This window comes from Macaca thibetana, chromosome 17 (assembly GCF_024542745.1).
Source record: "Macaca thibetana thibetana isolate TM-01 chromosome 17, ASM2454274v1, whole genome shotgun sequence".
NCBI lineage: Eukaryota > Metazoa > Chordata > Mammalia > Primates > Cercopithecidae > Macaca > Macaca thibetana.
This window is the reverse complement of record NC_065594.1, coordinates 39,278,253-39,350,341: the sequence shown is the minus strand read 5'-3', so window position 1 is coordinate 39,350,341 and position 72,089 is coordinate 39,278,253. Positions and strand designations below refer to the sequence as shown.

The following is a 72,089-nucleotide window of genomic DNA, read 5'->3' as shown; positions in this document are numbered from 1 at the left end:
CATCCTGATTCCAAAGCCTGGCAGAGACACAACAAAAAAAGAGAATTTTAGACCAACATCCCTGATAAACATGGATGCAAAAATCCTCAATAAAATACTGGCAAACCAAATACAGCAGCACATCAAAAAGCTTATCCACCATGATCAAGTGGGCTTCATCCCTGGGATGCAAGGCTGGTTCAACATACACAAATCAATAAACATAATCCAGCATATAAACAGAATCAAAGACAAAAACCACATGATTGTCTCAATAGATGCAGAAAAGGCCTTTGACAAAATTCAACAGCCCTTCATGCTAAAAACTCTCAATAAATTCAGTATAGATGGAATGTATCTCAAAATAATAAGAGCTATTTATGACAAACCCACAGCCAATATCATACTGAATAGGCAAAAACTGGAAGCATTCCCTTTGAAAACTGGCACAAGACAGGGATGCCCTCTCTCACTACTCTTATTCAACACAGTGTTGGAAGTTCTGGCCAGGGCAATCAGGCAGGAGAAAGAAATAAAGTGTATTCAATTAGCAAAAGAGGAAGTGAAATTGTATCTGTTTGCAGATGACAGGTTGTATATTTAGAAAACCCCATCATCTCAGCCCAAAATCTCCTTAAGCTGATAAGCAACTTCAGCAAAGTCTCAGGATACAAAATCAATGAGCAAAAATCACAAGCATTCTTATACACCAATAACAGACAGAGAGTCAAATCATGAGTGCATTCCCATTCACAATTGCTTCAAAGAGATAAAATACCTAGGAATCCAACTTACAAGGGATGTGAAGGACCTCTTCAAGGAGAACTACAAAATGCTACTCAATGAAATAAAAGAGGACACAAGTAAATGGAAGAACATTCCATGCTCATGGATAGGCAAAATCAATATCATGAAAATGTCCATACTGTCCAAGGTAATTTATAGATTCAATGCCATTCTCATTAAGCTATCAATGACTTTCTTCACGGAATTGGAAAAAACTGCTTTAAAGTTCATATGGAACCAAAAAAGGCCCCGCATTGCCAAGACAATCCTAAGCCAAAAGAACAAAGCTGGAGGCATCACGTTACCTGACTTCAAACTATACTACAAGGCTACAGTAACCAAAACAGCATGGTACTGGTACCAAAACAGAGATATAGACCAATGGAAAAGAACAGAGCCCTCAGAAATAATACCACACATCTACAGCCATCTGATCTTTGATAAACCTGAGAAAAACAAGAAATGGGGAAAGCATTCCCTATTTAATAAATGGTGCTGGGAAAACTGGCTAGCCATATGTAGAAAACAAACTGGATCCCTTCCTTACACCTTATACAAAAATTAATTCAAGATGGATTAAAGACTTAAGTGTTAGACCTAAATCCATAAAAACCCTAGAAGAAAACCTAGGCAATACCATTCAGGACATAGGCATGGGCAAGGACTTCATGTCTAAAACACCAAAAGCAACGGCAACAAAAGCCAAAATTGACAAATGGGGTCTAATTAAACTAAGGAGTTTCTGTACAGGAAAAGAAACTACCATCAGAGTGAACAGGCAACCCACAGAATGGGAGAAAATCTTTGCAATCTACTCATCTGACAAAGGGCTAATATCCAGAACTTACAAAGAACTCAAACAAATTTACAAAAAAAAACAAACAACCCCATCAAAAAGTGGGCAAAGGATATGAACAGACAGTTCTCAAAAGAAGACATTTATGCAGCCAACAGACACATGAAAAAATGATCATCATCACTGGCCATCAGAGAAATGCAAATCAAAACCACAATGAGATACCATCTCACACCAGTTAGAATGGCAATCATTAAAAAGTCAAGAAACAACAGGTGCTGGAGAGGATGTGGAGAAATAGGAACACTTTTACACTATTGGTGGGACTGTAAACTAGTTCAACCATTGTGGAAGACAGTGTGGCAATTCCTCAAGGATCTAGAACTAGAAATACCATTTGACCCAGCCATCTCATTACTGGGTATATACCCAAAGAATTACAAATCATGCTGCTATAAAAACACATGCACACATTTTATTGTGGCACTATTCACAATAGCAAAGATTTGGAACCAACCCAAATGTCCATCAATGACAGACTGGATTAAGAAAATGTGGCACATATACACCATGGAATACTATGCAGCCGTAAAAAAGGATGAGTTCATGTCTTTTGAAGGGACATGGATGTAGCTGGAAACCATCATTCTCAGCAAGCTATCGCAAGAACAGGAAACCAAACACCACATGTTCTCCCTCATAGGTGGGAACTGAACAATGAGCACCCAGGCCTGTCCTGGGGTGGGGGGAGGGAGAGGGATAGCATTAGGAGATATACCTAATGTAAATGACAAGTTAATGGGTGCAGCACACCAGCATGGCACATGTATACATATGTAACAAACCTGCATGTTGTGCACATGTACCCTAGAACTTAAATTATAATAAAAAATAAATAAAAGAAACCTTGTTTCCTTTTTTTCTTCCCTCCTTCCTTTTCTTTCAGTCTTCCTTTCCAAAAAGCATTACACTCAAAAGGAAGAAAACCAACGCAAAAGTCATCCTCTAAATTGATAACATCTTCTTGAAGCTCTTTTATGTAGTGACTATCCATCTCCCACCTGTCCCACCTTCTAAATTTAGGGTTTACAAAAGGCTGTATTGAAATGAATAAACACCAATTTGTTAACAAATGCCTTAAAGAAAATTAGTTTTTTCAGGGCACAATGGATCTAGGCCCTCTCCAAATTCTCAAAGGCACTAGAAACATAACAACATCAGAATTCCTCTAGATTTATGCTTATAGTAACTGTTTTTGTGCAAGCAGGTATATGTTAAGTTGAAAATAAGTATTCTCTAAACCATAAAATAATTTTTTCACTGCAAATTATCAAATAGAAGAAAATAGAAGGAAAAACTACTCTTCCTGGGCTGTAAACCTGGCCCAGAAAGTCACCGTAATTCATTTTATGCAATGCAACATGTATCCTTCCATTGCTAGATATAGATAAATCACAACAGACACACTGACATGCTTGAAATTGTACAGAGTCACTATGTCACATTATAGCATCCTTTTTATCATAAATATGTAATACTATTATGTATCCATAAAAATTAAAAGCAATAAACTTTTTAAGAATTCAAGCTGATAACAAATTATCATTCACAAAAAGAATAATTTCCATGGATCATGGTTGAAAGAAGGTAAACAGAAATTTCCAAGAAATATGTTTTAGGAAATTCTAAATATCATGCTTAGGAAGATAGCATTCTTCCCTGCTTAAGAATCCCAAATTTCTTCCTACAAACTTAGTAACAAAAAGATATTTTCTTTCATTATATTTTCACTCTTGTACTTAGAAATCACAGTGATCTACCTTGTTATATACAGGTCATATCAAAAACATTTGACAACATGGAAACAAAACTTAGTCTCAAGGAGGATATTAAAATATACCATGAATAAGACAGAACAACAACTTAAAAGGAAATCTTAATCGGATGCAATGGGTTCAATTGTAAAGTGTTCTTAATATTGAAAAGAGAGTAATTCTTATGAGTACATTGTACAATTTCACAGAAAGATTTAATCATTGAAGTAAGAGACAGATCAAACATGTAATTTCCTTCTTTCTGTGAGTAGAGGTTTTAAAGTACTTTAATAATTAACCCTACATTTCTGCTATATTTTTCATGTTCAACCTATTGCTAAAATGTAATAATGAGGGAAAAGAGAGGAAAAGAATAAGAATAGGAACTCAGTATTCTGGCAAGCAAAGCCTTTTGCACAGAAAACATTACTGTCAAAGTCTGTTCCACTCTGAATGCAAAGAGTTGGAAATACTTAGAGGAGCCCTGCAACGCTCTTAGGAGATGACTGAGAAAGGAGAAAAGTGACAGATGAATGGCATGGGATACAATTCCCAACGATGTGTTCTTTTGGCCCACAGTCTAGTGGCTGTGATAGAGACAGGAAGTAGAGAAACTCTCAGCAGACAGGGACAGGTTCCTGGCAAAGCCCCACCTTCAAGCTGAAAAGCCTGAAACCCATGGCCCAAAGTGAGAACTTCCATCCCTGTTTGCCCACTCTATCCCAATTGGTTCTTTCTGAATACTGTATTTTTACCAATTGAATGTTGCCTTTTCCGCAACTACCTAATGCCTGGCCCACCCCCCATCCTGTGCCTATAAAGACCCTAGACTCAGCCAGTAGAGAGAAGTGGCTGGACATCAAAAAGAGGTGGCTTGACTTAAGAAAAGTGACTGGACATTAGAGAGAGGCAACTTGACTTCGAAGGAGAGAAGGAGAGAGGCAGAGAGGCAACTTGACTGCAGAGGACAGCAACCTGCCCTTCTCATACTCTTTCCAGCTCCCCTGTCTTCTGAGAGCCACTTTCAGGGCTCAGCACAATTGTCTGCATTTACCATCCTTCAGTTTGTCTGTGTGACTTCATTCTTCTTGGGCCCTGGACAAGAATTCAGGATGCACCAAATGTGGGCACCCAAAAAGGCTGTCACACTGGCCCTTTGCCCTTATTAGTGGAGGAAAGCCACCCCACACAACAAGGCAAAGGGCCCACTGAGCTGGCAACACACTGCTATCTGCATGCAGTGGAACTGAGAGAGCACAGTAACACATCCTCTGGGGTCTTGGGGTCACAGGCACATGCACCTGTATGCTGCCACAGGGCCTGCATGGAGTTTGCTCCTGCCAACACCAAAGCAGCTGGTTCCTGCATTTGCTCACCTGCATGCTCCCTCCCACAAGGGGTGGGATGCAGCAGGCCTGAGTAAATGGAGTTTGCTTCTGCCAGTGCTGAAGCAGCTGGCTAGCTCCTGTACTCACTCACCCTATGCGTTCCCTCCCACAAGGGGTTGAGCACAGTGGGATGAGTAAATGGGGCATCCCTGTCATGGGTTCCTCAAAGAGGTCAAACAAAATATCCTGCATCAGCTGCAAGGTACAAGGGACCTTGAGCTAGCCGATAGGGCATTTCTATGTAATTACCTTCAACTCACTGACAATCATCTGCTGATTATTCTAAGCATGAGCAGGAAAGCATAGGAACGTGGATGAGAATGTCAGGTACCTATGAACTGGGTAGTTCTCAGAGTGCCAGTGGATTAAGGTGAATCCTTGTCTCCTAACTACCTTTTGAGAAACAACCCATTGGAAGTCTCAAGTGGAAAAAAAAGAAAAGAAAAAAAAGGGGAGAAGGAAGAAGAAGCTGTATGGTTTGAACACTTGATCATGGTCTCTGGAACCACTTGAGCAGCTGAAATGTTGAGAAATCACATGCAAAGCCTTCTTCAGGATAGAGCAGCTGCTTTATCCTGAGGCACTGGGGATGCCCTGAGACACTGCAGACTTTGGCTTAGTCCATTTTACAAGGACAAAAAAAAATCTTGATGAGGATTTTTGCATTACTGAAGTAAGGGAGGGTCCTAAGACCAATTGTGAGAGTTCCTGGGTCTTCTCAAACATGTGTCCTTATAAGCCCTTTGCCTATGTCTGTAAGAGTTTGCAGAAATGCCATATATTCAGGATGGTATATAATTATTCAGTAAATCTCCATATGTTAAGATGAATACAATTACTAAAAGGAAAAAAAAAAATCTAGAAGCAGACATTTGTCAATGTGCAGCATTTATTTTTAACCATTTCTCCTTAAAATTCTTCCAGAATTCTCCTTGTAAGAACTTCATCCTATTATAAGCAAAATTTAAATTTTTTAACTCTGATAAAATCAGAGCAAAGACAGCAAGAAACTTTTCCCAGGATGCTCTGAGGACCCCATTTAGTGCAGCACATGGAAATTGAGTCCACAGTGTTTCAGTCCTTTTGAAAGTTGTTTCTCTTTTGCTTTACTTTACTTGGCTGGGAAGGAGGAGAGAAGTGATATAAGCCCTTTAGAAAACAGAGAAACATGGCACCGTTGTGTCAAAACTATTTAGCAGAAAAGGATGCGTTATTTTTAATATATATTCATCACACACTGTATGATGGCTCAAATATCATGACTGGGGAATGCAAAGTATTGTTAATATGCTTTGGAGCTCCGCCTTGTCAGCTGAATTAATTGTAATTAACCGACAGATTGACAGCTACATATTGATGGATTGTATGGGGAATGATCCTTTAATGTTGCCGTGTATAGTGTGGATGCCTAGTCACAGAATAAGTAATTAGCATATTTGACTGATCACATCTAGTCTTGTGTTTTTTCTTGTATCCATAAATACAACCAGTATAGCAAACAAACAAAATCCTTGCACAAATTGAGAATAACTACATGAACAGCAACCATTTGTCCTGTCATTTGTATCCCTGGCTGTTTTAAAGTAGTATAACAAGTGAGTTATCTATTCTAAGAACTAAGAATACTTGACATTGAATTTTTTCTTTTTGTTTTTTTTTTTTTTGTTTTTTTTTTTTTTTTTTTTTTTTTTTTTTGAGACAGAGTCTCGCCTGCCACCCAGGCTGGAGTGCAATGGTACAATCTCGGCTCACTGCAACCTCCGCCTCCTGGGGTCAAAAGACTTTCCTCCCTCAGCCTCCCAAGTCGCTGGGATTACAGGTGTCTTCCACCAAATCTGGCTAATTTTTGGATTTTTTGTGGAGATGAGGTTTCACTAGGTTGGCCAGGCTGGCTTGGAACTCCTGACCTCAGCTGATCCACCTGCCTCGACCTCCCAAAGTGCTGGCATTACAGGTGTGAGCCACCACACTCCGCCAACATTGAATTTTAATAAGGAAGGCATTTTTATCACATACAAAAAAATATTAAATTTTTATGTACCACGATGGACTCAGAAAGAACACATGTAATCATGTTTAGTTTCTAAACATGGCCAGGTTGGTGAATAGGAAGGAATGACATGGCAGTTGAATTGCAGGAACTCCAGAGTCAGGTTGACACGAGTTTTAAAATACTCCATTACTCATTAGCAATTATCTTGCACAAACTATTCACTCACCTATTCAATTTTCTACTTCCTAAAATCAGAATTATATAGCTGAAAGTTTGGATTTAAGATCATAGAATAATGTGTATGATTTAGCATAGTGTCTGGCATACAGTAAATATCATATAAATTATAGTTACTATTAGTAAGGAAACAGAATTAATAGAAATAAGGCCTTCTATAATTCTACAGAAATTAAGGATTGACACTATCACCTTTTACCAAAATTAAAATGGTAGCAGTGAGCAGTCAGTGCAGAATACAGCTTTAAGTCCTTTCTTTCCACAGCTATTTTCAGTTTTATCTAGTTCTCATTCCCATTTTGCCAATTCCTAATTTTGCCTTTCTTCACCAAAGTGGTCAAGAGAAAGGATAAACACCCCATCTACAATTATCATATTCAATCTTCCTATGAAATAGGAATTGACAACTAATCACTGATTTCACCCTATTCCAGAATAAGGCTTGTGGTTTTTTCCTCATATGCCAAACCTCAACGTGGAATTAAGAAAGTGGATCTCTGACTGCTGGACAGTGACATGGCTGGAATTAGTGCTAAAATGTCTTTGCCCTATAGTATATTGATGCATCTTCCTGTTACTCTAGAAATTTTATTAACAAGGAGTTAAGCAAATCAAGGCATATTATAGATTTCTTGCTATGTTTAATTAGAAAACATTCAAAAATCCATAGTTTGCATAATCTACCTACCCTCCTGAGGCTGTTTCTTCCAGATACCACCATAGGTGGGAATTGAAACATCTAACAATGCATACTAATGAACTATCAGATTTAGTGTCCAGGCCAACACGCAAGCAATCAAAGAATATGTCATTTGCTTAATTGTACAGGTCTTTGGGAAATGGTGAGGAGGTAGTTTTTTAGTACTCTTTTCAAGTTCCATTGCACACACTATAGACTGCCAATGCACTAATCTCCTGAGATTAGCACTTATGTAAATTAATCAGTTTTCATTGATAGACTGCAAACCTCATGTATGTTGCTTGTATTGTTGGATGATTGATTTGTTTTACTTTTCCACAGCTCTGCTCTTATCTTCATGAAGCCTAGATTTTCTAATCCAAAAACTTGCCATAGAGTTAGTTTTTCCTTTGAAGACATGCCCTGATTCTGAGAGAGAAAAAAAAAAGGGCAAGAGAGATCCAAGCCTATTGTATTTGTTATAAAATAGTCTACAGATGAATTAGCTGCTGCTAAATAGATGATTTATCTTATACACAGGCATTCCCCACTACCACTTCTATCTTAATTTTTGTGGAATCTCAAATCCTGACAGGTACCATAAAGTGATGGCTTTGTTCATTTCAAAGTACAAGGAGGAAACAATCTATCAACAAATACTTCACTTGACTTTTTCTGTTGGTGTTTTGAATTCTAGCTGTGTTGTATTCTCTCACATAAAAGCAAACAGAGATGCGTGTTATCTCAGATAGATTTGACAAACAAGTCAGAAGGGCATGTAGTGCCTTCCCCATAGCTTTTAGGAAGCAATATCAGCCAGGCTCTTATTTAAAGTGGAGTTGACCTTCCCGATAACTAAAACATAAGTTAGTGCCCTTACCGTTAGTCCTTGTGCAGGTTCCATTTTTTCAAACCTGGAAGAACTCAAACAGATGATTCAGAGCAGGTGTGATTACTACTCATAAAATTTGTGTTGTATTTTTCATGCCCTGTAGCAGCATCTCCAAGAGAGGAAAGCATGACAATTGTTGCAAATGAAATCTCAGGACAGGCAACATGTTCATCTCACACCAGAGATTAATACATTTTGAAGTGTTCTGGAATACCTGAATGTACTCGTTGAGAGTTCTTAACAAAGCTTAAGGCCTGGAAATACACTGGTTGTTTGTAAAGTGATGAGGATAAAACTATTCAAGAGGTCAGCTGTCAAGATCCTAGGCACTCCATCAACCAGTAGCAAATAGCCTTCTGTAGGAGAGGATGTTCTCAGAGGACAAGTTCTAAGCTTCTTTGGCTTCACTCTCTGAAACTGTACATCAGGCAATGGATAAATAATCTATCAAAATGAACATAAATCTAAAAGGAAAGAGTCTTGAGTTCTAAAACTTGTTGCAACCCATGCTAGAGCCAAACTCTTTACTATTGTATCTCTACTTTCAGAGAAGCTTGTATGAGAATTGTATTAGTAATCTTCTCATCAATACAGCGTGCCCATAAGGTATAGCTGTGAGGTCAAGATATGGAGGTGCTGGCTTTGCTACCCAGAAAAAGAGAAGCTGAATTTGATTATCAAAAATCTAGATTGCCTTGGAGTAATAACCTTTCCTCAGCTGATTCATATATAAAGTGAAAATAATAAGGAAATATGATCTTAATAATAAGAATTCAGGGAAAGATTTGTTGATGGTGAAAAAACACAAGTAAATATAAATATGATAATCATTTCTAAACTATAGGATGAATCTGGAACCCTACTGATTATTTTGAAAACCAGGAAAGCATCTTTTTGAGCAGGCTGACATTTTTCACCTCATTGATTCTTACTGCTCATTAAGACATGATCAACTGTTCATAGGCGTTTCATTTCTTTTCATTCTCTTTTCTCGTCTTGCTCAGCATTTCTCTGAATTAGTGCTTCATTTTGAACTAATAGCCACTGTAAGCCATTAGCAGCAGTTGATACCCATTCCTCTCTTCTCATTTCCTGACTAAATTGCTAAACGTTGCAGTCAGCCTCTAATGCAGTAACAAGAGGTGGCCACCTGGTAGGATTACAAGAAGCCTTCAGACTCCCCACTCCCTATCTATGTGTGTGTACCCACACACACACACACACACACACACACACACACACACGCATGCACCCCTCCCAGACCCAGGTTGCCACTCCTCAAGCCCCACTGTGGTCTTAGTCTACTAAAATGAAAGATTTCCATAAAAAGGAACACAATAGGATTATTAATATACCTCAGTGTGAACAAGTAGATCATTTCTCAACAGCAGGATTTACAGAGACAGGTCAGAGGAACCTGTTTATCTGTAGGAGTGGAAAGAGGTCAAGACACCCAGTGTGGTGGCTCATGCCTTTAATCCTAGCACTTTGGGAGGCTGGGGTGGGTGGATTGCTTGAGCCCAGGAGTTTGAGACCAGTCTGGGCAACATGGTACATAGTACATCTACAAATCATACAAAAATTAGCTGAGCATGGTGGTATGCACCTGTAATCCCAGCTACTCATGAGGCTGAGGTGGGAGGATAGTTTGAGCCTGGAGGTGGAGGCTGCAGTGAGCTGAGATCACACCACTGCACTCCAGCCTGGGCAACAGAGTAAGATCCTGTTTTTTAATAAAATAAAATAAAAAAATAAGGAAAAAGGAAAGGAAAGGGAAGGGAAGTGGGGAAGGGGGGAAGGGGAGGGGTCAAGAGCTCAACAAGTCAGTCAGAACAGGGCACTGAAGAGGGGAGCTAACACAGATCTCACAAAGGTCCCAAGTTTGCTTAGAGCTGCACATACACACAAACACACAAAGACATGACCAAGTAAGAGTTTGGCTCCATTCTCTGCCACAATCATTCTAGAGCTCTTTGTAGTTGCCTCTATCACAGTCCTAAATTATTATTGTATTATGTGTCATTTATATGTACAGCTCTCTCATAGGATTGCAGATGCTTGCAGGAGTAGACAGTGTCTTATTTTTTTAAATATCTGCCTGAGCACTAAACACTAAAGACAGAGTTGACAACACATCAGAATTACCTAGAGATAAATAGAAATACAAATTCCTGGATCCTTCCCCAGACCTACAGAATCAATATTTATAAAAATGTGGCCTGAGCAGATTTCTTGCAGTCTTAGGGATGATTTTGATATGCATATGGGTTGAGGCTAATTAGAATATCTGTTGAATAAAGGAAATCGCTCTTCTTATATCCTTTTTGCTTGCAGTCTACACTGAGGATATGTAATCAGAGTTGCAGCATTGCACAACTCCAGGGGGTCCAACTCACATAAAATGGAATGGGGAGGGGACCCCTTCAGACTTATGTGGCACTGGTACCCCTGGAAGACACACAAAAGCTCTGAGCCAACAAAGTTAATAGAGGAAAATCTGCTGATGCCTCCAAGTCTTCAGTTTTTATAACTTCAAAAACTTATCGCTGCATGACTTACGAATCAAAAGAAAAAAAAAACTTTCCATGATAAAAAAGAAACTGGCCTCTCATTTCCAATTCTCCACTCAATAATCTCAGCCTACAGCAGGGTTGACACTGCCTTATTATCTACCAGCATAATTCTAAAGCATTGCATCTTTTGCTGCTAAGAGTGTTGAAGGTCCTAATTATCTACCTAAGGACTGCCACTTCCTTCTTAGAGGTTTACTGGGCCCTCCTCTGAGATAACTGCAACCCAATCCCCTTCCAAACTGCTCCTTTATGACATGTCTCTTCCAAACATTACAAAACATGCACTTTGCCCAAAGTGTTGAAGACTTGGGAAATGGACTGCAGCTGTCATTTTGCTGGAGTAGACCAAGAGTCAACTTCCAACTGTGGTGATGTGTTTGCAACAGTAAAAGTGGCACCAACATTCATAGAGCATGGGACATAGATGCGTGGAGGAATTCTGTTCTATAGCAGGATGTGTGTTCCACTGCAAATACAGGTCTTGGATGGACATTCCAAGGAGGATGGGCCCTCTGATTGCACGACAGATTGCTAGGACCGACATGACTGGAGCCACCCCTCCATTTTTCCTCCAAATTCTTTACAGCACCACTTTTCAAACTTTCATGTGCTTACTAATTACCTAGAGATCATGTTAACACCCAAATTCTGATTTAATAGGTCTGAGGTTAGGCCTGGGGTTAAAATTCTAACAAGTTCCCAGGGGATGCTGGTGCTGTCTCACAGCAGACCACACTTCAAGTAGTAAATACTAAAGTACTGCATAGTTGGTGCACAAGGAACTTTGGTAAATCCTCTGTGGAGTTTATAACCACATTGTGCCAGAAAGCCTTTGACCCACATAGTCTTTTGAAGGTAATTTCAAACGCTGGTGAATTTAGAAAACAACAAACCAAAAACAGTTTTTCAGAGGGAAAAAGTGACTTTGTCATTAGCTTACCATGATTAAATTCTTTTATTTTTTTCCCATGATTAAATAAATTCTAAAGGCAGAAATTAGATAACAGTTGCAAATGGTAATTGTGATATGCCCATATTTCAATTATTTTCTCAATTGCTACTGATAACTTCAAATCTTTACTGAAACAGTAGTTTAGAATTTGCATGAAAGAATTTTAAGCTGCAATCTGAGGTAACCAAAAAATGCTTCAGCACTCTATCCCACAAGAAAATATCCAGTACTTCTAGAAAGCACTCTGCACACAAAAGGTTCTTCTTCAAGGGCATTAGAGTCTCTCATGGAGGAAGTGAAATAAAATGCAGTGGGAACCATGGCTCACCAACAGCAGTGCAGAACAGAATCCATGGGCAATTTTTGGATTATTCTGACTGCCACTTTCAGTCTTCACTCACCTTTGTTCCTGACTCGGTGGCCTTGTTCCCAAATCCGAATTCAACCCTGTTTTCATGACAACCTTAGAGGATATTTCTTAAAGTTCTATTTATGATTCTCTAAATTTGCACTTGAGATAGGAAATGTGAAGCGGATATGTGAGAATTTTCCTCTACAGGTGTATTTTCTCCCTTTGTTGACAGACTATAGCACTGATCAAAGTTTAGTTCGTAGGTATAGTTTCAGATCAAAATGTACCATGAATCAAAATGTAATTTTGTACCAGCAAATGAAACCCAGCCAGATATGTGTTCTAATATATTATTGTTACTTCCCTTCATAAGATGAAGTGGTTAAGCCAACAGCATACATCCTACTTCCTCTACCATGGTCTTAGGATGATCTGACAGAACCATCTCAGGGGAGAGGGGTGAGAGAGAGGCTAACCCACTTTGATGAACACAAGGGAAGTGGTGGTGGGTGGGCAGGTGGTTCTTACATAATGTCAATACAGTATTACACACACACATATAGTCTGGTCAGTCAACCTCCAAACCTATCAGTCCCAGACAAATCAGGACAATTTTCCCAGCACTATCCCAATTTTAAAATAAAACTCCACATTCTATTCCCTGCCCCAGTCCTGGGGAAACTGGGGTGACTGGTCACCCTGGCCCTGAAATCTAATTCTACTCATCTGGCCCCACTTATGCTATGAAACAGCTGAGCAGTCAAGCTATGGTTCAGAAGGTGCAATCAAAGCCACATTTCCCTGTAAGCCTCGTCTATCCCAAGTGTAAATATATATAAATACTCATGCAAATATTCCACTCTAGTGAAAGAACTGGAAGAAGAAGGGCAGCTGATGATATCAGCTATTCCTTTTTTCCTTTTTTATACTTGCATCACGTAAGTCGAGCTTTTTAACGTCCTGAGTAAGAATGCCCAATAGAGTCAAATCAGGAGGTGAGATACAGAGATTGGAATACTTGCTTATTATTGGAGCTGTTTCGTGAAAAGCACTCTGAGGCACAACCCATTCTTGACATGACTTGCTTTGACTTGACTTTGACTTGCTCCCCCATTTCTACTTCACCTTAAACCTTTTGATAAGCAGTTTTAATATGTCCGAAAGCCCGAGGCTTGATTTCTACACATGGCCACAGTCTATGTCACCTGCACCAAGATACCAGCTCATCTCTGGCTCTGCTAGGTGTTCAGCCTCAACTCTAGTGGTCATTAAAGATGGAGTCCATCAACACCTATAAAGGACTATTGAACACTGACAAGAGTGATTTGTCCTCTGAAAAAAAGAGGCTGTACTTGAGAAAATAACAATGAGAAATAGAGGAGTAATTGAAGATAGAAGGGGAAGAAGCATTGTGTAAGATTTCTGGGTTTTATTTATGTGTCTGTTCTCTTGATACATACACACAGTTATGTTCTCCTCTCACACATTCAACTCACGTTTATTGAATCTCACACTAGACAAAAAGTGGTACCTTTCTGTTTATGTGGTGATGGTGCAGTAGAGGGTACTGCAGAAAAATGTACCAGGGAAAAATGTACCAGGGAAACCTTCTTACTATAAAAACAATGAGTTGGCTGAGACAAAAGAAAAGACTATAGCACTTTCATACTTATAAAGCTCCTAAAAAATAATCAAGATTAGTCCATTCTCACACTGCTAATAAAGATGCATCCGAGACTGGGTAATTTGTAAAGGAAAGAGGTTTAATTGCTCACAGTTCCACATCGCTGGGGAAGTCTTCACAATCATGGTGAAAGAGCAAGGGACATCTTACATGGCCACAGGCAAGAGAGAGAACGAGAGCCAAGTGAAAGGGGAAACGCCTTATAAAATCATCAGATCTCATGAAACTTGTTCACTACCACGAGAATAGTATGAGAGAAACTGGCCCCATGATTCAGTTATCTCCCACCAGGTCCCTCCCACAAGACGTGGGAATTATGGGACCTACAATTCAAGATGAGATTTGGGTGGGGACAAAGCCAAACCATATCACCTCCTTTACCAAGAGTCCAAAAAAACAAACAAAAAGGCTTACAGCATATCTTCTGTGTCACCTCTCTCTCCATATTCAGACCCTCTGCCTAGGATACAAAGGGCCTGGGGTCTCCCCGACCCAACCAGTACAGAAAATGTCTGGTCTTAACATATATCTGAACATTCAACCTGATCTGAGACACTTTGATTTTTAATTCCATAAATATCCACATCATAAGATAGAAAATGATAGAAGATATAATTCTTACCAAGTAATTTTCCTCTTTAAAAACATGTCTAGTTGTTAAAAACAAATTTCTGACCTGCCTCTTTGTAAATGATTGTGTGTTGACATTAACTTGTTAAATTCCAGCAGTTAGCTCATTTTAATTTTTCTTTGAAATTGAGTATTTTTCTTGAACTGCCTTCATGCACCTATAACTTTGCACCCTTACTCTGTCTTTTCCTACAGGAGATAATGGTCATACTAAGTTGAGCCCTAACAGATGGCTCTGTGGTGCTGTGAAGTAGCTTGGACCACTGGTCATATTTTATTCCAATCCATCCATCCCAGCTCTTCCCAGTATGTACACCTGCCCCGTAACTCAGTCAGCCAAATCCTGATAAAGTCTATCCTTTTCACCCAATGTCACTGTGTTCTATTCACAGAAAGAGCCACACATTGAAAAGAAATAATTCACTTGAGCTTTCTGAAAAATAACTCTGAGTCTCATGGTGTTGCGCCAGCAGCTGCCTTTTTTCCATCTCAGCTGCCACTCTGACTCACTGGATTGGTCCCTGACAGCACAAGATGGCTTTGAGTTCTCCTTAGATGACTCTAATCTTACATCTACTAGACCAGTCCAGAGCTGCCAATTATGCCAGTGGCACCAAAGCACATTGGCTTCCTAAGCGGGCGATCCTGAGTAATACAAATTCACTATTCATTTTGAAATGATCACAGAATCCTTTAATTGAATATTAACCTGTTGCAGCAACAGAAACTCCCATTCTTCAGCAGTGACATAAGACTTGTAGAGGGTGAAGAAATTCTCATTTTTATCAACTGGCAACCTGAATACGTCCCATAAGGCTGCCCTTGCTGAGAAACTGTAGTAGATAAAGCAAAGCTACAGCAAAGTCTTTCTGGCACTCAAAGAAAAAACTGCTTTAACTGCTCCAGAAATATCTGCTTGACACAAAATATTATGCAATAGTAAGGCTTCTGTGTGTTTAATGATGTGTTTGTCCTGCAATGACCAATGAGAAAAGAAATAAGACATAGAAAGAAAGGGACCCCTAGTTGGCTCTTTAAGTGCTTATTTTAAAACACATAAAAAATAATGGGCACTATAATAGAAAACAACCAAGACAAAATCCTAGCTATTTTAACCTTTTTGAGTTTCATAAAAACTTTCTTTGATTCTATGCTGTTTTCTAATTATATTTAAGAGCATTCAAAAATTCACTTAAAGGTACTTGCGTATAAGACCTTAATGTATATTCATAACCTGATTTAGTGGGGTGTGTGTGTGTGTGTGTGTGTGTGTGTGTGTGTATGCACATACATGTGCTTATTTTTGCCTCTCACACACATTCCCATCAGTGTGACCATCTCAGATCATCAGCTCTGGTGAGACTCTCTGTAGAGCTGTAGAGCTAAGAACCTTAGCACCATATCTAAGACTGAACAGCAGCTGTATACTTAAAGCCTATCTTTTGTTCTTAATATGCCAGATATATTATAAAGGATATAAGCACATATGAAGCAAACAGAAGTACAGCAAAGCATTTGGTAGCTAAATGGATATATTGCTTCTAATATTAAAATTATTGTGTGGTAGTCTCCCATTTATATTTTTAATCCAAAATCACACAATTATTCACTTTTAACGTGTCAGTTTTGAAACTGATTGAGAATGCTTAACATCTTTTCAGAAAGGCAGTAGAGTGTAGTAGTCAGGAATATAAGGGTAGGAGTCAGACAAAGAAGGGCTAGAATTCTACGCTGGCAACTTAGAGTAAAATGGGCAAGTTATTTAACTTCTGCGGGCCCCATTCATTTTCCTCATCTATAAAATGATAATAATACCTGCCTCATAGGTGTTTTGAAGGCTGAAAAAGTGAATGCCTATTTAAGCCACTTAGCATAGTGGCTGGTACAAATTACATGCTTAATAAAAATACATTTGCAGAGTTCACTACATTTTTATATTCAGTAAAATTTCAAATATGTAGCTGACATCAAAAATTATTTTATGGACATTTATTGATATTTATTGAGCATCTACTTATGTTCCAAGTACTGTTCTAATTACATGAATTACAAATAATAATGTAATCTACTTCCTTCCAATGATGAATCATTGTAATACTCATCTATATAAAGGACTCCTTGGATTATATAAAAGTATTCCTACTCAATAAAGACAATGAGAAAATACAGATGCCTGACCATATTGACACTGTCAATAAAGAGAATGAGAAAATATGAATTCCTTCTCCTAACTTTCCATTCAAATACTAATGTACAGACAAAGAGAAATGAAGAATTTCAATAGCTCTAGAAACTAAGAATATTGACCAATGATCTGCCAGATATTAGCCAAATCTGTGATGAAGTCCTGAGGCAGAAAGCAGGACCTTAAAGGAATGAAGGAGGTAGAAGAGCTTCCATCCAACATCTCCCATTGGATAGCTCTTCCTCTCCACTAAAGCTAGAGAAATATTCTGCCCCCATGCAAAGGCTTTCTATGGTGACCAATGCCCCCTTCTCTTTCATTTCTATCACCCTCATTATCTCCTCCACTCTTTTTTCTTGCTGTGTGTACTATTTGTCCTTTTTATCTTGAAGCAATTCTAGACTTATGTAAGAATTGCAAAAATAATAGAGAGTTCTCATATACCCTTCAATCAGCTTCCCGTAAGGGCATTGGTACAATATCATTAACTATGCTACAGACTTCATTCAGATTTCACCATTTTTTTCTATGTCCTCTTTAAGAATCTAATATTGCATTAAATTGCATCAAGTTGATACTGCAACTCATATTGCATTTAGATATCACGTCTTCTTAGTTTCCTCTAATCTATAGCTTTTCCTGTCTTTCCTTGTCTATCATGATCTTAACACTTTTGAAGAGCACCAGTCATTTTGTAGAATATCTCTCAATTTGGGCTTGTCTGATGCTTTCTCATGATTAGACTGAGTTAAGAATGATAGGAAAGGATACCAGAGACATGATATGCTCTTCTCAATCATATCAAGGGATACATGAAATCAACATGCCTTAACTGGTGACATTAATTTGATCACTTGGTTAAGGTGTTGTCATTTAGGTTTCTCCACTGTAAAGTTGCCATTTTCCCATTTGTATTTAATAAATATTTAGTTTCAGTCTCCCTTCATTTTTATTTCTCATGTTAGAAATTCCCTCTTTTTCTCTGGTACTTCCAGTTGCATTTCACATTGAAGCTCAACCATGACCTCATGACAGTCATTCCCCAGGTCACTGGGAATTTATGGAGTGCACAGTGCTTCACAATAAGACAAAGGCATGCAAGTATTGTCTGACCCTTTCAACTGTAAGTTACAGAAGCCCAGCTTAAACCAGTTTAAGCAACAAAAGTAATCCAATAGTGGACTTTTGCAGAAGTAGTAAAATCTTTGGGCTCAAGAAACACCATTAAGGCTCTTTCTCTTCTTCTCTCAACTCTGCTTTTATCTGTGTTCATTTGGTCCTGCAAAGTCTCTCTCCACATGGGGTGGAAGATGACTCACCAACAGCTCCAAATTCACAGCGTCAATCTAGCATCATGTGCACAACGGCATTTCCATTTCTAGATATTTGTGTATCAGTTTGGTAAATTGTTCTATTTGCCTACTTAACCTTTGCAGGACCACAGCTAAACCAACTCCTATGGTCTACAGAACAGTTTACTCTGTTCCTGAATTTTTATTTTATTTTCTCTGGGTTTCTTTTCCTTTTACAATAAACATGCATCACTCTTGAAGTTACATAGTAATTAATGAAATAATTACAGTAGTGGTTAAATAAAATATATTTTAAATGAGAAAAAGTATTCATTTTAAGAGCTCATCAACACTTTGAACTTCCCATCTACTGGGTCTCAGAGAGTCTCAGGAGATGTCATGAGTCTTTGAGAAGGTAAGATACTCTATTAGGAGTCCCTATTGCTGTGATATTTTTCTACTAGGAACTAACAATGTGCCCACCATTAGCAAACAAAATTCCTGAGGGGTGATGGTGAATGTCAGCACTTTTTAAAGAGCTCAGCCTGAGAGCTGAACTCTCCTCTCATGGCTTGATTCTCGGAGGCCATCATCCCTCTCTTCTATCCCAGTGTGACTACATGCAAGGAAAAAATAACACTAAAATTTCACTGTCTGCTTAACATTCATTTATGGGCCAAGACCACAGCTTGTTAAATAATATTCTTTGTTAAAGAGAAAGAGTAGCAACTGCCCACCAGAAAATCGAATAAGAAACTTGGGGAGCCAGAAAATCTAGGCAGAAGCTTAGATCAATCACAAACCTTTTTAAGACTATGACCTTGCTGGGAGGCTTATCTAGGGGGAAAATGCTTATCCAGAAAAGACTAAAATTAGCCTGTAAGCACACAACTTAGAAGATTCTGGGATACTGTACTTTAAGAACTATTGACACAATAGTAATTCCTTGGAAATTCTCCTAAAGAAAAGAATGACGTATCCCAGCAACAGCAAAGCCAAGAAGCTATTAAGGGAGGTTGTTAACAAGCACTACCAAGGCCCAGGGAAGACTACACATTTGCCTATGGATCCAGTAGCTTTTATTATTAAATCAAGAACAGGATGGTAACTACGTTAGGCCCAGATATTTCAGTTCAAATTGTATCTTCACATCAAACAAAATGCTAGAGCTTTCCTAAAATCAGCCAGAATCCCTACAGCATCTGGTAAATTTGAATAATGCATGGATATAAAACGATAATTTAGACTTTAAAAACACAAACAGCATTGACTGTTAGACCTTTAATATTAATTTGCTTCCCCAAAGTAAACCTACATTAAAAGAAATCAAATATAATATAATCTCACATGTTACATTTTTTGAAGGCACAGTAGTATTCTGTGGAATCATGTGCATAAGTTTATTCATTATTAGTAGTAGTTTTGTGCAATTGAAACCAGAACCTAGGCACTATTTCATATCTTGTTCCACGCACACATATGGAGATGTTTTTGGATTTATGCAAACTAGTATACTTGATCCTCAGAGGCCAAACATGTCTACATTATGGTTCATTCAAATTCCCCTGGCTAATTCTGTAATTACTTTAATTAAGCATAATTAACTATTACTTAAAAATAACTTTAATTAAGCCACTATAATTAGGTAAAAGGGCACTGTGATTTTTAAGGGTTTAGTAACAAATCTTTTGTTCTTGCATCTATCTCCTTGGGTGCAGCAGATTCCCATTACTTTATTTCTGAACTCTTTCTCACTTTAGGAAAAGAAATGGAACTAAGTTAATCACCATCATAAACCAACATTGAATTAACTTCTTTTTGTTGCCCTAATTATCTAGATGTTAAATTGCAAGTGGTTTCTGGAATATTGAGTTTATTGACTTTTATGAACTTACATAAAACTCATACAGTAAATAAAACTCCAAATGCAGAGGACAATTAAAGCACAAAACTATTTTCTTACATAGGCATTTAATAGTGGTGATTCTGAGCTTTTTCTAGTAAGCACCTTAGGTAGGAAAATGTAGAGGAATATGTCATATACAATCATATTCTTCCCATTCCAGAGATATTGAGTGGTCTCATAGACAAAACGTGGGGCTTGAGAAAAAGGATTAATTCCTATTTCATATTCTGGCTCTTCCTTTAATTTGGTGAGTAAAGTTAGAGAAGCTCCTTTAGCTACTTCAATTTCCTTTTCTTTATTTTTTGTATTCTATTATGATAATCCAATGAGATAAAGTTTGTCAGGTACTTAGGACTCAGTAGACACCCTAAGAATATTGCCTTTCCTTCCACCTTCTTCACTCTTTTTCTTTCAGATATCAGCTCATGATCTGAGTGAAGAAACATCCGAGATAAACAAAGGACCTCAAATTTATTTATTTCTTGTGTTTATTTACACATGAAAACTGTTCTCAGAAAAAAGTCAACCATCAACTATCCCATGTTCCTCCATTTCTAACTACAATTTACTCTAACATTCTCTCGAGTAGGACTTTCTCTTAATCTAGGTCTGTGGGCCACATTGACTTTGGGGATTCTATAGTTCCACATGATGTTTTTCTTTGGTAAAGTTACTTTAAATATTTCTTTAACTTTTAAGTTCAGGGATACATGTCCAAGTTTGTTACATAGGTCAACTTGTTTCATGAGGGTTTGTTGTACAGATTACTTCCTCACCTAGGTATTAAGCCTAGTACCCATTAGTTATTTTTCCTGATCCCCTCCCTCCTCCCACACTCTGATACGCCCTGATGTACATTGTTCCTTTCTATGTATCCATGTGTTCTCAATATTTAGCTGCCACTTAAAAGTGAGAACATGCAGAACACAGTTTTTTGTTCCTGCATTAGTTTGCTAAGGATAATAGCCTCTGGCTCCATCCATGTCCCTGCAGAGCACATGATCTGGTTCTTTTTTATGGATGCATAGTATTCCATAGTGTATATATACCACATTTTCTTTATCTAGTCTATCACTGATGGGCATTCAGGTCGATTCCATGCCTTTGTTATTGTGAATAATTCTGCAATGAACATACATCTACATGTGTCTTTATAACAGAACAATATATACTCCTTTGGGTACATACTCACTCATGGGATTGCTAAGTCTAGTAGTATTCCTGTCTTTACATGCAATGACATACATAGGCTCAAAATGAAGAGACGGAGAAAAATCCACCAAGCACATGGAAAACAAAAAAGTAGCGTTTGCAATCCTAGTTTCTGACAAAACAGACCTTAAACCAGCAAAGATCAAAAAAGACAAAGAAGACGATTACATCATGATCTTCAATTCAAAAGTTTCAATTCAACAAGAAGATCTAACTATCCTAAATATATGTGTACCCAACACAGAAACACCCATATTCATAAAGCAAGTTCTTAGAGACCTTAAAAGAGACTTAGACTCCTGCAGATTAATAGTGGGAAACTTTAACACTCTGCTGACAATATTAGACAAAAAAATAACATAGATATCAGGACCTCCTCTCAACACTGGATCAAATGGACCTGATACATATCTACAGAACTCTCCACCCAAAAATACATGATTCATATTTAAAACTGTAAAAGTATATAGGAAGTGTTCAGGAGGATGGTATATATGAGTGTGCAATCTTGGATGCACATCATTTTTCTGGGATAGATTTGATCAGATTCTCAGATATCTATAACCATTGATCTAGAAAAGTTCAAGCTCCTTAATGCAGCCAAAAAGCTCTTTGACCTCATTGCTCATTAACTCCCTGCCTTGCTCTCTCACTCCATCATCACTGAACTTCTTACAGTCTTTCTGCAACACATATCACACTTGGTGTCTTCTGTGCTTTGGACCACACAATTCCTTCTATGTGTAGTGCTTTCTCCATTTCAGCTGTCTTTAACTGGTAAACTTTTTATTACTAATTAAGATTCATATGAAGGAAGAGTCACCTTCTCTCAGAAGAATCCCTCCATGACATAATCCTCAGTGCTCCCAAGCACTGCAGCAAAGACCAAATTAGGCATCTCTCCTCTGAGCTGCCATGAAGGAGATATGTATAATTCCTACACATATCTGCATATTAGAGTCCTGAATACATATTTATCATTGCTTTACCAAATGTTATTATCATTGTCCGATTATGTGTCTGTTTTCCCCACCTGACTGAATTCCCTTAGGTTAAAAGATAGGTGATTTTCTAATCATCAGAGAAATGCAAATCAGAACCACAATGAGGGACAGCATCTCACATTAGTCAGAATGGCTATTACTAAAAAGCCAAAAAAAACAAACAGATGCTAATAAGGCTGCAAAGAATAGGGAACATTTATACACTGTTGGTAGGAATATAAATTAGTTCAGCCACTATGGCAAGCAGTTTGGAAATTTCTCAAAGAACTTAGAACTACCATGCAACCCAACAATCCCATTACTGGGTATATATCCAAAAGAAAAGAAGTCATTCTCTACATGTACTCTCATGTACATTGCACCACTATTCACAATAGCAAAGACATGGAATCAACCTAGGTGCCCACCATCAATGATGGACTCAATAAAGAAAATGTGGTACATATACACCATGGAATACTATGTAGCCATAAACATAAATGAAATCATGTTCTTTGCAGCAACGTGGATGCATCTGGAGGTCATTATCCTATGTGAATTACCACAGGAACAGAAAACCAAATACTGCACGTTCTTTTCTTATAAGTGGACATAAACATTGGGTACTCATGGACATAAAAATGAGAACAAAAGACTCTGGGGACTACCTGAGGAAGGAGGGAGGGAAGAGGGAAGGAGGAGGGAAGGAGGAGGGAGGGAGGGAGGAGGAGGGAGGGAGGGAGGGAGGGAGGGAGGGAGGGAGGGAGGGAGGGAGGGAGGGAGGGAGGGAGGAGGGAGGGAGGGAGGAGGAGGGAGGAAGGAGGTAGGGAGGGAGGAAGGAGGGAGGGAGGGAGGAGGAGGGGGAGGAAGGAGGGAGGAAGGAGGTAGGGAGGGAGGAAGGAGGGAGGGAGGGAGGAGGGAGGGAGGAAGGAGGGAGGAAGGAGGTAGGGAGGGAGGAAGGAGGTAGGGAGGGAGGAGGGAGGGAGGGAGGGAGGAGGGAGGGAAGCAGGAAGGAGGGAGGGAGGGAAGAAGAAGGGAGGGAGGGAGGAAGGGAGGAAGGTGGGGAGCAAGGGTTGAAAAACTAACTATTGGGTACCATACTCAGTACCTGGGTGACAGGATCATTCATACCCCACACCTCAGCATCACACAGTATACCCATGTAATAAACCTGCATATGTACCCCATGAAACTAAAACGTTAAAAAAACAAAAACAAAAGGTAGTTTTCATTGTTGTATGCACATTGTCTAGTATAGTAGAGAACAGAGAAAGCACTCAAATACTTGTAAGTGAATGGCAATATATCATAGTGGTTAACATCAGTTAGCTTTGGGTACACAGATATGTGGGTGCCTATCTCAGCTCTATTACTTATTATGTGGCTTTGGGAAAATCATCTGAGTCTCAATTTCTTCTTCAAAAATAAGAATAACAGTGCCTACACTATAGGACCATTGGCAAGACTATAGGTGATGATGCATGCAAAGTATATGAAGTGCTTAACACCTTCGGAAATAATGGGGGTGAGGTGGAAGTGTGTATATGTGTGTACATATGTGTATGTGTAATTTCATGCTTTAACGACGAATCAAAGGCTAAAAATGTTATTTGGGGCATTGACACTTTTTCTTGTTATATCACAGAATCAATTGTCATTTCCTGTGAGACATTTAAGAAAGAACCTACATTGTCTTGTGTCATGAACAGGAATGCGAAAGAGCAAGAGAAATCTGGGCTTTGAAACCACAGCAAATAGATTTCAATCCTGAATCCACTAGTTTCTGGCTGAGAATCTAGAAAATCACTAAACTTTTCTGAACCTCAGTTCCAATTAAATAATAATAGCTAATTTCCATGAATTAAGTGAGATGTTACACAACAGATGACCCACTATGGTGTCTGCACTCAGCAGACAATGAGTAAGTTTGATCTTCTCTCCTACCACTCCTCCTTGAACTCAATTATGAGCTCAATGGTAACCACACTGCACTCACTTTCCATGCGCACAGCCTGTCTGTGAAGGCTCAGGGAAGAGATTAAAGTAGCCTGCGGCTGACTACAAAGCCATAAATCCCGATTGATGAAAACCCAAACCAGTCTATTCTGTCACTCTTGTTCCATCCAGGATATTAGGTGGCTATAAGAGGATGTTTAAAGGAAGAATAATGATGAAACAGGACTCAACGAATTAGTGTATGAAAATGGAAAGGACAGGAAAGTCTATGATTTCTTTCCCATGATCTCATGATTTCCTCTCATGCAATGACCGCAAAGCATATAATAGTTTTCAGATCAGTCTGTCAACCCCTTTAGGGCATGTGCACAACACGTTCTCCTTGTTTCTTGATTTGTTGAATTCTCAGGGTTGTTTTTTTTGTTTTTTTGGTTTTTTTTTTTTTACATTTTGTGTTTTATTTTTATAGGTTTAGGGATACAAGTGCAGTTGTGTTACATGGATATTTTGTGTAGTGCTGAAGTCTGGCCTTCTAGTGTAACCATCACACTAATAGTGTACATTGTACCCAACAGGTAGTATTTCAACCCTCAGGCCCCTCCTCTCCTCCCATCTTCTGGAGTCTCTAATGTCTATTATTCCACTCTGTATGTCCAGTATAACAATTGTTTAGCTCCCACTCCTAAGTGAGAACATGTGGTTTTTAAGACTTAACTTTCAAATGAGCTTAACTTCAAAAGCTCTTTGGAATTTTTTTCCACTTCAAGTTTTAACAAGTGAACTTTAATTCTGTTTGTAAATTATGAGAACACAATCTCTTATTTGTTCATCATAAAGTCTTCTTGCTTCTTTTTACAAATAGTGGCCAAGCAAAGAAAAACAAGGATATTCTCACCCTGACAGTTTCTTTTACTGCCAGCCGCTTTGCTCAGTGTTGGAGTGTGAATCCTGGAGTACTCCATGCCAAATGCCTGATGACTGTCTCTGCCTAGGTCTCTTTCCCTGTGTCTACTTTTCTACTCTGCTGAAAATGTGCTGGACAACCACAACTACCCCCTCACTTACTCTCCAAAAAAAACTTTTTTAATGTGGCCCTGGAGATAAAATGGCAAGCAAAAGCAGATTCAATATCTGCTCTTCAGTAGTTCATAGTCTAGTAAGAGAAGACAGAGGTTAACCAAAGAATTAATAAGAGTGTTTTAATTTAAATTTGATGTCATTTTGTCCATGGAAAAGAGAAACTGAGTGCTTGGGCTAGTTTTACATGCCTCAGCCTCAGTCATTGTTGAGAAGCTGAATAAAGAAAACGAAGACTTAACATGCTATCAACTTAGGAAGGCTAATTCTATGCATCAACTTGGTCAGGCTCTACGGTACTCAGGTATCTGATCAAGCATTAATCTAGGTGTTGCTGCGAAAGTGTTCTTTAGATGTGATTAACATTTAATATCACTGACTTTAAGTAAAACAGAAAATCTTCTGTAATATGGGTGAGGCTCTTCCAATCAGTTCAAGTTATTAAGAGAGAAGACTGAGGTTTTCCAAAGAAGGAATTTTGTCTCCAAACTGCAACATAGAAATCTTGCCTGAATTTCCACTCTGTTGGTCTGGTTTGCAGATTTCAGACTCAAGAGTATGACATCAACTCTTGCCTAAATTTTCAACCTACTGTCCTTCACTAAAAGTTTTAGACTTGCCAGTTCCTGCAATTACAAGAGTCAATTCAAAAGGACTGCTTTTTGGAGAGCCTCGAATAATACACTACCCTTCGCCACAACATGCACACCTGCACACCCCCACACAAATGCACACACATCCAGCCTGGGCTATAAACCAAAAGCCCAAAGCCTAAACATCAAGATGCTGTTTCTGCAGTGGTGACTCAAACCTGATCACAGAAACTAATTTTGACTTCTTCTAATGCTGGATATCAAACTAACCCAGGAAAGCATCATGGCCTATATAACTCTACTGAGTGGAAAATTTCCTATTGTCTCAAAGGTTTAGCTGAAATCCTAAAGCTGTTAACGATAATATGTAGTTTCAAAGATCTAGAAGGAGAATATTAAATGTTCCCAACATGAAGAAATGATAAATGTTTGAGATGGTGAATATAATTACCCTAATCTGATCACTATACATTATATGTGTTAAAACATCACCAAGTACCCTATAAATATGTACAATTATTATTTGCCAATTAAAAAAAGAAAAATGTAAAATTGTACAACTTTTAGAGGATAAAGAAATAGTATTTCTAATAAATAAGTACATCTTTAAAATTTTTTGTGACGTCATCTCACAGAAGGCAGCTCTGCCAGATCCCAGCACCACCACTCAAATAAACCTTTGTCCTTTTCCTCCAATTTGCTGCTCCCCTTTCATTCTGACCCTAAAGGACCCAGAAACAGCAGAATGAGTGAGGTGGGATTAGGACAAAGATGCTTGCCCCACTCCCCACTGCAGGCTTCTGAACCTGGGAAAAGAAGCTTTAAATTAGACAAATAGGACTGGACTTATAAATACAGGAAGCTCACTGAAGAAGTTATGGATTTGCTACATACTCAAAGAAATGTTGAGTATGTAGCAAGATTCTATGCTGAAAGGATAGTCTTGCCCATCTTTGTGTCAAACTTTGTTCCACAAAAGTGCAGCTTTATTTGTTATTTCATCTCCTCTACTTAGCATGTGCCCCAAATTTCCATCTTACTCAATTTTTCTAGACCAAATGATTTCCAGTTATAATTCTGTCTTACCCTAACATAATTTTAAGGCATACTTAAATAAAATATACTACCATTTGGAAGTATAGATAAAAAAATCATTTTTCTGCATGCTAATAATTGTGTCTGAATAACTAGGACCAGTAATAGAGAAAATAGTTTTAATATCTTTTAACCAGGAAACAGAAAACAAAAATGTGCAGAAATCATCATTTACTAATGCTTTAAACACATTATATTACCTGTATTTAATGAATAAAAATTCCTATGAACACTTTCCTAACAGCCTAAGACTTAAAGCCAATCAGAAAAATAAATATAGCCACACATCCACACAAATTAATAAGTAATGGCTGTTCTTGTATTATTCATGCACCAACAACAGAATAAAGAGAGAGAGAATGCTACCAGAGCACATTGTCTTGTACTAGGAGAAATTTAAAGTTCTGAAACCACGAAGATATTCAAAATAATGATAAAATGAGTAGAAAAGGTAAATTTGGGTAATAAGCAGCTATTCTTCTAATTAAAACTTAGTAATAAAATACTTACTTTTTATAACCCTTTAAATATTTTCATTTAAAGAGTAATGGGCAATGAACCAGATACCCTGATAATCCTGGCTCTTCCATTTACTAGTTAGAACACTTTAGACGAGCTACTTAATCTCTTAGGGTCACCATTTTACTCATCTATAAAACAAAATAAAATGGGTAGACTAGATCACAAAATCTTTAAAATTCCATCTAAATATAATATTCGATAAGTCAATTTCGTACCTTACCCCCTGCCTTCTTAAAGTTGTATCCTATTTCTCTTAGTCCTCCCTCCTCCTCTTCCTATGGTAAAGGATGTTATGTGATGAGAGAGAGAGAAAGCAAGAAGGCTTGCAAAGAATGTAAATGGAATCTTGACATCAACTGTCTCCTAATTGTACTGGTTAGTGCTCTTTTGTTATTTTTGCCAGTCTTCATTTAATGGAGCACCCTGCCAGAAAATAAACTTGCTTGGGTTTTCTCCTTTGGACTAGTTAGAGTGGAGGTACTAGAAAGTCCCCAGTGATCACTGTTACAGAGCAGATCTCCTCTGATGCACTAAGGAGAGCTTGCCTCTGGAGGGTGCATATAGGGTTCTTTAGATGCAAGATACAGTTGTTCCTAGGAGGGTGGATAGAAAACAAATGACAGTCAGATCCATTTTTCCTGAACTTTGAAAAGAGAAATCTATAAACTAAATACAATTTTAAATACAATCTGGATGAGTTTGTCTAGTTTTAAATCTTGGCTAGCTGATTCTAAAATGTGTTAAAATACAAAGAAACAATTTTGAAGAGAAAAGAGGAGTCACTCTATCATATAGCAGGTGTTATTATAAATAAAACTATTTGAAGACAGCAAGATATTGAAACAGAGAATAGAAAGCCCAGAAACAGATGTTTCCATATTCAGTACCTTGATATATGAAAGAAATATTATTGCAGATCAGCCAAGAAAACATGGACAATTCAATAAATGGTGCTCAGACAATTGGTTAGAATACGGGAAAAAAAATTGGATTCCTTTCTCACATCATGAATGAAAATAAATTTCAGGTGCTTTAAGGACCTAAAAATTAGCATTAAACTTTAGAACATTTAGATGAGAAAAATAGAATATTGCTTTTCAAAACACCAAAAACTGAATCATAAAGAAAAAGATCAGTAAGTTAGGCTACACTGAAATTAGGAATTTCTGCATATCAAATGGCAATATTAAAAGAAAAAAAGTCAAAATGTAAATATCTGGCTGAAAGAAGATTGTAACCAACTCAGCCTAGAAGACACCAATATCTACAATGAGCAAGCCAATAGAAAAACATGGGCATTGCCAGGTGCGCTCACTTATGCCTGTAATCCCAGCACTTTGGGAAGCTAAAATAGGAACATCATTAGAGCCCAGGAGTTCAAGGCTGCAGTGAGCTATGATCGTGCCACTACACTCCAGCCTGGTTGACAGAGTGAGACCCTGTTTCAGAGTGAGAGTGAGTGAAAGAGAGAGAGAGAGAGAGAGAGGAAAGGAAAGGAGGAAAGGGGGAAGGGAAGGAAGGAAGAAAGAAAGAAATATGGGCATGATATTAAAAGGTAATTCATAAAAGGGAAAGCTCAAATAATATATGAAAAAAAGTTCAACCTTACTAGAAATCAGGGAAGTGTATAAAAAACTAAAACAAGTTGCCATTTCAGACCCATCCAATATCTATGGCATAATAGGAACTCATACATTATTCTTAGAAGTAAAATCAGTACACTCATGCCACAGAGCAATTTCACAATACCTAATGATTCAGGATATGCACAGATCCTTTTCACCTAAGAAACAAAATCATGAAGCAGAGAATGCCTGAAATTCGGGGAAAACAATGAATTCATTTTGGCTAGTGCTTATGTGAAGATGCATCAGATGAAATGAAATCTGTGGTTTGGCACAAGGTGCTCTTTAACCTGGCTGCAGGCTGTATTTCCTACTCAAATGCCGTTTCATAGGCAATGAGGATCACTCGAAGACTGATAAAGCAGGAGAACAGCAAACTCAGAGCAGAGCTTTGGGAGTTCAAACTTAGGACAACAAAGAGACCTCCGAATGATTTTAAACTGAAGAGTGACATGGTCCAATATGCATTTAGAAAGATCACTCGGGCAGGAAATGGGCATTCTGTTTTTGTGTATTTGCTGCCAAACAGAAGTGATCCTCGATAACAGGGCGGGGAAAGGGCAAAGTGACAAATGACCAGCAGAAAATGAGAGGTGGACGGACCACACTAGAAGAAGGTAAATTCTGAGATGTTTTCCATATGAAAAGTTCGTCTGACACAGACCATATCACTGGAGAAATTCATTGGTGACTATGAAGAAGAGGAGCTGCTGTGGTACTCTAAGATACTGCTGCAATTTTTTACTTTAACAAAACTTTCCCTTTATGATAAAGCTTCTTCCTTTCTGTCAACAGGCATGTTTGATATAAGAATTATGTAAGTAAAAATGTTTGCCTTGTTGTTACTTAGACATTTTTCACAGTCCAGATGTCTGTATAGCTCCTAAGAGAATAACCCATAGGAAAAATGCATCAAATCAGCGCTTGAGAAATGTGAATGCAATAAAAGTAATATACTCATATACCTACCCCAATTGCACCTTGCAAACAAATCAAGCTCCTTTGATGCATTATGACTTAATAACTTTCTTTACAGAGATCTGTAACCAAAATAAATGTTCATAGTCCAATGCCCATGATAGTGGAAGATTGTTTATTATAGATAATTGCTTATTAAGATAAAGCATTATGGAATTTATTATGTTAAGAATATCACATTCTTATTTTCTTTTAAAAACAAAATGCCTCCGTATATATAAATGTGGCATGTCAGAATGAATTCAATTACATTAACTTTTTTTGAGAATTACTCCTATAGCAATTTTCAGATTCACATCACTATTTTTCACACTGTGTTGTTGTTTTTTTTGTTTTGTTTTTTTGTTTTTTGGTTTTTGTTTTTGTTTTTTTTTTTTTTTTTTTTTTTTGCTTTTCTTGCAACATCTGAAACTGAAAGAACATTTGAAAACTTGTCAAAATTTATTATTAAAAAACTACTTATCCTATTTATCAAAATCCTGTTGCCTAATTTCTACATAACACTAGAAGATAAAACTGATTTTCTTCTCAAATTTATGATTGAGAAATATATAAAAAGTCACTAGCTTTCTTATGAACATTTAAGAAATTACATTCACTCTAAGCAAAACATGACTAGTCTCACTAAAATAGTGTTTTAGTCTAAAATTATTTATTTCAGTTTAATACTAATTTTTAGTATTTTAATACTATCTTATTTGACAAGTTTTGTGTTTATTTCCTTACAATAAGAACTTTCAAACCAGAAAAATATCGCGTAAGTTAGCATCATGAATTTGAGGTACCGATTCGAATATGCAGTGTATGTGCTTGCTTTTTCTTTTCTTTCCCCGTCCCCCTGTCCCCTGGACTTTCTCCCTGAAATGGCAATGGTTAGGCCTTCATGGCCACCAAACACAGATGCTAGATTGCTGAATGGACTCTCTGTTTTCAAAAGATATTCTTTTCAACGACATATAAAACTACAGAACTAATATAAAATTAATTCCTCCAAACACAGAAAGGGCTACGTTTGGATACTCTCAATATGTTGTCCAAATCCACCTCTCACAGATGAACAAGGTAGGAAAATGGAGCACACAGGGGGAATCATTGGTCCAGTTCCATGGATAATCATTGGCACCGCCATTGTTATCACGATAAAATATATAGAATACTGGCATTTCTAAGGTACATGAAGAAAAGGCTAAATTTTTGCTTCAATTTTGTAACATTTTTCTGTTATTCTCTTTGACCTATAACCAGCTTGTTTCTGCTGCTATTATAACGGGAAAAGAAAACACTCATGCCCCATATGAATGCAGGAGTACCTATTCTTTCCTTTTCTTTCCTTTCCAAGTGTCTCCTGATTACCCACTTTAGAAAAATCACAGGATGGCTTATTCAGACAGATGTTTTTCCACAAAACTATCCTCTACTGAAACCTCTAGTAAAAAGGCAAGTATCAATATGAGAATCATATTTAAATGCATCTTAAGAGTTCATCAAAAAATGAATTAGTAAGACCACTATTACCTTCCAAAATTGCTAACATAATTCCATGAAAGAATGGGATTTCATTTAAGCTTTCTAATTTCTAACCATGAAATCTGACCCCATCTGTGTCATTTTTGTTAGAAAACATAATTTACATAGTAAGGGATCACATCTCTGGAAGTGGAAGTAACTATGTAACTAAATTGTTACTATACTTAGACCTCCATTTTCTGCATGGAAAAAAAAACACTCTCATGAATATTTTTTCAAAATTATTTTGTCTGATATTCTCAGTTACCTTCCAGGTAAAAGGAAAACAAAATTTTGGACTTTCGGTACCAAATAAAGAACATTAATGGTTAATTTTCTGAGTTGTTGTACTTACTAAAGAGCTTATCATTGTTATGTTAATTAATATGTAAATGTTATATTAACTCGCACCTATCTATAGGCTACTACTAATAGAGAATTTTTACAAACTAAGGATTTATAAAACCTTTAAGTAAACTCATTCTGTGCCTTCTTTATTTTCGAAGGAAAGGACCTTTGGCTACAACTTTTGTTCTGTGTAGGAAATAATTGTTAATTGCTAATGGATAAAGAAGTGTACCTGAGTGGTACCTTGTACCTGAGAGCCACATCTCCATGTGAGTTGCACCTGAGAGCCATGCTTGGCTCTCCATCCTAAGCTAGATGCCGATAACAGTCTCCATTTCCTATAGTTTTATTTAGCTCTTTTCATCTTGCATTCCTAAAAATCTCCTTTAGGATAAAAAAGCTATAATTTGTCTCTTTTTAAAAGTAATTCATGAGTCTAATTTAATATATTTAAACCGAGGGCAAAACATTCATATGAGGCACTAGGTTTACCCGAGCCAGCCCTTGCCCTCAAGAGGATGTTTAAAGCAGCTTCAAAATGCTATGAATTAATTCTAGCACACTGTCAAGAAGAAACAAATAATTAAGTACCCATTGAAGCAAAACAAACACTCTAATATCAATACAGCACATAAAACACCACAATTTGTCAGGCAATTTAGCATTTTGGAATTCTTTCAATATAACAGACAGTAATGGCCCCAATTCTCAAGGTAATCTGGAAATTTTATCTTGTATTGAAATGCAATTCCTTCTAAACGTTGAATTCTGCACATTCTAACATCAGTTATTTTATAGCCTCATACATATTCCCATTTGTTCTGCTGTCAGAACCAAGCTAGAATTAGTAGACAAGACTAAAGAAATCCAGGTAGACTATTCCCTTCACCTCCAGAAAGGTCCCTAACTAAGCCAACTTAACATTCATAAAGAACTAAAATTATAAGAGCAAACAACAGTGGGATTTTACTGATTTATGACAACTGCAACTAAAGATGAGTAGAAGCAGGAATGATAAGAGATAGCCTGAAATTTTTTGGTCCCTCTTTTTTACTGAGTTAACCCTAATGTGTAGGACAGCTTTTACACATAGGGGGCACTTGGTGAGTGAAAGGGAGAGTGAATGTGTTTGAATCTTACCCTGGTTCCAACTCTACAATTAGTTTGCGATAGCTTTTCTTATCTTGAAAATAAAATGAATTAAATGTATCTGCCTTCCATGGGATACCTTCAGCAATTTAGGACCCAAAACAACCTCTTTATCCTCCTTTGCCAGCCTTGTCCCTGCCTTTAATTCAGTTATTAGGTTTGGCATATGTATAATGCTTGGGTGAATTTAGATGCTTTATTAGAGAAGCCCTAGCTGCCATGACTAATAAAACCAAACATTTCCAAGACCCAACATAATTAAAATTTGTTTCTTGTTTATCAAATAATACTGAGCAGGAGAACAGGAGAGGTAGCCCTTCCACGAAGCCACAGAAACCCAGGATTACATGAATTCTGCCATATTCACCACAAAGCCTGCTAGTTCATCCCATTGTTATCCTCATACCAACCAACTGGTAGGAAACAGAGCCTGGGGAAGAGTAGGCTTTTATGAGCCAGACTTGAAAGTGATGCGCAGCGCTTCAAATCACATTCCATTTGCTAAAATCCAATCTATGGCTGCATCTAATTGCAAGGGGGTCCTAGAAAATGTGGTCCCTAACTGAACAACCACTTACTACCAACAGCTCTACAACATGTAAGGTGAGGGGTACAGGGAGGCAGAAATATTTTGTTTGACAGCTCAATGTCTTCACCACACATTTTCTCATCGGAGATATGCATTCTAAGGAAGCTTGGGACCAGGTCTGGCTGCTGCCCCATGCTGCCAATCTCAAGCTACCTAAAAGTTACCTCTGAGACACATATTGAAAGGGATGCAAAGATCACTGAAGAATATGTTTTGTGTGCTTTTGCTTTTTGCTAAGTAATTTTGAAAATAAATATTATTTGTGACATCGCCTGGGAGCCATCCAAGTGTTACAATTCAATTAACAATACAAGTTGCCCATTCTGTGTGACTACTAGTTCAAATGCCTAGGAAACCAGAAACTGATGGTAGAAATCAGTTATTTCCTGGAGTGGAATATAATTTTGAGAGGATTTGTAGTTTAAATCCATGGAAAAAAATAGGTCCAGAACTGTGTTTAATATAGCCATGAATCTCCTTCTTAGAAGATGTGCGTCATAAACATGATCTTATTCATTTTCTTCAAAAAAAAAAAAAAAAAGGAATCTGATCTATAGTCACAGTAGAAACTCATAGTTCTGGAAGTCAAATTTAAAAGTTTTACAAAGACATTTTTGAAAGGTGTTAATGACAACATCCTCTGCGTCCTAGTCTTTTTACTGGCAGTTTCAAGAGGACTGAACGGACTTAATGAAACAACTTGAACTCTTTCAAAGCGGTCAGTAATCCAGAGGAAATGCACCGGTTAGAAATAAATTAGTGCCTAAGCTCTTTCAAAAAGACTAAATAGAGCACTAGGTCTTAACCTTCCAAGTGGAAGTTGTAACTAATTCTGTCTATGTTTAATGAAAATCATTTCTCATGGAAAAAGCTACCGAAATTACACAGCTGCCTCTACTATGGGACAAAGCAGAAAAACAATGTAAGTTGTCAGAGAAGCAGCCTGGGCTAAAATATTTCTCATAGCAAGTGGTAAAAGTATTAATAACTAAGATTTAACCTTTTCTAGGAACAGACTGAAAGTTGTCATTGAAACTTCTTATACTACATCTCTCATATTAGACAGAATGAAAAAATACAGGAAACTTCTCACTTCTCTATACAATACATACCACTAACTGCCTCTATAGTATCTTCTACTACCCACTCACCTGTATTACATGCATATCCTTACAAAGCACTTGTCTCTCTGAAATTCACAATGGCAAGAAATCTACATATGAACTCGAACTTTATGTGAATTTCCTTAAACTGTAATTTGGTTGAGTATAATTAAGGGCACCAAGACTGGAAAAAAAGTCTACTCACAGAGCTGGCAATATGTTACACATAGCAACTTGATCCAATTTAGCTTGTGATCAATAGTGGTGCTTGGGGGTAAAGAGAAAATAGACTGAGCATATCAATTAACAGTTGGTCTGGAATAACAGGAGCCATTTCAGATGAACTTTAACTATAGCTGAAAAATGTGATGTCCTAAAAGGCCAAAACAGTTTCTCGCCACCATCTACAGACTCCGCCATTTACATCAGGTTTAGAAAACTGGAGAAAACTCAGGGCTGGTCTGTACGAAATACAACACTTGCCATTTTGCAGTTTCTTATTTGACAAAGAAATACTCAGGTTCTCCATAGAGATGAACTATGCAGTGAATGACAAGTACTCCCAGGCAGATAACCACGTGCTGTGAATTTATTTTCACCTGAGAGGCTGCTCCACCCTGTGTTGCAACTGAGTTTCTTGAGTAATCTCTCAGGGACTCTCCAACCAGCCACTCAGCAACCCTGCCTGCCCCTTTCAACATAACACATTATGGTAACAACAGAAGCTGATCCCCATAAGATAGCAGCAATATAAACTTGAAAACCTGTTTCTCCTCCCTATATTTACAATTTTGTTCCCTGGCCTAGCATGGCATGACACTTACTCTTGTTAGTCTCTCAGGACAAAAAAACTCATCTTATAATCTTGCTATGCTCTGTTTTTCATTTTAGGTATAAACATCATGTGTAGTCAGCTCTGAGGAGAGGGCAGAATATAAGCAAGAACATATTCTTGCTCTGGATAACTGAATGCTATTTTGATTGGAACTTTAATTTCCTAGTGTGAAGTATTATTAAATATTCTCCATAAACTAATTATTGAAACTAGCAATCTTAGCAAGGTAATTCAGTATCCTTGTTACTCTAAAAAACCACCACACAATAGATATATGATACTTCACACATAAACTCCAATTACACTAATTGCAATGCAGGGGGGAAACAAGCTTTGTTTTGTAGATGTCTAATAAAATTGAGCATTGGAGCATTCCAAATGAACATATTAGGTGCTGATTAAGCAACAAGTCTCCTTGTCAGGTTACTTACAGAAACTAAGAGAAACAACTTTCCTCCTATAGTTCCTTTGGCCATAATTCTCCTACCTAGCCCCAAACATTTAATGACTAAAGTTAAAATTTAAAGTGGAGGTTAAAGCAGAACAAATGGATGTTTATGTTCATGGGCCAAACTAATTTTGTTTATTTACCTTTGACAAGACTAATTAAATAAGGTCACTATTTTATATCATGAGGCATCTTACCCTTCTATATTAAGACAGACGTGGGCCGAGTTAGGGAGGAGTACAAGAAGGACATCAGTAGTCAAGACAATGTGGTGATTTTACCTTGTATTTAAATTACTACTTATTATGGTACTAAATAATAGCTGTAAATAACTTGGTGTCCAGATTACTGATATATAGTGTATCTGTGTGAAAAAAAAAAAGACAGTATTGAAAGATATGTTTAAGATTTTGTCATTCTAAATAAAGGATAAATGTACCAAAAAAAAAAAAAGAAGGACATCAGTAGTTCTTTATAAGCTGGCTCCAAGAAAGCTACAAAATATTGAAAGATGCATATAATCCTGAAAGGGTACTATCTACAGAAAGAGAGAATATAGAAAAGGAAAATGAAATAAAATAAAGGATGACATGTAATAGTAGTGTGGCTGATGATGACCCTGTGACTATTTTCAAATTTTATTTTCAAGTGACAGTATGATCACTTATGCTATGATTACACATCAACTGAACATAAGTTATATTAGTCATAAAACTAACTAGTGAACTCACACAAGAAAATCTAAAATGCCTAGTGGTGAAGAAGAAAATATAGTAAAGCTATTTCTCTAGTGTCAGTCTATAAGAAAAAATTAAAAATTCTGGAAAAATAATGACCACATAGTTTTTGGATGTCTTTAAATATTTGTATAAGGTAGCTAGACAGCATAGAAAAAAAATGGATAGTATTTATAACAAGCTAAGTGAAAAGGGCATCCACACAAACCCCAAATAATAAAGCAACTGGAGACAATTCACCAATAACTGTAAGATCTATACGGTATCAGTGTATGTGCAGAAGAAAGTAAAGGGAAACAGGATGTCTGAGGGTCCCAAGCAAAAAAGACACCAGTAATAGCCAACAGATGTTCACTGGATATCATGACAAGTACATTAGAAAACAGTATCTGAAACTAGGAGGGATTTTGCCCAAACTAATAACAGGAGTATATAAGAAAACTGCATTAGGAACTGAAGGAACTGGAAATCTAGACTGCAGAGCAATCTAGACTTTAAGAAACTGAAAAATGAAACTAGATCCCACCTCTCACGCTTTACAAAACTCAACTCAAAAGAGAGCAAAGACCTAAATGTAAAAAACCGAAATGTTAAAACTACTAGAAAAAAAAAAAAAGGAAAATACTTAGGACATTGCTCTGGGAAAAGATTCTATGAATAAGACCAAAGAAGCACAGGCAACAAAAGCAAAAACAAACAAATGAGATTATATCAAACTAAAAACTTCTGCATAGCAAAGGAAATAGTCAACAGGGTGAAGAAACAACCTACAGAATGGGAGAAAGTATTTGTAAATCATTCATTTGACAGAGGATCAATATCCAGAATATATAAGAAACCCAAACATCTTAAAAACAAAAAAGCAAGCAAGGAAGCAAGCAAGCAAGCAAGTCAAGAAAAGAAAATTCAATTTAAAAATTAGGAAGCAATCTGAATAGACATTTCTCAAAAGACAAATGACAAAAAAAAAAAAATACTCAACATAACTAATCATCAGGGCAATGCAAACCAAAAACACAAGAAGATATCATCTCATCCCAGTTAGTATGGCTGTTATTTAAAAATAATAATAAATTTTGGTAAGAATGTCGAGAAAACGGAACTGTTATACACTGTTGTTGGGAACTTGAACAAGTATAGGCACCATAGAGAACAGTAGGGAGGTTCTTCAAAAAACTTCAAATAAGGCTGGGTGCAGCGGCTTATGTCTGTAATCCCAGCACTTTGGGAGGCCGAGGTGGGCGGATCACAAGGTCAGGAGTCCGAGACTATCCTGACCAACATGACCATCTCTGCTAAAAATACAAAAATTAGCCTGGTGTGGTGGTGCACACCTGTAATCCCACCTACTCAGGAGTCTGAGGCAGGAGAATTGCTTGAACCCAGGAGGCGGAGGTTGCAGTGAGCCAAGATTGCACCACTGCACTCTAGCCTGGGCAACAGAGCAAGACTCTATCTCAAAAAAAAGAAAAAAGAAATAGTACTACCACATGATCCAGCAATACCATTACTGGGCATTCATCCAAAGAAAAGAAATCAGAATATCAAAAAGACATCTGCATCCCCATTTTTACTGCAGCATTTTTCATAATAGCCAAGATATAGAATCAACCTAGGTGTCCAACAACAGATGAATGGATAAGGAAAATGTGGTATATACACAATGGAATATTATTTAGCCATAAAAAAGAATGAAATTCTGTCATTGGTTGCAAAATGGATGGAACTGGAGGACATTATGTTAAGTGAAATAAACCAGGAACAGAAAGTTAAATACTATATGTTCTTACTCATATGTTGAAGTTAAAAAAAAAAAAAAAGTTGCTCTCATAGAAGTATAAAGTAGAACAGAGGATCCTAGAGGCTGAGAAGGGGAAGGGGAAGGGGGAGAGAGGCAGAGATGTGTTAAAGTATACAAAATTACAGTTAGGTAGGAGGAATAATCTCTAATGTCCTATAATACCATTGGATGACTCTAGTATTACCCTCCTAACTATTTGAAACTATATGTTATTTTTAGCTAGAATCATCCAACAATGTTATACGTTAAATGTTGCAGATGAAGGATGTGCTAATTACTCTGATCTGATCACTATACATTATATGTATGGAAATATCACTATCCAAAAAATATGTACAATTATTATGTGTCTGATATGGTTTAGCTGTGTCCCCACCCAAATCTCACCTTGAATTGTAATAATCCCCATGTGTCAATGGTGGGGCCAGGTGGAGACAGTTGAATCATGGGGGTGGTTTCCCCCATACTGCTCCCATGGCACTGAATAAGACTGATGAAATCTGATGGTTTTATAAACAGGAGTTCCCCTGCACATACCCTCTTGCCTGCTGCCATGTAAGACATGCCTTTGCTCCTCCTTTCCTTCCCCCATGATTGTGAGGCCTCCCCAGCCATGTGGAACGGTGAATCAATTAAACCTCCTTCCTTTATAATTACCCAGTCTCGGTTGTATCTTTATTAGCAGTGTGAGAATAGACTAATATAGTGTCCTTTTTTAAAAAAATAAAATAAAAAGTGAATGGGACAAAGAAAAGAGATGATGGAAAGTCAATGTCCACATGAAAGGTAAAGGAAGGACATAGAAGAAAGAAGTCTCAGAAAGCAAGCCACCAGCTTTTGAACACTACTTGTCTTAGGCTGTTTGGGCTGCTGTAACAAAACACTGTTAACTAGGTGGCTTGTGAACAAAGAAATTTGTTTCACACAATTCTGGAGGCTGAAAAGTCCAAAATCAAGGCAGATTCAGTGTCTCATGAGGGTCTGCTTCCTGGTTCATAGAAAACCATCCTCTCACTAAGTCTTCACATGGTGAAAGGGGTTAGGGTACTCCTGGGGCCTCTTTTCTAAGGCCACTAATCCTGTTTATGAGGGCTTCCCCTCCTAAATGATTAGGGTGACCTAATCACCTCCCAAAGGCATCACTTCCTAATACTATCACCTTCAGGGATAGGATTTCAACATATCAATTCTAAGGAGACACAAATGTTGTCTATAACCAAAAACGCTGTCTATAACCATTCAGAAACAACAAAAGGAGGAATACTCAGATTAGAATAGCATTATTAGCAACAAGACTGTGGTTTTGAATTGCCTCTTTCTGTTAAAAGAACCAAGGGCTTCCTGGAGAAATGTCTGCTTCCATGTCTGGGGCAGAATATGTACAAGGTGAGCCTGAAATACCTTGTCAAAAAGTAAGTCATGACTACTAGAAACATGTCAATAAGGCAAGCCAACTTTATGAGATTTCCAATGGCCAAAGATGGAAAAATTTAGCATCTATAAGGACGATAATTGCCAATGGATTGAAATCAACAAATGTGAATAAATCTATTCATTAATATTTATCAAAAAATAATTGATCACCTTCAGAGGATGGTAAATAAAGAGAAAGAATCAAGCATTTATTCTGCCGTTCCTACATGGCTATATCACTGGGTAACCAAATAATAGATGAAGGAAAGTATCTATTTTTAAACTCCAGCTAATAATTTTTTAAATAATAGATTATTGTTATTTGGTACTGCCCTCTGTTCAATGAGTTGATGGATCAATATATTAGATATTAATGTTTGCCAACAAAAACAGGGACAATAAGATACTACATGTCTCCTATAGTCTTGCCAAAATGCCAAAATGAGTCTGATTAACCCTCTGAACAGTGCTACCATTTTTCAGGAAATAGGAGAAAAGAACAGGATAACTTAGCCAAGAATACACAATTAACAAAATCCAAACAATAGGAATCTGACAGTTAGGACTGTCTGGGTCTTTAAATGAGTAAATGGTAAGGGGTAAAAAAGGGATAAGATGATGGGCGGAGGGAGGGGATGAGTAGATTAAAAGAGAATCTAAAAACACCAATTTTTAAAATGGAAAAAACTAAAATATAATGTGCAAGTGCACACTCATGGGTGACAAAACTGAAAAAATAAAATGCAAGGAAGCCATTACTATAGAAGCCAGGATGGTGTTTACTCTGATAGGAGTGATTATAATGGAAACAAGCCTCACCAAGGTGCTTTTGGGGTGGCTGGCAAAGTTCTATCTCTCGGCCTGGGTGGTAATTACAAAGGTGTTTGCTTTAAGATATTCATTAGCTAAAAGCAACATCAAAAAAAGGGAAAATAGAAAGTAACAACAGATTCATGGCAGTTGGAAGATGGTAGAAGTTGTGTGTAGATTCTGTTTAAACATCAAAAAAGGCTGAATTAAGATTCTCAGACACTCACTTTTCACCTCCAGTGAAGCTCTAATTGGTACCGAGCTGAAGACAAGCAGCAGGACCTTTGTCGAAAGTGCTTTGTTTCCCTCAAATCTCTGTTGTTCAGATGCCTTGTCACAGCATTTTTTTGTAGCACTTGGTTATTGTAGCCACTGTAGATCCTATGATCAAGAAATAGAAAAACTGTCCTAGGAAAATTTTACTTTAAATTGACAAAGAAAAAAATTAGCCTCAATGTTCCCTCATCTCATGTAAAAAACAAGAAGCTGGAATTGAGGGTTCCAGAGGATTTTATCTTTTTTTTTTCTTTATATATTCCTAACTTATATAACAATAAAATAGCTTTGGCATGGCAATATATTGTTATACATCCTATAACAATACATGAAAGTATAATTTAATGAAATAACAATTTTAAAGCCTGAAGCAACTGCAAATGCTTAACATAGGAAGAAGATGGGAGAAGAGGTAGCTAATTTCTTAAGTTGAATCAAAACGATGCTATGGGCTGGGTGCTGCGGCTCACGCTTGTAATCCCAGCACTTTGGGAAGCCGAGGCGGGTGGATCACTTGACGCCAGGAGTTTGAGACCAGCCTGGTCAACATGGTGAAACACCATCTCTACTAAAAATACAAAAAATTAGCTGGGGGTGGTAGTGCGTTCCTGTAATCCCGTCTACTCGGGAGGCTAAACCTGGAGAATCACTTGAATCCAGGAGGTAGAGGTTGCAATGAGCTGAGATCACGCCACTGCACTCCAGTCTGGGTGATAGAGCAGGACAGTGTCTCAAAAAAAAAATCATGCCGTGGTTGCTAGTCTTCTGCTGGTGCCCATTGTGTTACCCAGGCATGAAACCTCTTATCGTAGAAGAGAGAAGAGAGCAATGGCATGACAGCAACAAGAACAGTCTGTCTACTATGGTGTGATGGGGTCCCATGCAGGGTGTTTCACCATCCTGCCTTCCATTCTGAAGTAATCTAGACATCAGCTGGAGAAGGGAAAGAAAAGGGCATCTACCTCCTCTTTAAGTCATGAAGAATACATATAGAATCTTTTAAAATGTTCAGGTGGTTATTTACTGCAAGTTAAGCAATACAGAGCCTACAAGGGGAACGGAGATCTAGGGACTCCCTGCAAAGAAGTCACAATCCTATTTATGGCATGGGGCCTGCAAGCTCACCCTTGATGAAGAGACTCCCTCCTCCAGACTTTTCCCTGCCCCCTACCCCGAGTCATTTGCTCCAGTCCTATGCCTCTTCTTCTCTTTTAGATGGTCTTCAGAAAGGATGTTCAATCAGTCCTTTCTCCCTCCAGGTCTCTCACTGCTTAGGCAGAAGGGGTGCTCTGGACTTTCCATGGTGGCCTGGCCTTGGAGACCACCAAATACCCAAAAAACAACCAAACAACCCTGTGGTGGGAAAGATAACCCCCCCGCTGGCATACCTCTTCAATATTATTTTGCTAAAGGGGCAACTTTTCCTTTCCTTCACTAATTACCAACCAGTGCTTTATCCTTAACATCTGGGAAAGGAGGCAGGCTAGCCACAGAGCTAATGCAAGGGGAATCAGTGTGTATGTGACTTAATACCAGTTTTGAACTTATCTACACATTTCCAGATATAAGCCTACCACATCTTCTATGTTAAGTCAGTTGCTCAAAAATTGTAATGGAAATGTCCAGGAAAACAATGTTAAAGGAGGGATTATGAGGGTAAGGATGGGTCAGCTGTGAGGTAAGGCAGGGTTGAGTTTCCAAAATCTGAGATTTAAGAAGCTTGATTTTACCTCAATACTGTGCTAATATAGGCCCCGAATCTACCTGGAGACTTATGTATCCACAGACCTGCAGAGATAGGCCAGGGCTTCAGAGTGAGTTAAAGACAGAACTGGAATTAATAGTCAGGACTCCTGGATTTAGGTGTTTGGCTTAATCTTCTCAAAATTTTCCCAATAAAAAATACTTTCCTAACAGACTTTTTAAAAAGATGGCCAGGGGGAATGGGTAGCATTTGTTTATTCTTTCACTGAACCAGTATCTTTGGAGAACCTCCTGTGTATGAAGCAAATGCAAGGTACTGGCAATATTAAGATAGAGATATGGTCACAAGTCCAAGATACCAGCATCCTAAGACATTGCAGGCACATGAGGATGAACATTTGTAAGTGCTCTGAGAGAGGAAGACATGGAGAAGTTATGATGGGAGCATTGTAGAGGAGCACCCAAATGCTTAGGGGCTCAGTAGTAAAAAGAGAGCTTGCTGGAGAAAATAAATTGTGAGCCAGGTTTAAAAAAAAAAAAAAAAAAAAAAGAAGTGAGAGGAAGGCAAATGGGGTATGGCAGTGAAGAGGCCAAACTCAAGATGAAAAGGTACTTTGTATGCTCAAGACAACCTTGAGCATTTGGTATTGATAGAGAATTCCAGCAAGATTTCAGACTGGAAAGAAGTTTAATGAAGGAGAGCTGTGAGGCCACCCTTATGAGCTCTAACTTTTGTAGAAGGGGAAACATGATCAAATTTGCAATATATTGCTCTAGTGGTTGTGTGGAGAAGGAACAAAACTAGAGTCCAAGAAACCATTTTACAAGGTTGATAGTAACCCAGGCCAGATATTCTAAAGGTCAGAACTATGAAAGAGCATGACGGAGAAAAGATACAAAGGAAGACACAAAAGCAAAGGGTGAAAATCAATAGTACTATTTTTGTTCTTCTTTTGCTTTCTTTGGAACATTCCATAAATTGGACTTAAGTGTAAAGTACACTGTATACATTTTATACTGAAGTGTATTACAGGAAAAGATTCCATTAATCAATAAATGTGGAAGAGTAAATTTTTTTTGTTAAAAGAGCATGTATTTTCAAATAAAGAAGTCCCTGAAGCTTTTCTTTTACTGTGCTAACATGTTTTAATGTTTAAATCTTGATTGTTGTCTGTAGAGTAGGAGGAATTGGATTTAAATGTTGGCTTAGATGCTTTTTTAGACTGAGTAGTAGATTCATTTATGAATATACTCTAATTATTCTTTTATCAAAAAAGATTTAGAGATTCAAATGAGGTGGTGAAGAACAACACAGTTCCCCTGAAGGGGAGGAAATGTGTCTTATTTATATTAACAAAAAGAGAAGCTTCTATTTAAACTTTTTCCAAGTGTAGAAACAGGAAAGCACCAAAATTCTTTTTCTGAAGCAAGGAAAACTTTTATACTGCTATGTGAGATAATGATTAAATTGATTAAGCACTATTCTAAGCATGTTTCATGAATTCCCTTTAATCATCACAATAACAACCAGAATGTGTCAAGGCTGGGATTCAAAACCAGGTGGTCTAGTGCTGGCCTGTGAGATCTTTCCCACCAAACTCACAGCCTCTTAATCATTTTAATGTGACTGGGAATAAAACTGATATACAAAATGAGTAAACATATATATATATATATATATATATATATATATATAAAATAACAAGCAATTAGAAGCTATAGAACAAACTACAAAAGAAAAAGAAAACAGTAAAAAATAAAAATAATCAAATGTCCTATAAGCTTAAAAAGAAATTTAGATGAATACTTCTAAATGCACCTGAAGAAACTAAAGGGAAGACCCAAATAAAAGTATAACTTGTTCTTGGGTAAAAAGAAACAATTCTCCCTATGTTTATGTTTATACATGTATACATATAATGTATGTGTGTACATGTGTGTACGTACATGTGTGTACATGCATGTATGTTTATACATATGTATATACATATGTATAAACATACATGCATGTATATATACATCCATGCATATGTATATTTATTCATTCATATATATACATTTATTTATATATACATTTATTTATATTTATATATATTTATTCACGTATATATACATACATGCATGTGTATGTGCTTATGTTTATACATGCATACATATGTGCATTGTGTATACATGCATACGTGTGTATATACATATGTATATACATATATGAATATGAAACATATGAATGTGATCTCTAGAAAAATAGAATTTCTTATTAACTTCAAGTCGATTTTTAAAACACCTGTATAAAAATATATCAGCCAAGATATTTTTAAATAAAAGAAATTTCTACAATGAGAACAAAACATGTTTAAATCCATACTAAACTTAAATCTGCAGTAATAAAATGTAAATATACAGATCTATGGACTAACTAGAAATAAACTCAAGTACATATAGGAATTCTTTATATCAAAAAGGGGATGTTTTATAAGAATGGAGGAAAACAAATTACTCACTAAATGATGTTAGGATAACTGAATAGCCATAAAGAAAACTGCAATTGAATTATCTTACCCTTTTTACAACAAAATTGCAAATAACACAAAGGTTTAATTGTACAAAGAAAATACAGATACAGATGTCTTATAATCTCAGTGAAAAAAAAAAACTTTTTCTTAACCTGACCCAAAAAAGAAAACCAGGCATTCTTATAATAATAATAAATTCTTTTTTTTTTTTCACTCATCAAATACATTTTTTTTTTCTTTCTTTTTTTTTTTACTTTAAGTTCTAGGGTACACGTGCACAATGTGCAGGTTTGTTACATATGCATACATGTGCTATGTTGGTGTGCTGCAACCCATTAACTCATCATTTACATTAGGTATATCTCCTAATGCTATCCCTCTCCCCCACCCCTCCCCACAATAGGACCCGGTGTGTGATGCTCCCCTTTCTGTGTCCAAGTGTTCTCATTGTTCAGTTCCCACCTATGAGTGAGAACATGCGGTGTTTGGTTTTCTGTTCTTGCAAAAGTTTGCTGAGAATGATGGTTTCCAGCTGCATCCATGTCCCTACAAAGGACACAAACTCATCCTCTTTTATGGCTGCATAGAATTCCATGGTGTATATGTGCCACATTTTCTTATGCACATGTACCCTACAACTTAAAGTATAATAATAATAAATAAATTAAAAAAAAAAAATCAGGAAACAACAGGTGCTGGAGAGGATGTGGAGAAATAGGAACACTTTTACACTGTTGGTGGGACTGTAAACTAGTTCAACCATTGTGGAAAACAGTGTGGGAATTCCTCAAGGATCTAGAACTAGAAATACCATTTGACCCAGTCATCCCATTACTGGGGGTATACCCAAAGGATTATAAGTCATGCTGCTATAAAGACACATGCACATGTACATTTCTTGTGGCACTATTCACAATAGCAAAGACTTGGAATCAACCCAAATGTCCATCAGTGACAGACTGGATTAATAATAATAAATTCTTAAAAATTGTGGTTGAATTTAATTCATAGAAAAAAATACACTATAACTAAAATGAAAAGACAAATGAAAAATTAGCCAAACAAAAATATAACATATAGGTAAATTATTAATTTTCTTAATATTTTTAAATAAAAAAGAAAATATTGAATAATATCCCAAAAGAACAGTAAGCAAAAGATATGAACTATCACTAAAAAGTCATAAAAGCTGCAATAAATTTATATATATGTAGACATGTTAACATCGTCAGGAGCGCAGCTCAGCTGCCAGATGTCAGGGTAGCCAATGAAAAAAATAAGCCAAAATGAAAGTTACAGCGGAGCTTTCAATTACTTCCTGCAAAGAGACTACGCCAGAGAAAACACTGTCTCCTCCTGCTCATCTCCTTCCATGGAACAGTGTCAGAGGAAAGTGGATCAGCACAGAGGAAGCCCCAAGCAAAAGGCTCCTGCAACTTGACAGACCCGGAGCTCAAGGAGCGCAATGATGAAGTATGGAAAAGTACTGGGTACTGTAGTACTGCGTCAGAGTGGAGAAAAGTGTCTTCAAATCTCCCCATACCCTGCTTGCCCAAAAGGAGATATCAACAGAGACACGTGAGGAACGTCTCAGCGAAAGGCCCTAGATAAAGAGGCTTCTGAATGAAAGAGGCTGAGCTGGAAAGGCAGCTATGCTTAAGGGCATGGCAGGCCGAGGGTTCCTGGGTCCTTAACTGCAAGTCCTCACAGAGGCTGCAGTGCAGGGGCTGTGCACCGAGTCTGTGTGGGGAGGGTAGCTTCCTCCAGGAGGCCTGCCAGGCAAAGCGTTTCAATTGCCTATGGTCAGGTCTGAAAAATCGCACAAAGGTTTTTAAGCAGGAGCTGGACTCCTCAAACTTCTGTTCTATTAAGAGAATAAAAAATAAGACTATCAAATTCCATTTTTACTTACGATTTAACAAAAAACAAAAAAGCTGAAAACCTGTGTGGTGTGAATATAGGGAAATGTATTCACATACTTTGTTCATAGGTGTATAAATGGTACTTTTTTTGTAAAAAATGATCTCATGTTAAAAGGAAATTTAAAAATGTCTATCAAAAGTAATTACACATATACCATTTATCCAAGCAATTTTAATTCTAAAAATTTGTCTTCATGTAATTTCACATGTGTGAAAATTATTTGTCTTCATGTACTCACATATGTGAAAATGATATTCTCTGTTATACAGTTTATAATGGTGGAAGATAGAAACAATATAATAGTCATGAAGAGTAGTTAATTATTATTTATTTATATAATTGAGTAATAAATAGCCATCAAGAAACAGCCTTATGTGTACAACAGTCCCCACTTGTCCACAGTTTTGCTTTCTGCAGATTCAGCTACCTATAGCCAACCATGATCTGAAAACATTACATAGAAAGTTGCAGAAATAAACAGTTTCTAATTCTTAAATCACAAAGCATTCTGAGAAGCATTGTGAAACCTTGCACAGTCCCTCTTCCGCCCGGGACATGAATCATCCCTTTGTCCAGAGTATCCACACTGTTAATGCTCCCTGCCCACTAGGCAGTTAGAAACCCTCTGGGCTATCAAATCAACTGTCTTGATATCGCAGTGCTTGTGTTCAAGTAAACCTTATTTTACGTAATAATGGCACCAAAGTGTAAGAGCAGGAATACCGGCTAACCAGATGTGCCAAAAAGAAGTCATAAAGTGCTTCCTTTCAGTAAAAAGGGGAAAGCCCTCAACTTAATAAGAAAAAAAAATGCTGCAGTTGCTAAGATACATGGTAAGAACAAATCTACGACATTGTGAAGAAAGAAAAAGAAATTTGTGCATAACACATACAGTATTCTGTACTATCCACAGTTTCAGGCTTCCACTGGGAGTCTTGGAACTTATCCCTATTGGATATGGAAGGTCAACTGTACTAGAATTGAGCATCTCCACTAAATATTCTTAAGGCGAAAAGAAAGTGGAGCACAGTGCATGTCATATACTGCATTGTGTAAAGAAAGGATGTTGTGGAGTGTGATTAAGCCCAGCCCTGGCAAGACTATTCGGGTTCACTTCCAGACTCTGCCACTTTCAAGTAGATCTTTAGCAAATAAATTTTTTGGCTACTCAGTTTACTCACCTGTAAAGTGAGTATCATAGCAGTCTCTGGTCATAGAGCTGCTGTAAAAATTAAACAAGCCTGCTAGTTGTCTTCTTCCTGGCACACCCTTGACCACATTTGCCAGCCTTCCTTATGGGAAGATACGGCGTGTGAATGAATTCTAGCCGATGACTGGCAAGCCAGGCCTATAAAAGCCTCTCAGTTGCCATCTTCTATGCTATTTCTTTTTCCAGCTAGATACTGATGCCCAGCATGGTCTTGGAAGCCACATCCCGAGGATGGCAAGGCCCCCATCAGTCAGTGCACTCAAATGACTCACTGGGGGGCCAGAGCACCCCCTCACCACACACACATATTGCTGATTTAGATCACCTTCTTCTGAGTTTGAATAATACCACCTTTTAGGGTCAATTGTTAGAGCAGTTAGTGTTACCTTAAATAATAGGGTAGGGTAAGTGCTTAAGCGGTTGCTGCCATCATCACAATTATTACCATTTTGATGTTAGTACATAATACACCTCTAAAAGTTACAAAAGAAATTAATAATAATGTTTGCCTCTGGCAGAGGGGATTGTGGGGTCTCTTGCACCCTTCGAATTTTTGGCACTTGCATGGTCTGTATGCATGTATTGTGCCTGTAGTAGGCAGGCTAGGCTATACTATATTGGGATCAATCCTGAAATTCCAGTGCCTTAATATAACAGAGGCTATTTCTCATTGACATCAGCGTCTGAGGGAGGCCAGGAGGTTCTGCTGCCTGTGACTCCTCCACAAGGTGACTCAAGGATCCAGATAGCTTCCATTCGCCAACTCCTTTATTTACTGCAGTACCAGTCGGAGAAAGAGAGATGGAAAATGCACATCTTCTCTTTGTTTTTATTGTTTACAATTTATTCGAACTTTTATTTTAGATACAGAGGGTACATGTACAGATTTGTTAGATGGGAATATTGCATAATGCTGAGGTTTGGAGTATGAATCACATCACTCAAGCAGTAAACATAGTACCTGATATGTAGTTTTTTGACCCATCCCCCACTGCAACCTTTAGTAGTCCACAGTGTCAGTTGTTCCCACATTTATGTCCATGTGTGCTCAGTGATTAGCTCCCACTTATAAGTGAGAACGTCCAGTGTTTGGTTTTCTGTTCCTGCAATACTATCTCACACAGTCAGAATGGCTGTTAATAAAAAGTCAAAAAACAACAGATGCTGATGAGGCTATGGAGAAAAGGGAATTCTTAAACACATCCTCTCCTAATTGCCATCGCTGCTCACAATTCAGAGACATAATCCCACTGAGATCTTGGAAATATAATTCATCCATGTGCTCTAGGAAGTTAAATGACTTGATGAACCCATACCTGTGCTTCTCCATGATGTCCTGAGAACTCTGACACTCCTGAAGAAACAGGCTGAGGGTGCTTTCTTGGTCATTTGCCATATTACAATGATTCCTTTAACCGTAAGCATGCAGATTAGAATCTATCTCTAGAAAAGCTTGATATTGCAAGGCTTAGGCCATTCCAGACCCACTACATAATTGATAGAAGATACAACAAATAAAAAGAATTAGAGCTTATCAATTCTTTCATCTTGATATCTTACACTGTGTCAGAAGAACTTTTTGTGGGCTTTCTGCTTTAATATTTGTATTCAAGAGTTAAGGAACCTCACCTCTCAGCACTCCAAATGAGAAAGTTAAAGCTTCAATCAGTCGTTTTTACTGGCAATTTTCTCACGTACAAAAAAGGAAGGCAGGTCACCTCAAGGGAGAAGCAGTGACCAAGTTATTTTGAAAGCACTTACCCATGGATATGCCTCTTTTTGCCTAACTCTCTCAGGACTTTGAAAATCAGAGAGGTCAGGAATCTCTGCTTGGACAGAAACTTCACTGGGGGCTATTAATAAGGTTATTATCAATTGATTTATTAATATTATCTTTAAAGAAAAGGTCTTGGGCTGAAAAAATTATTGATGTTTCTCTTATTTGCTAACTTTTTTTAAAACCACTTATTAATTTGGGTCCTGTCAATAAAGGGGGTGGGGCAGTATTCTGATCTTTATATGAATTTGTATGAAATAATGTATTAACTATTTTTTAAAATTAACTTCTATTTTTAAAAATGAATGCATCAGACCTAAAACTAAATGTCAGTATTGATGGTTAGACCCTACTTCACTCTCTCTACCTCCAGGCAGGCTATTTACTGTTCTCTCCCACACTCCCCTGCCCCCCTGCAGTAGACAACACCAGGTGACTAGTTCTTGCCAAAGGGCTGTGAGCAGAAGCAAAGTGTGTCATTTTCAGACCAAAGCATTTGGGAGCCAGTGCCCAGCTCTCTCTTTTCCTGCCATGGTGACCTGGAAGCCTCCTGTTTTCCATGGCAGAGCTACAAGCTGCCAGAGGCCTGAAACTTGCAGTTGCCATTTAGAAAGAGCTGCTGTTGAGAGTCACCACTGGATCTGGAGAGTCACCACTGGACCATTCTACATGACTAAGAAATAACCGTTATGTGTTAAGACACTGAAATTTAGAGGTTGGTTTGTTACCAAACACAGCCTAGCCTAAACAGACTAAACTACTTCCAATTCTCTAATACATCTAAAGGACCTATTCCAATGTAATTCAATCAACAATACATGTTAAATAGCTACAATATGTAAACATAATAGGTAGATAGAGAACAAGTATTTGCTTGCATAAAATAGGTACTCCATAGAAGAACTAAAAGTCAGACGTGGGTAGAATAAAAAAAATGAAGTATTCTCTCTCCAGAATTATTTCCCAAGCTAGTTTGAAGACACCTTTATTTTACTTCAGCAAATGCCTACTGAATGTCTATTAAGTACAAAGCATCTGCGGGGCAGAAAGCTGCAAAGATGGATAAGAAAATCCTTGATCTTGAAAGGTCTGTCAGGCCAGTGAAGAAGACAGACGAGCTCACAGGTGATTACAGGACCCTGTGCAGGGTCAAGGCAGAAGAAAGTGTGAGTTGCCATGGAGGCAGAGGGCTATATGGCTCAGACTAGGAGAATCATGGAAGGCTTCTTCATGGAAGTAATTCCTACGACGCAATAGCTAGATTGATTCTCATTCTTTTCTTTTTACAGAGGAAGACAGCTATCAAATCTAGATGCTGCTTTGCTATTCAGTTGGAATTTTATATGTGTAAAGTAGTTGGCTCTTAAAGAAAATAAAAGCAAAATGGAATTTCAGTTTGCTTTAGGCAAACAAAGATAGATATAAAACTCAATTCTTGCTGTGAATCGCAAACCATTGAGAGTCCCACCCTTCGTATGCATTTGCCCTAAATATAATCTTCCTCTGCACATTCATATAATAAGCTTCTAAAGCACAATGTGTATATTCTACATTTCTGTTCCTTTCTATAAGTTATATGCCCATATTAACATGGCTTAGAATGCCAGTTGTATTTGGAATACGGTCCAACAATTTAGTAAATACGGTCCAACAATTTAGTAAACTAGTCAAGAATTTGGATTTTGAAACCAGCTTTCCAAATCCTGGCTCTGGCCATAACTAGCTGATCGATCACAGACAGATTACTAAACTCAGAATGCATTTGTTTCTTCAGCAGTGGAGATGAGATGAATGGAACCTACCTCAAAGAACTGTTATGAGAATTAAATGAATTTATATATATACATACACATATATACACATATATACACACACACACACATATACATACACACATATATATAAATTCAACCTAGAATAGTAAATGTTTGATGAATCAGCTAATATCAATAATCAGAGTTTTGTTGTTAACTTTGTAGAAATATTTTCATTTGGAATTTATAATTCTGTCCTAAAATTTGATACTTAATTTTGCATGGAAACAAAGCAATATGTTTGAGAAATTATGACTTTAAAGACAGTGGTTATTTAATAATATTAATAAACTAAAAAACTATTCCCCAGCAGGTTCATAAAAGAAGGCATTATGAATGGAAGTGAGTCGCTGTGGTATTGAAAAAAGGCACTCCACTGAGTGCCCCAGTGTCCCCTTTGTAAAAGAGATTGTCTATTTTGCCTATTTAAATAAAAGTTTCATTGAGAAGAATATGAATATTAAAATTTCATGTCTCTGTGAGGTGCCATCTCTGGAACATGGTCTTTTATACCTCAATAAGAAACATTGACTGAAAAACCCTAAGGTTAGGAAGTCATGTGAAGCAGTCTCCTCACTCTAGTCAAATTCATCTTAATTGTTTTATTTTACAAATAATACAACTGAATACCGAAAATATTAGTGTTAACTAAAATTAAGAGTTGTAGCAAGGATTAGGACTCAAAATTCCTGACTCCTGGTAAAATAGCCTTACTGGGCTTTAACTTCAACCATACAGTGCTTAGTATTACAAAGTGTAACATCCCACTATTTTCTAAACTGAAAATAGATCAGTTGAGCGACTATAATCCTTGAAATCAATAAATTTTAAACATTGTTCTGGTCCTGATTTGCTCTATTCTAACCTCCAAGTCATTTATCATGTTAGGATTTCTCACACTCTAACAATAAAAAAATCAAAGCACTTTAATCCTACCTACTTCTTGGGAAGGCAATAATAATTGTAAAGTTATTTGAAATGGCAAGTACAAGGGAAAAAATCTGATTCAATGTTCTCTTCCTATTTCAATATCAAACCCCAGTGCTGCAAGTTAAGGATAGAATGAAATCACTTGAAATCAAATGGTTGATAAAATTTCCCAAAGCTCAGCTGAATCTCATTATATCAGATCCTTTAGTTACTAGGGTATGCAACTATTACACAGAAAGATTACACTGTCTGTTCAGAAGTAGGTTGACATTCTTCCCTTCACTCTGCGTTACCTCATACCCTTGATTTTTAACATTGTTCCAAACCTCCTTAGATTTCATGATGTGTGTGTTTGTGTGTGTGTGTGTTAGTATGGAATGCTCAAAGTGTGAGCTCACAGAATATGAAAAACTCACTCTTCTTTACATAGTGGGAATGCTGTTTCCTTGGTCTTTTGTAAATGTATTTTTTTCAAAAAGTTCTTTTGTGCTTCACTTATACAAAAATAAAAATCTGACATTAGGATTGTGGGTGATAATGGGAGGTAAGTGATATAAGCATATTAAAGCAAAATCCTTCATTTGAAGGACTGATCCACCCACTTCTTAAGTGTTTGTTGCTATTCACTGTAGAATCTGAAGGACTTACACACAGTACTTCTCTAGGTACCAACCACAAAGCTTCCATGAATTTATTGGAATTTTATCTTTTACCCTGGCCCTAATGAAACAGTACCCAGCTATCAAATGTAGAAATATAGAAGCCAACACCATCAACCTCAGGTTTCAAGAGCTCCACATTTTTATTTATGTCTAATTCATCTCTGAAATATAGAATGGATAATGGAATTAATCCATTATTCCAAACATATCCAGAATAAGCTGGGTGGGGGGACTGACACTACAGCAGAGAACAGTTTAGGACTCACATAAAAGTTCTTTAATTTGACAAACAGACACACCTTACTTTTCATACTCCAGATAATTCAGAGCTGTGGGAGCACACAAAATAGAAGTTGGAAGTTTATAAAAAGATACTGAACAGGAGGCTGTGCACACTGTAAGAGTAAAAGCTTGGAAATGTGAATGCATATAAATAAATTTTAACTTTAATCTGCTGAATACTTTGAGCAAGAGATCAACATAATAAGGTATGTGTTTTAGGAGCAGATTATGCATTGGAGTCAGAAAGATTTGTCAGGAAGCTAATATATGAATTTGGGAGAAGTTAATGAAGCCTGAGTCAGATCAATGACAGTGACCAGAAAGGATTAATTCAAGAGATAGTCAAGAGGTATATTTGAGAGAGTGAGAGTTAGAGGGCAGATGGAAGACTCTCAAATTCCCAGAAATTTGATTTCAATTTACTATCAGACCAGGCAATTTGCTGGAGACACATTATTCAGAGAGAGAATTGCATGATAAGAATAAGGAAGGAAAATTGGGTCCTTCTTTCCAACATAGTGGATTAGACATTTTTAGCATGCCTCTACCACTTGGAAATAGCAAAATAGTGCATAAAAATCAAATCTATGAGCTTTAATTTAAAAAGGAAAATGGGAATCTACCACAATCATGAAGGACATCTTAGATCCTGCAGCAGAGAACAACAGCAAATAGCCCCTGTGATTGCAACTAGCTGATAAGAGTGAAGCTTCAGTATGCAAGGAAGGCAGAGAGCGTCCCTCTGTGACTCACCTTTCCACTGAGGATCTGAGCAGCCCAGGCTGAGGGAGAGCACTTTATTTCTCCCAAGCCCTGGAGCTAACTTGTGGACAGGCTTGGAGATGCTTTGAAGGAAAGACACCAGGAATAGCTGCACGCATTTTCCCAGACCTGGAACACTGCATTAAAAATGTAGGATGCCATTTTTAATCTGGGCACATACAAATACTGCCATTCTTTGATAACTTGGCAGTGTGGTTGCAGGGGCATTTTAGTCTTGGGCCAGAGATTGGAGCATCTAATCCAGAGCAAGCAAGGTATCTCCACATGGAGCAGATCACCAACCACTATCCTTCCTAATCTTCCTGTACAGAGATTCCTTTAGAGGGGCACCATTTCATGCCAGGCAGATAGATCTCAGGCATTCAAAGCACCCGGACCCTCCACAGTCAGATTTGTGGAAAGTGCCTGAGCAGTAGCTATCGGAACTGTGTTCTCAACCATTGTAGGCCTGGAGCAGGAGCAGAGCTGCTACAGCTGCAGTTTCTCCTGGATGACAAACAAGACTTATAGCCAGGACCAGCTTAGCAACCTGGACCTGATCTTCACGTGTCATTGCTGGGTGCCCCAGTCTGCTCCTCTGAGATTGTGTAGCAGGGTTATCTTTTCTTCACCCTCAGGCAGAAAACCAGGTAGACCAGCAGCCTGAGCCATACCACCCGTCATGGACATAGACCAGGGTGCAGCAGGGCTCTTCTGCTCCATGCCCAGGCAGATCTCCAGGAATTCAAAGCACTCTCTTACCTGGATCAGCAACCTGAGCCACCCAACCCTTCCTGTGCATAGATCATGGTGCACTGGGACTGTCTCTTCTCCACATGGAGGCAGATCGCCAGGCATGTGGAACAACCACTCACATGAAATAGTGGCCTGAATCAGATAAAACTTAAAGAAAAGGACATTAACAAATAAACATCTTTAAGTATGGAATTATGTAAAGGTGATCAAAACCACAAATTATTGGCATTCCTGACCCTATCCTTCCTGTACAGAGATCCTTTATAGGGGGCACCTCTCCATTTCATGCCAGGCAGATAGATCTCCAGGCATTCAAAGCACCCACCCGCCTGGATCAGCAACCTGAGCTTCCCCACCCTTTCTGGGCATAGATTGTAGTGCAGATATCCCTCTCTGCTCGACACCAGGGGAGATCTCCAAGCATTCAAAGTACCTGTTGCCCAGATTGGCAGCCTGAGCCACCACATCATTCCTGTGCAGAGATCTGGGTGCAGGGGGGCCTTCTCTGCTCCATGCTTAGGCAGATCTCCAAGTATTTGGAGGAACCACTCACCTGGAACAGCAGCTTCAGCTGTCCCGCCTTTCTTATGCAGAGATCCTGGTGCCAGGGGGCACCTCTCCACTACATGGCCAGGCAGATTTTCAGGCATCTAGAGCACCCACTCTCCTAGATTGGGAATTTAGGCCATCCCCATGCAAAGAACTTGAAGCTGAGGAGGTTTCCCAGCTCCACACCTAGGCATATCTCTGGGTGTTTGGTGGCTGCCCACTGGATTCTCCCTCAGTGCTGAGGCTTGTGCTTGCCATCAGGGGACCTGTAGCAAACCTGTTCAGACTAGATTGTACATCTGCCCCCCACATGTCAGGACTAAGGATGGAGTTCAAACAACTGTGCACTCCATGAATCAGCCCATTGCCTGAGGCAACAGAGAGCTTCTCCCAGTAATTACGGATCAAGTATATATCCAGCCACATTGGCCATGGCCAGCTCTTTTGCATAAGCACCACACATCCACTGGTTTGTAGGTCGAACTGCACAGCCCAATAAAAACTTGTGACAGAAGTGCACAACTGCTATGGTAAATCAATTCAACAAGGAAACTTATCCTAAGGGTATTGATATTTCACTACAGGAGCACCCAGTAAGCCAAAGGACTCCCATACAATAATAATGGGAGACTTCAACACTCCACTGTCAACATTAGACAGATCAACGAGACAGAAAGTTAACAAGGATATCCAGGAATTGAACTCATCTCTGCAGCAAGCAGACCTAAAAACTCCAAAATTGACCACGTAATTGGAAGTAAAGCACTCCTCAGCAAATGTACAAGAACAATTGGAAAGAAGTGTTCTTTGAAACCAATGAGAACAAAGATACAACATACCAGAATCTCTGGGACACATTTAAAGCAGTGTGTAGAGGGCTATGGCACTAAATGCCCACAAAGAAAGCAGAAAGATGTAAAATTGACACTCTAACATCAACATTCTCGAAAGTCACACACACTAGGGAGGGAGGGAGAAGGGAAAGAAAACGACAATTGTATAGGGAAAGAAAGAAAAAGAAAAATCCTACCTGTACAAAAATCATTTTAAAAATCAGAAATGCCAGTATCTCCAGATGAGAAAGAACCAGTGCAAGAATTCTGGCACTATGAAAAATACGAATGTAATGATACATTACATTCACACTAGCTTTCCAGCAACAGTCCCTAGCCAATACAGAAACTCAGAAATGACAGATAAAGAACTCAAATCATGGATTGCAAGGAATCTCAATGAGATCAAAGAGAGAACTGAAAATCATCACAAAAAAACAACTTCTAAGGCAATCCAGGAAATGAAGGAAGAGATACACATCTTAAAAAGAAATAAATCAGAGCTTCTAGAATCAATATGAGGGTACCCACAGCCAATATCATACCCTGTAATGGGCAATTTATTATGAGGCAACATCATCCTGATACCAAAGTTCTGGCAGAGGGCACAGGCAAGAGAAAGAGAATTATTCAGAGGTTAAAAGAGAAGAGTGCAAATTGTCAAGTAATTTCAAAATTCAATTGAAAGTTTTATCAACAGACTGAACCATGCAAAATAAAAATGTTTTAGAGCTTGAACAACAATCTTTCAAAGTAGTCAGATAAAACTAAAGAAAAGGACATTAACAAATAAACATCTTTAAGTATGGAATTATGTAAAGTGATCAAAACCACAAATTATTGGCATTCCTGAGAGAGATGAAGAAAAAAAAAAAAACCTGGGAAACACACTTGAGGAACAAATCTTTTAAAAATCTCTAATCTTGATAGAAAAGTACACAGCCAGTTACAAGAAATCCAGAGAACACCTGAAAGATGTTCTCTATAGAAAACGTTCACTATAGAAAATGAACATCACCAATACATATCATCCCCAGGCTGTTTAAAGGCAATGCTAAGGGCTGAACATGGTGGCTCATGGCTGCATCCCAGCACTTTGGGAGGCCGAGGCAGGTGGATTACTTTAAAATTATTAAGATGGAAAACAGTATGGCCTAATTTCCTCAAGGAAAACCTAGGTAGTACCATTCAGATCCTAGGTCAGTTCAAGACCAGCCTGGCCAACATGGTGAAACCCTGTCTCTCCTAAAAGCACAAAAATTACCCAGGCATGGTGGTGGGCACCTATAATCCCAGCTACTCAGGAGGCTGAGGAGAATCGCTTGAACCTGGGAGGTGGAGGTTGCAGTGAGCTGAGATGGCACCACTGTACTCTAGCCTTAGTGAAAGAGCAAGACTTCATTTAAAAAAAAAAAAAAAAAGGCAATGCTAAAGGAAAAATCCTAAAAGCAGCTAGAGAAAAAGGTCACATCACATACAAAGAAAGTCCCATCAGGCTAACAGCTGACTTCTTAGCAGAAACCTTACAAGCCAGGCTAGACTGGGGGCCAATTTTCAGCATTCTTAAAAAAAAAAAAAAAGAAACTCCAACCAAGAATTTCATATCCCATCAAACTAAGCTTCATGAGCCAAGGGGAAATAAAATATTTTCAAGGCAAGCAAGCACTAAGGGAATTCATTACCACTAGACCAGCCTTACAAGAGATCCTTAAGTGGTTTTACACATGGAAATGAAAGAATAATACCTGCTACTACAAAAACATACTTAAGTACATAGCCCATAACCCCTATCAAGCAACCACACAATAGAAACTACAAAGCAACTACCTAACAACTACATGATAGGATCAAAACCTCACATCCTCACATATCAATATTAACCTGGAAAGTAAATAATCTAAATGCCTTACTTAAAAGGCACAGAGTGGGAAGGTGGGGAAAAAAGAAAAAAATAAATAAAAAAACAAGACCTATCTATCTTCTGTCTTCAAGAGACGCATTTCACACACAATGACACCCACAGGCTCAAAGTAAAGGGTTGGAAAAAGATCTGCCATGTAAACGGAAAACATAAAAAGAGCAAGGGTCACTATTCTTACATCAGATAAAACAGACTTTATACCAACAATGTAAAATAGGACAAAGAAGGTAATTATGTAATACTAAAGGGTTCAATTCAACAACATGACTTACTATCATATATATGCACCCAACACTGGAGCACCCAGATTCATAAAACAAATACTTCTAAATCTACAAAAATACATAGCCACACAAAGATAGTGAGGGACTTCAACACCCCAGTGGCAGTGTTAGACAGATCATTAAGGCAGAAAACAAAAAAATTATGAACTTAAATTTGACAAATTGGACCTAATAAATATCTACAGAACACTCTACCCATCAACAACAGAATATATATTCTTCTCCTCTGCACCAGAACATATTCCAAGATTAACCACATGCTCTGCCATAAAGCAAATTTCAAATTCCAAAAACAAATTGAAATCATACCTACCACTCTCAGGCCACGGTGGAATAAAAATAAAAATAAATACTAAGAGGATCCCTCAAAACCACAAAATCACATAGAAATGAAACAGCTTGTCCTGAATAACTTTTGGGTAAACAACAAAATTAAGTCAGCAATAAAAAACTTATTTGAAATAAATGAAAACAGAGACACAGCACACCAAAATCTCTGGGATGCAACAAAAGCAGTGTTAGGAGGAAAGTTTATAGGACTAAATGCCGACATCAAAAAAATTAGAAAGATCTCAAATTAATGCTCTAACATCAAACCTAGAGGAACTAGAAAAACAAGAACAAACTAGCCCCAGGGCTAGCAGAATAAAAAAAAATTAAAATCAGAAAATAATTGAACAAAATTGAGACCCAAAAATCCATGTAAAGAATCAACAAAGCCAACAGCTGGTTCTTTGAATTGATAAACAAGATTAATAGACCACTAGCTAGATTAACAAAAAAAAAAAAAGAAGATCCAAATAATCACAATCAGAAATGACAAGGTAATATTACAACCAATTCCACAGAAATGCAAAAGATTCTCAGACTATTATGATCACACTTAAAAGGCACAGAATGGGAAGGTGGATATAAACTATGCATGTAAACTAGAAAATCTCAAGGAAATGAATACATTCCTGAAAACACAATCTCCCACGATTAAATCAGGAAAAAATTGAAACCCCGAAGAGACCAATATTGAGTTCCAAGATTGAATCCATAATACATTTAAAAAAAAAAAAGACAAAAAAAAAAAAAACCTCCTGTACCAGACGGTTTCACAGCAAAATTCTACCAGACATACAAAGAAGATCTGATACCAATTTCACTGAAACTATTCAAAAAAAATTGAGGAGGAAAGATTCCTCCTTAACTCATTCTATGAAGCTTGCATCACCCAAGTGACAAAACACAGGGAAAAAAACTGTAGAACAATACCCCTGATAAACAGACAAAAAACTCCTCAACAAAATACTAGCAAACCAAATTAGCAAACCAAATTCAGCAGCACATCAAAGTATTAATTCACCATGACCAAGTAAGCTTAATTTCTGGGATACAAGGCCATTAGTAAATGTGATTCACCACACAAACAGTATTAACAACAAAAATGATATGATCATCTCGATAGACATAGATAAAGCTTTCAGTGAAATATGACATCACTTTATGATTTAAAAAAAAAAAACCCACAAGAAACTAGGCATTGAAGGAACATACCTCAAAATAATAAGAGCCGTATATGACAAACCCTCAGACAGCATCATACTGAAAAGGCAAAAACGGGAAGCATTCCTTTTGAGAACTGAAACAGGACAAGGATACCTACTCTTCCTACTCCCACTCAACATAGTACTGGAGATGCTAGCCAGACCAATCAGGTAAGATAAAGAAATTCTAAGAAGTTAAACCATCTCCCTTCACTGATGATATGATTCTATACCTAGAAAACCCTACAGCCTCCACACCAAAGGCTCCTGATGTCAGTAAAGTTTCAGGATACGTCGTAAGTATAAAAAAATAAGTATTATTTCTATACACCACTTGAACATTATGTTCAAGCTAACAGGCAAATCAAGAATGTAATCACACTTACAGTAGCCTCAAAAAAATAAAATACCTAAGATACACCTAACCAAGGAGGTGAAAGATTTCTACAAGAACTACAAAACACTGTTCAAAGAAATCATAGATGACAGAAACAAATGGAAAAACATACCATGTTCATGACTTGGAAAAATCAATATCATAAAAATGGCCATACTGCCCAAGGCAATCTACAGATTCACTGCTGTTCCAAAAACTTACCAACTTTTCACAAAACTAGAAAAAACTATTTTAAAATTCATATAAAACAAACCAAAAAAAAAAAGCCCATATAGCCAAGGCAATTTTAAGCAGAAAGAACAAAGCTGGTGGCATCACATTACCTGACATAAAGCTATACTATAAAACTACACTATAAGACTATCATGACAAAAATAGCATGGCACTGGTACAAAAGCAGACACATAGTACAGTGGAAAATAGAAAACCCAGAAACAAAGCCACACATCTACAGCCATCCTATCTTTGATAAATATGACAAAAACAAGCAGCAGGGAAAGGACTGCCTGTTCCATAAATGGTGCTGAGATAGTTGGCCAGCCATATGCAGAATGAAACTGGACTCCTTTCACCATATATAAAATTTTACTCAAGATGGATTAAAGATTTAAACATAAAGATTTAAACATAAGAATCCTGGAAGAAAACCCAGGAAATGGATATAAGCCTTAGGAAAGAATTTATGAGTAAGTCCAAAAAAGAAATTGCAACAAAAACAAAAATTGACAAGTGAAACCAAATTAAATTAATGAGCTTCTGCACAAGAGACTATCAACAGAGTAAACGGATAACCTATAGACTTGGAATCAACCCAAATGTCCATCAGTGACAGACTGGATTAAGAAAATGTGGCACATATACACCATGGAATACTATGCAGCCATAAAAAAGGATGAGTTTGTGTCCTTTGTAGGGACATGGATGCAGCTGGAAACCATCATTCTTAGCAAACTATCACAAGAACAGAAAACCAAACACCGCATGTTCTCACTCATAGGTGGGAACTGAACAATGAGATCACTTGGACTTGGGAAGGGGAACATCACACACCGGGGCCTATCATGGGGAGGGGGGAGGGGGGAGGGATTGCATTGGGAGTTATACCTGAGGTAAATGATGAGTTGATGGGTGCTGACGAGTTGATGGGTGCAGCACACCAACATGGCACAAGTATACATATGTAACAAACCTGCACGTTATGCACATGTACCCTAGAACTTAAAGTATAATAATAATAATAATAATAATAATAATAAATAAATAAATAAAATAAAATTGGAGAAAATATTTGCAAACTATACATCTGACAAAAGTCTAACATCCACAATCTATACTGAACTTAAAAAAATTAAGCAGAAAACAAATAACCCCCTTTAAAAATGAGTGAAAAACATGAATATACACTTTTTGAAAGAAGACATACATGTGGCCAACAAACATGGTAAAATGCTCATCATCACTAATAATCAGAGAAATTCAAATCAAATCCACAGTAATCAGAGAAATTCAAATTCAAATCCACAGTGAGATGCCATCTCATACCAGTCGGAATGGCTATTACGAAAAAGTCAAAAAACAACAGATGTTGGTGAGGCTGTGGAGAAAAGGAAACGTTTATATGGTGTTGGTGGGAATGTAAATTAGTTCAGCCACTGTGGAAAATAGGAGATTTTCAAAGAATTTAAAACAGAGCTAACAATTTGATCCTGGAAAAGAAAATAAATTGTTCTTCCAAAAAAACATGCATTCATATGTTCACTACAGCACTATTCACCATACCCAAGACATAGGAATTAACCTGGGTGCCAATCAATGGTGGACTGAACAAAGGAAATATGGTACATATGCACCATGAAATACTATGCAACCATAAAAAATGAAATCATGGTCGGGTACAGTGGTTCACAATTGTAATCCCAGCACTTTGGGAGGCCAAGGCGGGTTGATCAGGAGGTCAGGAGTTCAAGACCAGCCTGGCCAAGATGGTGAAACCCCATCTCTATTAAAATACAAAAATTAGCCGGGCATAGTGGCAGGCACCTGTAATCCCAGCTACTCAGGAATCTAAGGCAGACAATTGCTTGAACCCGGGAGGCAGAAGTTGCAGTGAGCCGAGATCATGCCACTACACTCCAGCCTGGGTGACACAGCAAGACTCCATCTCAAAACAAAACAAAACAAAACAAAAACCGAAATCATGTTCTTTGCAGCAACCATGGTTATAGCTGGAGGCCATCATCCAAAGTGAATAACCATGAGAACAGAAAACCAAATACCACATGTTCTCACTTATAAGTAGGAGCTAAGCATTGTGTACTCATGGACATAAAGATGGCTAAAATAGACACTGGGGACTACTAGAGGTGGGGAGGGAGAAAAGGAGGGAGGGAGGAAGAGGGGCAACTATTAGGTACTATGCTCAGTACATGGCTGATGGACTTAATTATACCCCAAAACTCAGCATCACACAGTATACCCAGGTAACAAACCTGCACATGTACCCCCTGAATCTAAAAGTTGAAAATATTTTTTTAAAAAAGCATAAAGAAAATGTACTATACATCTTCTATGTGCCAAGCAGTGTATTAGGATCTAGTATTACAATGTTGAACAAAATTGCACCATCAACAGGTGAATAAACGATGGTACATTTGACAATGGGATACTATTCATCATTACAAATAAATGAGCTATCAAGCCATGAAAAGACATGGAGAAACTTTAAACACATTTGATTAAGTGAAAGAAGTCAATCTGAAAAGGCTACTTGCTGTGATTCCAAGTATATGACATTCTGAAAAAGGCAAAACTATGGAGACGGTAAAAAAGATCAGTGGTAAGGCGTATATGGGAAATCTCTGTACCTTCTGCTCAATTTTGCTGTGAATGTAAAACTGCTCTAAAACATAAAATCTATTTTAAAATGCATTCCCAACTTAAAAATGCAAAAATAAAAAAGATCAATGGTTGTCAGGGTGGAGAGGAGAGAGGGATGACTAGGCAAGGCACAGAGGATTTTTATTTTTATTTCTTTCCAAATTTTATTTTAGGTTCAAGGAATACATGTGTCTGTCTGTTGGATGTTGTGGGATTTGGTGTACAGATAATTTTGTCACCCAGGTAATCAGCATAATACCCAATAGATAGTTTTTCAACCCCTGCCTCCCTCTCTCCATCCTCCATGGCCGCACGGTATATCCTGGGTTTACAGCCTTGCACTCCCCTCCAATCCTCTCAGAGTGGGGGCTCCTCTCCCACCTAAGTGCTGGCTGCAGATCTCGGCTCAACACTCCCAGACTGCACCAAATCCCTGGGGTGAGCTCAGACATTTTGTTCCCTCCCCAGCTTCTGGCAACAAGTGCAATGGGGGCTTTCACTTGTCGCCTGGGGCTCCGCCCCCAGAGAAAGGCAGATCCACTGCCAATCAAAGCGATCGACCCAGGGTGGGGGCTGCATTGCAGGCCCAAGCTGGAGGGCCCTGCCTGGTTATGAGCAGAGGAAGAGGGGGATTTGCAGGGACGACAAAACGGCCTCTCCCTAGGGCAGGTGTAGCCTCCCAGAGGTCTAGTAAAGCACTCGGGGTCTTTGTGCCTTCCCCAGCCCTAGGGTGGCACGGGCAGTACTGCTTCAGTGGCAGTGGTAGAGGGGCTTTCGGTTGCCCCGGGAGCTCCAACCCAGAGAAATGCAGAGCTGCTGCCAATGGGAATGTTCAGCCTCGGGTGCCGTGGCTGCACTCGAGGCCTGAGCTAGCAGGCCCTGCCTGGTGAAGGGCAGTGGGGTGAGAGTTCACAGGGAAGAGACTGGGTTCCACTCCGTATGGTGGCTGTAGTGTGCTGGAGGTACGAGTAAAGCACTCAGGCTCTATTGCTTCCCCAGTCCGAGGGCAGCAAGGGTGGACCCCATGCAGTGGCAATGGCAGAGGGCCTGTGGCTCGTCTCTGAGATTTCCTTTCCAGAGAAATGCACAGCCACCGCGGAAGTGATCAAGCAGAGGCAAGGCGGCTGTGCAGGGGCCCAGACGGGAAGCCCCACCCAGTGTGGAGTAGCAGGGACAGAGACCGTGTGGACAGTAGACCCGTCGCTTTTCCATAAGGCAGCTAGCTGTACTGTGCAGGAGACCCACCATCAAACCCTTTAGCTCTTCACTCCCTGTCCAGCCTGAGGGCAGTACGGTCAGGGGCTGTTGCAGTGGCTAAAATGGCAGGCTTGTCTGTTACCCCTGGGAGCTCTGTCCCAGAGAAATGCAAAGCTGCTCCCAGCCCAAGACTCAGGCAGGGTGAGGTGGCTGTGCTGAGGCCCCAGGCCCGTGGGCTTTGAGTGGAGAGCTACAGTGGAGGTGAGGCCTGCAGCCCTTCTGCTTCTCAGCACTGTGGATGGAGCCCCTACCCTGGGTGCAGTCTGGGACATGCGAGAGAGTCTGACTTCTCTTGCTGGCAGAGCTATGGCAGCTGGCACCAGGGTGCTCAGGAGTTCAGGCCCTTGGGGATCTACATGGGCCTGGGAGGCTCTGGCCAGACTCCACTGCAGCTCTCAGTGTCAGTCTAAAAACACCCAGGGGAGACGGTCAGGTGGATCTCCTCTGCCTAGGATTGCAAAGAGTCATGGTAGAAGCCTGGGTCCCCAGGGGCTCTCATTCACTCACCTTTTCCCAGCAGTGGGGGCCTCCCCAGCTCTAAGCCAATCCCAGGTGGGTGGCTGCCCTGTTTCCTTGTTCTGTGTTCTCCATGGGTCATGCTGCTTTCTTGATGAATTCCAACCTGTCCTCCTAGACCATCCAGTTGAAGAGCTAGTGTTTAAACATCACTCTATCTCCTCTCTGTGAGAGGCACACACTAGCTGCTTCTAGTCAGTCATCTTGGCACCTCCCCACTCAAGTCCACAGGATTTTTAGAGCAGTGAAACTACTCTGTGATCCTGTAATGGTGGGTGTGTGTCCTTATACATTTGTCCAAACCACAGAATGTTCAACACCAAGAGTGAACCCTAATGTAACCTGTGGGTTTGGGGTGATTAGGATGTGTTGATGTAGGTTCATCAAATGTAACCAATGTACCACTCTTGTGCCCAATGCTGATACTGAGGAAGGCTGTGTATGTGTAGGGGTGTGGAGAATTTAAGAATTCCCCCTACTTTCTGTTCAGTGTTGCTGTGAACCTAAAACTGCTCCAAAATATAAACTCTATATTTTAAAGTTATGCCCTCTAGAAGAAATGCATACATTCTAGGAGGGAGAGCTTACACTGTAGAAGAAAAATACAAATTATAAACAAAGACAAATTATCACCTGATTACCAATGAACCAGCAGGGAAAAAAAAAAAAAAAAAAAAAGAAGTGGTTACTATACTAGAGTGATTGATTCTGACTATCAAGAAAATAGCTATAACGCAATTGGGCCAGAGAAGAGTATGTGTGGAATGCTTGAGGTCCTCAGGGGATGCCTTTTAGTACTCCCATGTTCTGTGATAAGAATACTGGATATGAGAAAGTGCTGGGGGGTGGGAGTGGCAGGGGGCGGGGCCAAGAGGGCAGAATAGAAGCAGCAGTGGTCAGAGGCTTTCACTGAAAAGAACCAAAACATGGTGCGAATCCTGAGCTGGCAACTGAGGTATCCAGGTTCTGTCACTAGGACTGACTAGGCAGCTGGCATGACCCTGGAAGAGGAAGGAAGAACAGTGTGGTGCAGCAGCCCATCTGAGAGCCACATGGGTCCCCCACCCCCAGCCAAGAGAGGGGATGAGTGAGCATGCTACCCAGCCTGGAAAGCCATGCTTTTTCCATGCAACAGTGCAACCCATGGATCAGAAGATCCCAACTGTGAGACCACACCACTAGGGTCTTGGGTCCCAACCACGGAGCTGCACAGATTCTCAACATCCACTCAGCTAGAATCTGCTTAAGCCTGCCAAGTCCCTGGGAGGACGGGGGGCCATCACAACTGTGGCTGTCTGCTGTCTAAGCCATCTGAGCCCCTTGGGGGAGGGGTGGTAGCCAACACTGGGACTGCTAGCTGACTAACACACTAAGTTCCCAGGGTGGAGGAAGGGCAGCAGCCACCTCTATAGCTCCATACCATGGTTTTCCCCTGCCGAAGCCCGGGAGGCTGGATGCCTTGGTCCCAAGAGGTATTCCCCACAGCCCAACACATTGGCCTCTTCAGGCCTGACCCTGACCCATCCCTCCTCACTGGGTAGGGCCTCCCTGCAAGAACTCCAACAACTCCAGTCAGGGGCTCAGGAACAAAACTCTGATCTCCCTGGGCCTGAGCCCCTAGGGAGAGGGGTGCTGTAGTCTCTGCGGAGTAGCAGACTTAGTTTTTCCCCCTGCTAGTTCTGAAGAATCCAGGCAACCCAAATGAGTGGGTCACCCCCCAGCAGAGCACACCCCTTCCACCAAGGGACAGCCAAAGTGCTTCGTTCAATGAGTCCTGCTCCCTGTGCCACCCAACTGGGTGAGACTCCCCAAAAGGGGTTGTCAAACACCCTAAACAGGAGCATTTCTACTGGCATCAGGTAGGTGTCCCTCAAGGTCAGAGATCCAGAGGAAGGAGCAGGCACCCATCTTTGCTATTCTCCAGCCTCCTTGAGTGACATCTCCAGATACAAAAATGAACCAGATGAGTAAGGCCTGAAGTGAACTCCCAGCAAACCACAGCAGCCCTACAGAAGAGGGACCTGACCATTAAAGAAAAACAAACAGAAAACAACAACAACATCAACAAAAAAATTCCCCACAAAAATCTCAAAGGGTCAGCAGCCTCAAAGACCAAAACTAGACAAACTCATGAAGATGAGAAAGAATTAACTAAATGCTGAAAACAAAAGGCCAGAGTGCCTCTTCTCCAAATGATCACAACACCTCTCCAGCAAGAGCGCAGAACTGGACAGAGGATGAGATGGACAAATTGAGAGAAGTGGCTTCAGAAAGTGGGTAATAACAAACTCTGCTGAGCCAAAGGAACACGTTCTAATCCAATGCAAAGAAGCTAAGAACCTAGATAAAAGGTTGCAGGAACTGCCAGCTAGAATAACCAGTTTAGAGAAGAATATAAATGACCTGAAAAACAAAGCATAAGAACTTCGTGAAGCATACACAAGTATCAATAGCCAAATTGGTCAAACAAGAGAAAGAATATCAGAGTTTGAAGACTATCTTGCTGAAATAAGGGAGACAGACAAGATTAGAGAAAAAAGAACGAAAAGGAATGAACAAACCTCTGAGAAATATGGGACTGTGTAAAAAGACTGGACCTACGATTGAATGGAGTACCTGAAAGAGATGGGGAGAATGGAACCAAGTTGGAAAAGAGACACTTCAGGATATTATCCAGGACTTCCCCAACCTAGCAAGACAGGCCAACATTCTAATTCAGAAAATACAGAGAACACCAATGAGATACTCCAGGAGAAGAGCAACCCCAAAACACATAATCATCAGATTCTCCAAGGTCAAAATAAAGGAAAATGTGTTAGAAGCAGCCAGAGAGAAAGGCCAGATCACCTACAACAGAAACAGCAGATCACCTACAGACTAACAGCAGATCTCTCAGCAGAAACACTACAAGCCAAAAGGGTGTGGGGTCAATATTCAACATTCTTAAAGAAAATAATTTTCTTCTAAACTTAATAAGTGAAGGAGAAATAAAATCCTTTTTAGACAAGCAAATGCTGATGGATTTCATCACCAAGAGGCCTACTTTGCAAGAGCTCCTGAAGGAAGCACTAAATATGGAAAGGAAAAAGTGGTACCAGCCACTGCAAAAACATACCAAAATATAAACCCCAAGACACTATGGAGAAACTGCTTCAACTAGTGTGCAAAATAACCAGCTACCATCATGATGACAGGATCAAATTCACACAAAACAATATTAACCTTAAATGTAAATAGACTAAATGACCCAATTAAAAAAACTCAGACTGGCAAATTAGATGAAGAGTCAAGACTCATCTGTGTGCTGTATTCAGGAACCCACCTCACATGCAGAGACACACACAGGTTCAAAATAAAGGATTGGAGGAAAATTTGCCAAGAAAATGGAAAGCAAAAAAAAAAAAAAAAAAAAGGGGGTTGCAATCCTAGTCTCTGACAAAACAAACTTTAAACCAACAAAGATCAAAAAAGACAAAGAAGGGCATTACATAATGGCAAAGGGATCAATTCAACAGGAAGAGATAACTATCCTAAATATATATGCACCCAATACAAGAGCACCCAGAGTCATAAAACAACTTCTTAGAGATCTACAAATAGACTTAGATTCCCACACAATACTAGTGGGAGACTTTAACAACCCCACTGTCAATATTGCATAGATCAACGAGAAAGAAAATTAACAAGGATAGTCAGGACTTGAACTCAGCTCTGGATCAAGTGGACCTAATAGACATCTACAGAACTCTCCACCCCATATCAACAGAATACATATTCTTCTCAGCACCTCATCACGCTTATTCTAAAATTGAGCATATAATTGGAAGTAAAACACTCCTAAGCAAATGCAAAAGAACTGAAATCATAACAGTCTGTCATACCACAGTGCAATCAAATTAGAACTCAGGATTAAGAAACTCACTAAAAAACACACAACTACATGGAAATTGAACGACCTGCTCCTGAATGACTCCTGGGTAAACAATGAAATTAAAGCAGAAATCAAGAAGTTCTTTGAAACCAATGAGAACAAAGAGACAACATACTAGAATCTCTGGGACACAACTAAAGCAGGGTTAAGAGGGAAATTTATAGCAGTAAATGCCCACATCAGAAAGCAGGAAAGATCTCAAATTGACACCTTAACATCATGATTAAAAGAACTAGAGAAGCAAGAGCAAACAAATTCAAAAGGTAGCAGAAGACAAGAAATAACTAAGATCAGAGAAGAATTGAAGGAGATAGAAACACAAAAAAACCTGTCAAAAAGTCAATGAAGAGCTTGTTTTCTGAAAAAAAAAATTAACCACATAGACCACTAGCTAGACTAATAAAGGAAAGAGAAAAGAATCAAATAGACACAATAAAAAATGATAAAGGGATATCTCCAATGATCCCACAGAAATACAGACTACCATCAGAGAATACTATAAACACGTCTATGCAAATAAACTACAAAATCTAGAAAATATGGATAAATTTCTGTACCCATACACCCTCCCAAGATTAAACCAAGAAGGAGTCAAATCCCTGAATAGAACAATAATAAGTTCTGAAATTGAGGCAGTAATAGCCTACCAACCAAATGAAAGCCCAGGACCAGACAGATTCACGCCAAATTCTACCAGAGGTACAAAGAGGAGCTGGTACCACTCCTTCTGAAACTATTGCAAACAATAGAAAAGGAGCGACTCCTCCCTAACTCATTTTAGGAGGCCAGCTTCCTCCTGATACCAAAACTTGGCAGAGACACAACAACAACAACAAAAAGAAAACTTCAGGCCAATATCCCTGATGAATATTGATGTGAAAATCTTCAATAAAATACTGGCAAACTGAATCCAGCAGCACATCAAAAGCTTATCCAGCATGATGTAGTTGGCTTCATCCCTCAGATGCAAGGCTGGTTCAACATACACAAATCAATAAACATAATCGATCACATAAACAGAACCAATGACAAAAACCACGATTATCTCAATAGATGCAGAAGATGCCTTCAATAAAATTCAACGTCCCTTCATGTTAAAAACTCTCAATAAACTAGGTATTGATGGAACATATCTCAAAATAATAAGAACTGTTTGTGACAAACCCACAACCAATATACTGAATGGGCAAAAGCTGCAAGCATTCCCTTTGAAAACCGGCACAAGACAAGGATGCCTTCTCAAGTTCTGGCCAGGGCAATCAAGCAAGAGAAACAAATAAAGGATATTCAAAAAGGAAAAGAGGAAGTCAAATTGTCTCTGTTTCCAGATGACATGATTCTATATTCAGAAATGTAGAATCATCTCAGACCAAATCTCCTTAAGCTGATAAGCAACTTCAGCAAAGCTCAGGTTACAAAATCAACGTGTGAAAATCACAAGCATTCCTAAACACCAACAATAAAGCAGAGCCAAATCATGAAGGAACTTCCACTCACAATTGCTACGAAGAGATAACAGTTGTGCTACAGAAAAAAGAGAGAAAGAACATCCTTGGCCAAGTGAAGAAAGGGTTGCAAGAAGGAATGAATATCAACTGAGGAGTGAAATAAAATAAGGAATTAGAATTGTCTATTGAAAACAGCAATAGGGACGCAATTGGGAAACTTGAGAAGCGCCATTTTTGTGAAAGGTGATGGAGAGAAACTTGGTTGCAATAAATTCAAAAGAAAAAAAGGATAGGAGTTGGACACATTGATGATAGACAAATGTCCTAAGAAGCTTTGCTATAACTGGAAACAAACAATTGTTGCTGAAAAAAAGATGTGAGATTAAGAGAGTATTTACAGTTTAAATTGGAGAAAACTATACCACGTTTACCTGGTGGGAATGAATGATCTGCTAAAGAGGAGATAATGTATGATGCAGAAGAAAGGGGGAACAACTACAATGCCAATGTCCTTGAATAAGATCATTATTCAGGATTCAGTCAGTGAAGCAGAACATATTACAATTACTAATATGGAAATAAGCAATTTGTTATAGAGGTTAAAATTTAAACTTGTGAGGGAGATGCTGGGGAAGTAAAGGTCTTCAAGAGGAATTTGCAGAGCCACAATAAAAAATGTGAGTTACTAATCTGCCTGCCTAGCTGGCCTGGGTGGATAATTTGGAGTGTGCAGGGAAATCCAAGAAGCCAAGCATTTCTAGCCACCAAATTAGGAACACAATGATGGGTCACATGGAGGTTATCTATGGGAAGTTGGTTCTGTGTAGCTACCACCTGTGTAGGTTCACAGCCAAACGTCTGGTGGTAGGCTTGGGACCACCACTGGTCACCAGGGCCAGCAGTTATAACAAAGGTGAGCTAGACATGGAGCAGAGGAGAGCAATGAGACCTCACAGACACCTCTGCACCTGACTGCCACACTCTGAGCACAACCTTCTAAAAATAATAGCCACTGAT

General features: G+C 38.5%; 1 long non-coding RNA gene across 1 annotated transcript; it reads right to left on the bottom strand.

The window, feature by feature from the left end:
* Positions 1–30,557: 30,557 nt before the first annotated feature.
* Positions 30,558–54,852, bottom strand: LOC126940565 (uncharacterized). The gene is made up of 5 exons (XR_007720807.1): positions 54,763–54,852; positions 41,146–41,299; positions 35,474–35,565; positions 32,266–32,417; positions 30,558–30,590 (listed from the first exon to the last, which is right to left on the bottom strand). It is a non-coding gene; the product is annotated as an uncharacterized LOC126940565 (long non-coding RNA).
* Between the last annotated feature and the right edge of the window lie 17,237 nt (positions 54,853–72,089).